Below are 63115 nucleotides of genomic sequence, written 5' to 3' on the forward strand. Positions count from 1 at the left end.
GAATACAGTTAAGGTTTTTGCACTGCCATCTGTGCCTGCTGCTGGCTTCACCCGACTTCAACCTGCTAGCTTTTTATTCTCCAACACTGCACTGACAGCATTTTCTGTAACGAGGGAGCCACAGGGACCGTCCCTGGCAACATAAGCACCATCCTACTTTAGAGTAAATAAAACTATTTCAAGCAAATTGTAAACTAAGTGACAGAAAGTGTCACAGATGGAAGACACTGGGAACAGGAGGGGAAGGCTGCGTTGCTCATCGTCCCCAAGGTCCATGATGGAGTCAATTCTGAAATGCTGGCCGTGCATCCAAGCTGCAGAGCAAGCCAGCTGAACTGCATTTGAATTTGGGATTAAGATGTTCCTGTAGTCTCCATTACAACCAAAATCAAATCTATCCACTGCAATCAGTATTGCTCTTTTCAACAAATGTTTCCTTTTAACTTTACTTATTGCCCATTATTTTTCCTCCTCTCTTTTCCTGCACCTTCCTTTCTCTTCAGAGAAGTCTCTAGAAAGAAAACATCCTCAATCTGGGAGATCAGAGAATCTGATTTACTATCTCCAACTCCCTGCTAGTACTGGAACCCTTAACCTGACTAAAGAAAGAAAAATAGTGACACATGTTTTCACTGCCTAAGTAGTTTCAATTCCCACCTCTTTCTGATTTGGAATCTAATCTTCCTTGGTGGCTCAGACAGTAAAGCATCTGCCTGCAGTGTGGGAGACCCAGGTTCAATCCCTGGGTGGGGAAGATCCCCTGGAGAAGGAAATGGCAATCCACTCCAGTATTCTTGCCTAGAAAATCCCATGGATGGAGAAGCCTGGTAGGCTACAGTCCATGGGATCACAAAGAGTTGGACACAACTGAGCAACTTCACTTTCACTTTCACTCTTGATTAAGCTTTTAAAATAAACAAAGAAATGGAGATGTTTGTAGGCAGAGTAAAGGCAAAGCACACTGGCCCAAGACAGGGATTAGGAACCGGGTCAAATAATGTTTTCTATCCTATTCTCTTTCTCACCGTCAGGTCCTTCTTCATCTTTCTGCCCTCTCCCTTTTTTTTTTCCCTCTCTTTTGACCCTCTCCACATTCTGTGCCAGTGTCAATTAATGACTGCCAAAGCCGAAGAGCCTGACTTGCTGAAACTATTTCTGTCTTGTGGAACCAAGGCTATGAATTCCCTTCTCCTTTTCACTCCTTTGTCAGCAAGAAGGTTGAGCCCAAATTAGTCTGCAGCTATCCACTAGCTCTGCATACTCTGATGCTTACTGGGTAGTGCTCTGTTCCAAGTACAAGCAAAGAGGAGGAAGCCTCATCCTGCCTGCAGGAAGCCTCTGCTCCAACAGAGGAAAGCAAGCCCGACAACAACTAAATCTAGGGCAAGGGAGAATCACCGAGGGACAAGTGATTAAATTCCAGTGAGTTCGCCAATCCCCACCAGGAGATCATACCATAGAAATTTTTTGTCTACAAACACTTAAATAAACAAGAGTACAAAATAAAGATTTATTGGATGCCACACACAAAAAATCCTCAACCTCAAAAAGCATCTCTCCTCCCAAATCTTTGCAAGGGGTGGGGTGTTGCACAGGAAAAATGCTTATTCTTTAGCACTGCTACTGCTGCTAAGTCACTTCAGTCGTGTCCGACTCTGTGCGACCCCAGAGATGGCAGCCTACCAGGCTCCCCCATCCCTGGGATTCTCCAGGCAAGAACACTGGAGTGGGTTGCCATTTCCTTCTCCAATGCATGAGAGTGAAAAGTGAAAGTGAAGTCGCTCAGTCATGTCTGACTCTTAGCGACCCCATGGGCTGTAGCCTACCAGGCTCCTCCGTCCATGGGATTTTCCAGGCAAGAGTACTGGAGTGGGTCGCCATTGCCTTCTCCAATTCTTTAGCACAAAAGGAACTAAATAGAAGACCAGAGGAACTTCTTATAAGGTTATGTTTCCACCTCTTAGTCAGGAAGAGCAACACATACCAGCATGTATCTGATGATCTCAGTGGCTCAGTATCCTTGTCCTGGGTTGGAGATAGCACGAGGATTTTTCTAGTCTCAACTACTTTCCATATATCACTGATAATTATGACTTTTGGACAATCTAAGCCATATCAAAGTGAGGACTATTGAAAGAACTTTAAGAATATTATAAATCTCATCAATAACACCTTCATTCAGACTCAATTTGGCATGGCTACTGGTCCTGAGAGTTCCAGGAAGGTAATTTTAAGAAGAGCATTGTTGTGCCTTTCCCAAAAGATGCTACACTTAAAGCTGCATAAATTGTCTAGGGTCTCCCAGGTCATAAGAAGGGAGAAATATCTGACTGGTAGGTGATCCCCTTTCCCTTCTTTTAGTTATCCAGGGAATGAAGTGAGTTCAGAGAAAGGGGAACTGGGTTAATGAACTAAAGAAACATTTGTCTAGAGTTGGGCAACCCTGATCCATGGAAAGGGCAACACCATTGGGAGAAGGCAGGAACCCAGCAGGAAAAAGAGTGCCAATTAGAGGCAGTCATCTGAGGTCTCTGAGGCCCTGACTATAAATAACTGCTTTCTCCCATGTCCCTGTCACCTCTCGCCAAAATGAGAGTTAGATTCCCAGTCAAAAGTTAAGCCTCAGTACTGTGACTTCCTCTCTCTAACCTAAGCTCGTCTTTCCTAATGCAATATGGTGGTGGGCCGTCAATCAGTAGGAGGTCCAGAGTCAGGCGCCTCCCTGTTGGATTCCTGCCTTCATTTCCCAGCTTCCTGAATCTCTGAACCTATCACTTCTTCACCTGAAAAATGGAACACTGATGATGATGATGATAACTAGCAACCATAAAACAGGCCCTGTGCTAAGTACTTTCACATTATTGTTCATTTAATCTTCGGGGGGAAAACTCAGGGCAGTATTAATTACTGTTAGAAGTAATAACACTTCTTCCTTTAGCAATGAAAAATTGCATTTCTGAGAAGAGTTAGTTAACTTATCCAAGGGCTAACCTCCTTGCCTATGGTTATAAGTGGAAGTGTTAGTCACTCGTTCGTGTCTGACTCTTTGCAACCCCATGGACTGCAGCCCACCAGGCTCCTCTATCCATGGGATTCTCCAAGCAAGAATACTGGAGTGGGTGGCCATGCCCTTCTGCAGGGGATCTTCCTGACCCAGGGATCAAACCTGGGTCTCCTGCACTGGAGGCAGATTCTTTACCATCTGAGCCACCAGGGAAGTCTGTGGTTATAATTCCTGCCTAAACAGGATGCTGAAAGGGTTAACACTGGTGTGTAGGCCTACCAGTGAACACTATCGTCATTATTTTTGGTGCTATTGCCTTCTGTGGTGATACTTTTGTTTTGTTGCTTTCCCCTCTCTCCAGATGCTGGGAGCTCTGAGGTCCATCAGGCACAAATCATGAGCCCATACACTCACAAGTCTAAACAAAGGCCTTGGGGACAATTTTGAGCACCAGATAGCAAAATTGATAGACCTTTTAGATGTTTCATTGTTGAAATATACCTGTTAAATGTAAAATAAAAATTAAGAAAAAAACAGAAATAAAAACTTTTAGAGCTAATAAATCAGTTCAGTAAGCTTGCAGAATACAACAAGATCAAAACACTAAAATCAGTTGTATTTCTGTAAACTAGCAATGAACAACCAGGAAATAAGATGAACAAAATGCAAATAAATGAATATATTTTTGTTAACAGAATAAAAAAGTTTTATTTATATGGTTTCTACTTCCACATTGCAACTAACCTTTAACAAACTATCACTTTCCTAGTTTTGAAATGTCAAAGAAAAATATTTCTATCCCTAAAGGCTATTAATATTCCAACCTTTTCAAGTACAAAATATATATACATATATACTTTTTGAGTTTGAATTAGATTATCAAGAGGCAAGGAAATGAAATTCAGCACTAGTATTTCAACTCTACCTAAAAGGGTCCCCCAGAGCTTATGTTTTCTGAGTTCAGAATGAAAAAATGCAAGGTATATTGTCCTTATGTGTTCCACTTAGATTTCCTAAATTAAAATTATCCTATGCCAACTTTCAGCTATCCAAGCTGTACTTTAGCTCCATTCTTATCTTTTAATTCACTTTTGACTGTCATGAAATAACCACGATAAACATTTAAACCTCTGACATGCCAAGATGCCCATCAGATTAAATGCAGCAAGCATTTAGCACACACATGGAGAATTCCCTAAGTGAGGCAGAATTATTACTGCATGTCATCACTTCCTTCCTATTGCCAGCTAATATCCCCATGTCTGAAAGTGTATCTTCAAGCTACACATCTATTTATAATAGTGTGCTCACTGTCTTCCTTTCTCTGGTACATTGTCTGTGACCTTGACCATTTGAAGGCTGACAAAATAGGGCCATCAACATATGTTTATGAAACTCTAGACAACTTGTGAGAGATTCTGCAGTTATTAAAAGCAATAAAGAGTGACAAGGACAGTTCTAGACTATAATACTGCCTGTCGAGAGAAAAATGTCACCCTTCCCAGAAAGGACCTAGAGGCATAATTAGGAGGTAGAAAAGATACACTAACGAGAAGCTGGGGCAAAATACAGAAGCAATGGAAAGTGCCTTCTCTCCAACTTGCCTAACTGACATCACTCAGTCCACATGCAAAGAGTCCAGGTAACAGTGAGGACTCCATGTCCAAAATAAGCAGCATGAAAGAATGCCCAGCCTAGTAGCACTCCTGAAGAGGGGCCAGCAGGAGTTTCTGGGAGGAAATGTGGCTTTTCCTAAGAGTATCAATATGAAAACTAAAATAATGAATCCACCAGGACACCTACACAGAACATTAAAAGAATTTAAGCTTCATAGTTCCTGAATGTCCATACCCATAAACACAAATCCATACCCCCTACAGCGCTATAAACAAGTCTTGCCTGAAGGTCTCCTTCCTATTCACATGTTTCTTCATAAAATCTGGTAGGATCTCCTTCCCTTTATCCTAGCCTTTGTCCTTGTCATTCCTGTCTGTCAGGAACAGAAGGTAAAGAAATACACAATTATATGATATCACTCATATATGGAAGCTAATTTTTCAAATGAATACAAATGAACTTACTGACAAAATGTAAACAGACAGATTTTGAAAACAAATTTATGGTTGCCAAATGGGAAACTTGGGAAGTAGGGGTGAATTAGGAGCTTGGGATTAACATACACACACTATATATAAGATAGAGAACCAACAAGGTCCTACCAGAGCACAGGGAACCCTCCTCAGTATTCTGTAATAACCCACAAGGGTAAAGAATCTGAAAAAGAATGAATATATGCATATGTATAACTGAATTACTTTGCTGTACCTCTGAAACTAACACAATATTGTAAATCAACTATACTTCAGTAGACGTTAAAGAAAGAAAGATGCAGATAAACTGGGCTTCAGGTGTTTTCTCAATTAATTGGCCCCTGAATGCTGACTTTCCTAGGATCAAAGTAAAGGTGTCCCTGGCAACCCAGCATTAAGTCCATGTGGTACCTTAGAGACCTCTCTGTAAAATGTGGGGTGTTCGTGTAACCCCAACTATCCTTCCAGAGCAAACATTTCATGATTCTGGGATGCATGGTGGTGCATGAGAAGAGTCTCCGCAGCTGCCCCACGCAACCTTTCTCCTGATCCTTCTCATCCTAGTGGAGTGGAACCTCCCTCACCCCCCATCCCATCCCCAAAGGCCAGGGGCAGGGAGGTGGAGGCCACTCTCTCACCTCACTGTTAGCAGTGGCTACAAAGATGGAGCAGCCTTGTCCCAAGTGACTCTCTTCACCTCACAGAAAACTTCTACCTTCTTCACTTTAATTGCCAGTATCATTCACCTGCCAGCACCATCACCTGTCCCCGCTCCGCCACCTCTCAGAAGTATGACCTCTCGGTCTCCTCACCTATAAGAGGAGGGTAGTAATGGTATCCGTTGCTATTGTGAGGACTAAATGGGTTAACACAGGGAAGGCACTTAGCCCCCAGCACAGAGTAGTACCAGGTAATAGCTATCATTTGTATTGTTATTACTGCTAGTAGTAGTGATGATAAGAGTAGTTTTCTCTATCACCAACTCAAGGATTCCAACACTGCTATCTTTCCCTCCCTTATATTTGGCTTAGGGTGAATAGTTCAGATCCCCACTTTAAGAGTCTGTGCTCTCAGGACAAAGCCAATGCTCTGGGGACTTTACCGGAAGGTTTTCATTTTCTCTTGACAGGAGGCACTGTGTATTGAATGTGTCCTTGCCACCTCTACAATATTAATAACTATCAAATGGGACGAGGGAATCATAAACATGTCAGTGATTTGATTCCACACGTTTACATCATGATTCAGAGTCTGTGTTTTGAATAACACCCCAGTGAATAGATTGAATCAGGGTGATAGCAGCAAATGGCAGAAAAGTAATAGTCTAAAACTGTTCCCAACCCCAAACCTCTTCTGTCAGAATGAGGTTTGGACCTGTGGCAAGTAGAAACCAGATCACTGCTGCTTCTTCTACCCACAGTATCTAGCAATACTCAAAGGCTGTGGTTTTTAAATTATATCTTAACTAAGGTTTGAAAAAAATAATAGATCCAATCATTTATTTCATTTTTTTTGCCAATTCAATATTTGAAATCTTTATAAGCTCTAAAATAAATAATATATAAAATAATATAAATTAATATATAAATAATATATAAATATAAAATAATATAAATATAAATATAAAATAATATATAAAATAAAATAATGATACATTCCAATCATTGAAGGTTTTCTTTTACAGAATCCTATCATTTCAACACATGCCATGAACTAATTTATCCTTGTTCATCTTAAATCTAGAGGGACATCCTGTCACCAGCCAAGGTAGATATGGTGAGAATCATTGCCAGAAACTGATTTACTTAACATTGTACCATTCTTCATGGTATGGGGGGAGATGTGTTCAGAAATGGGTGGCTAAAAAATATAATTTTCTCAAAAATTAACTGTACCTTAGTGTAGATGGAATAGAATAATCAGAAGTCAAAGTGTCACTGGTGGTAGATTGATCCAGAGGCAACTCTGTTCTTAGCCCATCATTCCCCCCAGAAAGGTCCAGACAACTCTCTCTGTATGGTTACGGAGGTTCAGGTCCTATCACTGACTCAGATCAGCACCCCCAAAAGGCAGAAGACTGTACAGGTGCTGTAACCCATCATGTACAACATGCCAAGTATGATGAGTTGAGGGTGACGTCTCTAGCCTAGCTAACTCGTTCCTAGTACTAACTCTGGGAGAGTTCTCAGTCTCTTTTATAGGAGCCCTGTCTGGCCACACCCCTGGTGGTCTGTGAGTAACTCCCTCTTGCCAATCTTCCATACATCCTCTCTCTCTCTCCTTCCGTTCCTGTCTTTCTGGAAGTTCCCATCTCTGGTCTCCTGGCCATCTGAGTGTGTTCTCAGTCTCATGATCTACTCCACATGATTCTGCTGTGAGACAGGGAAGATTCAGACTTCTGTGGGTACAGGCAGTGAGGGAAGGTCCCTGACAGTGATCTGCTCTCTGGGTAAGGCAAGGTTACACTGCAAGGGTTAATCTCCTGCTAGGACAATTTTTTTCCTACCTTCTTCAGCTACAACAGTGTAGTCCTCCTTTCTAGCTTTCAGCTGTATTTTCTAAATTTGCCTTCACTACCCTACATAAAGCAACTGCCCCAACACTCTATTCCATTAAGTAGATTTATTTTATTGTTGATGGTTAATATTAGGTAAAATCTATTTGGGAGCTTCCCAGGTGGAGCTAGTGGTAAAGAATCTGCCTGCCAATATAGGAGACTTCAGAGACATGGGTTCAATCACTGGGTTGGGAAGATCCCCTGGAGGAGGGCATGGCAACTCATCCCAGTATTCTCTGTCCATGGAGAATCCCATGGACAGAGGAGCCTGGCAGGCTACAGTCCAAAGGGTCGCAAACAGGCAGTCACAACTGAAGCGACTGGGCACGGACACATGCATGCAAAATGTACTTGAACTCTCTTACATATGAATTGCCTCCCTCCCCATCTTCCCCCTCCCCTCAACCCCACCAGAAGGTAAGCTCCATGGGAACAGAGGCAACACCTCTCAGGATATTCACTGCTTCATGCCCAATTCCTATCAAGGAGCCTGGCACAAGGTAGTGAGCTTCAGATCTGCACTTCCTATTGTTGGCTAGTTTTTATCATGTGGGCAGTTCAATTACAACTTGGAAAAAAACTGAATTCAGGAGAGATGTTCCCAGAAAACCTCCTCTTTCTTTTTTCTACCATCCTCCCCAGCTGGAGAATTCAGTCTTCCGGGAATTAACCCTCTCCTCCTTTCTCCGGCTCCCACATTCCTGTCTTCTTGCACGTTTTCCTCCTTCTTCCCCTCCGCGCATCTCACTGCCACAACCCCCTTGCTGCATCTGGTTGGTTCCCAACTGCGCCTATTCTCCTTCCTCAATCATCCCTCCTCCCCACGTGTAGGAGTTACCGCAGATGTGAAGCCTGTTCGTTTCCAGTGCAGTGAGCGGCTGTCATCTTGGGGCATCACACCACTGTGTCTATTGATTCACTCAGTGCTTTGTATGTCCTTTTAGGGTCTCACATCTTCTCCAGAGTTTGATCAAAGTCATGAGTCCAAGAACATCCATATGGTCTCACACTGATATAAAATATCAGGGCTCTGTATTTTACTACAATATGCACTCTGATTGTTTTCTTACAACTATTTATGGGGGGCACACCTGTCTCCCTCACTAGAATGTAAGCAGTTCTAGGGCAAGTTTGTATGTTTTATCTTTTTTCTTTAATCTTGTTGTGTGTAGTACTGTGCTTAGTATGTACTAGCTACTAAAAACTGTCTGTCCACAGACTGTCTACAGTGCTATTTAGGTGTAAGGTTAACACAGTGTCAGACACTAAATATCAGTCATGTAAGTAACACCTTCACAATTTTTGGCATCTCTGCTACAACTTGTCCTATTGTTTACTTACTCACCTTTTGGGGTGGATTGTTTACAAAATGATTGCCAAAGATTCCTTCCACCCCTGAACACAAGTGCCACTAACCTCCCCTCAAATATGCAAATCTATTTCTCCTCCCTTTGAACCTAGACTTATCCTGTTGCTTGCTTAAACCTATAAAATGGAGCAGAAGTATTTCAGTGTAACTTCTAGAGCTAGACTTTAAGAGATTTTGCAGCTTTTTTTCCCCCCACTGTCTTGGGATCCAGGCACAGTATAAGAAAGCCCAGCCAGGCTACAGAATGATGAGAGACCACACAGAAGGCGGCTGAGCCAACTGCAGTCACTCTAGGTGGGCTACCAGACTCATGTGTGAAGCCATCTTAGACCTCCTAGTCCCAGTCGAACTCTCAAGTCACTGGAATGATCCCAGCAGACAGCAAGTGAAAAAGAAGAACTGCCCAGCTGAGCCCAGTCAATTCACAGTCCTAATAAATCATTGCTTTTTACGCCACTGTGTTTTGGAATAATTTGTTAACACAGCAATAAATAACAGATAAACCACTTTTCTTTAAATCAGTTCTTTTTTGAAAACTCTTTTGTTAAAAGAAAATTTTGTCACTTCTCTACCAGATACTGCAGCCTACAGAAGCCTTTGTATTAGTTCCCCCAAAAGATCTCCAAATGTCAGAGAGGTATTAAAGATACACCAGAAGTACACTGGAACTCTCTCCTCGGTATAAGCCAGGTTGAAAGAAAACATAGTGAAAATAACTTACTCATTTTGAAATGCAATATTATGTAGGGCTCTATCACCAAAAATCATTTTTGTGCTGCTATAGATAATAAATAATAATTCAGGGACTAAACACTTAGAGCAAAAATTATAGAGGAAGTTATTCTAATGACTGACAGTTGGAAACCTAACACCTATACATTGAGATAGGCCATAGACAGTTCACATTTTAGTGCTTTCTACAATTCTGGCTTTCTTGGTGGCTCAACGGTAAAGAATCTGCCTGCCAATGCAGGAGATGCAGGTTCAATCCCTGGGTCAGGAAGATACCCTGGAGAAGGAAATGGCAACCCACTGTAATATGGTTGCCTGAGAAATCCCACAGACAGAGGAACCTAGTGGGCTCTAGTCCATGGGATCTCTAAGAGTCAGACACAACTTAGCAACTGAACAGCAACAAATACACTATTCAGTGCTAACCAGAGAGGGATTTGAATAATAGATAAAACATAATCATGTCCTAGAAATGCTTATGTTCTAGTAGAGAAGACAGGTATGTAAATAGTTATAAGACACTAACCATGGTAAATATAATCAGATTCAATTTAAACTCAAAAGCCCATGGACTCAGACTCCAAATCCCTGACACCGTGTGTAAGAGTTTGAGGGTAGATAGCTATTTCCAAGCCCATAACTTTCATCAGCTTCTCAAAGGAGTCCAGTGGGATATATTTCATAATGTAGGAAACACTGGTTAAGATAATGCATGGTGATGAGTTCGTTTCCATTGTTTCTACCTCAAGACTCTTCCAGATTGCGTGGACACTCACTTTTAGTCTGTAATTCTGAAATCCAAACTCTGATCTTCTCTTTCCTCCCTGTGACTTTTTTCCTTTCTCACATAGCTATGTAAAAGTTCTCTTAAATTCCTTGATGACCAGACTTGCCTCATCACTCCTACAATGTCAACTCTTTGAAGCTAGAGATACATCCTATAACTTCTTTCTTTCCATTATCAATAATCATCTTTAAATGAAGAACAAACCTCTTAGAACTCCTTTAGAAGGTTTTCCCTGCTGTCCAGAACTGATTTTGAAACATGTTTTCTATTGCTCAGACTGACCTCTGAATCGGTATTTAATCTGAAACTTGTGCCTAATAAAATGTTTGGGGTGGAGGGGAGCATCAAGTTCTTCCTGCAATATGTTCTATGTGTATATTCATCAATGTCTGCCTGGACAGGCATTTTCTGTCCGTGCCTACTTAGGTCAATGTTGAATATTTTAAATGGTGTGGGGTTTATTGACATAGTGCATAAAGCAGCCTCGCAATGCCCTTCACACACGGGGTCTCGGGGCCTCTCCTGGGCATGAAAGTGCTGCTGTTGATATTTATGCTTTCCTCACTGCTTCTTCTTTAATATTATTCTTCCAACATAGTGATTTTGTTTCTCTCTGGAACATAAATTCAGTGAAAAACAGACACCACTGAAATGTTAGTACTTTCATCAGACTTAAAAAAGAAAAAAAAAAAAACTTTCTTTAGCCATGCTTAAAGTGAGTGAGCTAAAGTTTCCTCTGTTCAAAGTTCTTGAAGGTTTGACATTTAAATTTCTTCTAAAATAGTTTTTGCATGAAAAACCAAGAAAGGGAGGACTGTGGTTTGTACCTTGGCATGGAATTTTATACAAGTGGGACAGAAACAGAACATTGGTGTTGAGGCTGTCTGCAGGACTTGCTGGCACTGATCTGGGCAGCAGTGGCCCAGGGGCCAAACAAGCACATCATTCATATGACTAATTCCAGCTTTTGCCTAGTCCTCCCCTCCACCCCCACCCCCACCAAACGATCAACATATGTGGAACTCTTAGCAAAGCCATCATCTCATTCCACCAAAGTGATGGATTCTCCCCGTACCCATACCCAAGCTTCTCCACAAAGAAGGGCACCTCTGGGGCAATGAGCAGCCAAGCAAAGTGAGCACCCGTGCAGAACCTTCTGTGAGGGCAGAGGAGTAAACATCTTTCATTCTGACACGTTTTCCTGGGGTATGCTTCTGAACCACAGGAGGAGTGAGTGAAAGTTGCTGTTGGTCCGACTCTTTGTGACCCCATGGACTATAGAGTCATGGAATTCTCTAGGCCAGAATACTGGAGTGGGTAGCCATTCACTTCTCCAGAGGATCTTCCCAACCCAGGGATTGAACCTAGGTCTCTGGCATTGCAGGAGAATTCCTTACCAGCTGAGCCAAAATATCTTATTTACATACATAATCATATAGGCATATATACATATATGTATATATACACACACACACACACACATATACACAAACACTCTACAATTTACCATTTTTTTCTAAACACTTGTTAACCTAAACTTTCCTTTTTAAGGACTTTTCTGGTGTCATCTGAATACACTCCTTATTACATGTGTCTTATTCCAGTACCTGAAATGCCCCTTTCATTCATCTATAGCTCTAAACCTTCTTAATAACACCTCATTACAATTAGGAGTTTGAACAGATTAGCCATGACAGGACACCATCGTTTACAGAGACTGAACACATGTGTGTATTAATATGCGTAGTAGAAAACACCTGCTGCTTGGAATGTACAGTTCATCTGACACAAAGTAGCAAATTTTGAGGAGTGCATCCCTGTGGGTGCTGCTTAGTCATGTCTGACTCTTTGTGACCCCCATGGACTGTAGCCTGCCAGACTCCTCTGTCCATGGAATTTTCTAGGCAAGAATGCTGGAGTGGGTTGCCATTTCCTTCTCCAGGGGAACTTCCTGACCCAGGGATCAAACCCACGTCTTTTGCTCCTCCTGAATTGGCAGGCGGGTTCTTTACCAATTGAGCCATCAAAGAAGCCCTATTTTGAGGAGGACGCATCATAAATAAGGTAATGCCAGAAGCATGCCAAAGCCCTACCTCCTGGGCCCCCCAAAATGATCCAAAGCCCTACCTCCTGGGCCCCCCAAAATGATTGCAACAGCAGTCCTTGGAAGGGCAGGAGAGTTGTTTTCAGGCCACATCCTCATACCTCGTCTCTGAGAGCTTCTTCCAGAAGAGAACCAAACAAATGTGGGTGTGTGTGTGTTTTCCTGAGTTGAGATAGAAAGTTCTAGAAGTAGATGTTTGGTAGTGCTTGCCGTGCCAACACAGAAGCTGAATAAAGCAGGGGGCATAAGAAGAGGGTTACACCAGAGGTCCTGGAATGGTTCTTTCCAAGTTAAAAAGTCCGCTCTCCTTCTAGGGGCAATTGAACGAGCATTAAAAATCTGCTTCTTCCCAGGTCTAAAACGCAAAAGGAAAAAGTGAAGCATCTACTGAAAATTGGTGGAAAGCTGAGCAGGCAGGGAGTTGCCGCCCAAGCTCAGTCCCTCAGAGGCTATGGAGAGAGCGGGAGCCTCCGGAGTGCTCTGAGACTCCACTCAGCATCTGGGCATGTATCCCCACCTCCTGCAAATACTGGCACCCCCTCCACATGGTTAAGAAACACCTCCGTGGTCTGCATGGACTTTGAACTTACACAATCACCCCTGGGGTGGGCCCCAGTGCAGGCAAGAGCAGGAGAAAGATGTGGAATCTGAATCTTTGGAAGTAAAATCTCCATTCTCTGTCTCCTCCAACCTCCTCTGATGATGTTGTGGAAGAATCCAGAAACAGTCAAAGTGTCTGGGGCAGTTCTCTGCTCTACAATTTACTCGCAGATGACCTTATGTCAGTAACTAAATTGGTCTGAAGGCAAGTCTTTTCTTTTTCCATTATGGTTTATAACAGGATATTGAATATAGTTTCCTGTGCTATACGGTAGGACCTTGTTGTTTATCCATTCTATATATAATAGTTTGCATCTGGTATTTCCGTACTCCCAGTCCTTCCTTCCCCCATCCATACTTCCCCTTGGCAAGTCTGCTCTCTACAAGTCTGCTCTCTATTTCTCTAAGTCTGCTTCTGCTTCATAGATTGGTCCTCTGTGTCATATTTTAGATTCCACATATAAGAGATATCATATTGTACTTGTCTTTTCTCTGTCTGACACACTTCCCTCAGTATGTAATCTCTAAACCCATCCATGTTGCTGCAAATGGTATTCTTTCTTTCCTTTTTATAGCTGAATAATATTTCACTGTATTTATGTACCACGTGTTCTTTATCCATTCATCTGTTGAGGAGCAGTTGGGTTGCTTCCATGTCTTGACGATCGTAAATAGTGCTGCTGTAAAATAGGGGTGCATGCATCTTTTCAAATTATAGTTTTATCTGTCTGGATAGATGCCCAGAGGTGGGGTTGCTGGATCCCGTGTGAGCCCAAGTCTTTTAAATTGCAAAATGGACAAAAGGGTAGTATTTCCTTAAACAAATTGCTGAGAATGAGCCCAGGCCAGGGAACAGCTCCTGGACTCGTGTGCCTATGAGAGGAGGGGCAGAGAGGTGGACTTTCACAGACAGCACATGTGCACGTGGGACGGAGGCCGGCAAACGGCAGCTCAGTCTGTCAAATACATCAACTGCCAGCCAGAGTCCACCTAAGCAACAGTGAGTGGACGTCTGGGCCTCCCCCAGCACAGGGCCCTCTGCGCCCACAACCCTGCCTCACCCTTATGGTCATAACTGACCGCTTCCTGTCTCTGCCGCTGTGCACGGGGGCCCAGTCCCTCTCACCTCCTCCAAGATAATGCTCCAAATCGTATACTCACTCTTGCATTGCTGAGCTGTTATTCTCTATTGAGTCACTCCCAGCACACAAATGTGCTGTCAGAATCTCTCCCACTTGATAAAATTGTAAAACGTTCCTGGTCCCATATCCTCTTCCAGCTACCACCCCATTTCTCTTCCTTTTAAGAGTAAAACTCCTCTAGAGAGTAGCCTTATAGACTGCCTCCTGTCCAACTCCTCTCATTCCTTCTGGAATCCATTCCAAGCTGCTCTCAGCCTCATTACTTCATCAACATAGTTCCTGTCAAAGTCACAGATGACCTCCACATTGCTATACCCAGGGTCAGCTCCCAGCCCTCCCCACCCACCCCATCAGCTACACGCTGGAGGCCTGCTTCTTTCTGAAAACACTTGATTCACTCAGCTTCTGGGACTTCATTCAATTTAGAACCCTAGAATGGTATTCCAGCTCACTCAGAATAAAAACCTTAGAATGGCTTTAAAGGCCTTTTTGGAGTCCTCTTCTGGGAATGGTCTTCTAGATAACCACAAAACTTCTTCCCTCATCTCCTTTAGTTCAAATGCTACCTTATCAGCCTGAGCGTCCTTCCCTAGGTAAAATAACTGCCTCCCTTACCCACTCCTTCCCTTGTGCTAAGTCACTTCAGTCCTGTCCAACTTTGTGTGACCCCATGGATGGTAGCCCGCCAGGCTCCTCTGTCTGTGGGGATTCTCCAGGCAAGAATACTAGAGTGAGTTGCCATGCCCTCCTCCAGGGGATCTTCCCAACGCAGGGATCAAACCCACATCTCTCATGTCTCCTGCATTGGCAGGCAGGTTCTTTACCACTAGCGCCACCTTCCAGCCCCTCCTTCCCTTACTGAAAGATTAATATTACAATTGCCGTTTTAATATATCTTGTATAATTACACAGTCACAGGTTAATCTCTTTTACATTAACTGGTTTTGTCTACCGCCCTATCCTCAGCACCTACAGCACTGTCTGCGCATAGTAGGGATCCAGGTATTTGGAAAAGTAACTGAATCAAAGAAATCTAAGCCCTGGAAACTGGACAGAAGCTGTGCACATAGCCAGCCTTCAGTGTTCAGTGAGAGAGGAAAAGTGGTCAGAACAAAAGTGGACAGAGCTAGGGCCGTTCAGTACACCCTGTTTATACTGGGCTACACAGAGCTCTCCCTGACCAAAGATGAGGCAAGACAAAAGCAATTCGATGCCTTTGAAAAGATTTCGCAGTACCAGGGAAAATATCAGTGTCCTCTTTGGTGTCCTAAGTAGAGGTGTACGAAAACACGATCTCCATGAAATCAGAGGACAGATAATCAAGAATGAATAGATTACAATGAAAGGAAAAAGCAGAAAGAAAAAAAATATGCAAGGGAATTCAAAATTCAAAATTTCATATCAGAATGAAAGTCTTCCCTTGAAGTAATAATGATTACATTTGGTCCTGCACAAAATCACCTGTAATATATGGATAACTTGAGTAGCTCTTCTGAAATGCAGCACAAAGGCAAAAAGAATGCATAAACAATAATAAAAGAAATTTCCCAATATATTAACAAGGTTAGAATCTTCAGTGATTTTTTTTCTCCTTCTAAATAATTTTTGCTATTTCTAAATTTTCCATAACATATGTGTAGAATTACAATAATACAGAAAAAGGGGAAAGGGAAAAAATTAAATATATATCTTAAACTGTTCATAGTCTTTGGGTTTTTTGAAAGAGCAAGAAATTATTCCCTAGCTGACTATGCCCCTGCAGTCTAATAAAACAATTCTGCTCCACTGCACCCACTCCAGTATTCTTGCCTGGGGAATCCCAGGGACGGGGGAGCCTGGTGGGCTGCCGTCTATGGGGTCACACAGAGTCGGACACGACTGAAGCGACTTAGCAGCAGCAGCAGCACTCAACTACCTGATTCAGAAGTGCCCATGAAATTTATTCTAGTAGTAACTACTGTAGGACTTGGCTTTTTTAATACGACTAGATCTCAGGAAGGTCCCAATACTTGGGGTCAAACTGGGAGCACCAAGAAATCATGAAACTGGGACCATTTTATTTCATAATCCTCTGTTTGTCATAGTAATAGGTATACAATCATTTTGTTTAAATGCCTGTGAGGATGGAGAGTGAGAATTCCACTTAAATATACACATTTTAAGTAAGGGATAAAAGATGTTCTCGAGCTACTGGACCTAAGTGAGTGTTAGAGCTTTGATGGAAACTCTGCCTCGAGATCCTACAGCCTTAATGTGGTGGTACTGACTGCTTTGGGCATGTTTCCAAGACTGCAGTTAGGGCTTTCAAACCTCCATTGGCTCTGCTAGTATGTAGTGCTATTTCTTTCCCTCCTTCCCCAAATTTGCAAGCTTGTTTCTTCTTAAATGTGCCATGAGATGATGCATGAACGCATTTTATTTCCTCAATGGAAATGTAGATGCTGCACAGCTGTTAAGACTTGAAATTACCAGGTGGTACTTGGCATGAACTAAGATGCTGTTACCAGGGTAACCACACATTTTTCCAGCTATGGCAAGAGCTGCCATGTTTCCTATGCTCTTAGGAATATATGTTAGAAAAGGACTGGCTTAGTGTATATAGGTATTTACTATTTTAAAAGAGCACCCATTTCTTCATACACCAGCGGAATTTTTTCATCTGTCTTTCTCTTTTTAAATTAACTTTTATTGGAGGTTAGTTGCTTTACAATGTCATGTTAGTTTCTGCGGTACAGCAAAATGAATTAACACCCAATTCATCCAGCCCCAAACTTTTATCTTTGAGGGACATTAGGTCTGATTTTCCTTTGCCAATAGAATTGTAAGGATCCAGTAATAACTCGTATTTTATGCTACCCATAATGTACTCGTGCATCTCATGTCATACATTCAGTTCAGTTCAGTTGCTCAGTCTTGTCCGACTCTTTGTGACCCCATGAATCGCAGCACGCCAGGCCTCCCTGTCCATCATCAACTTCCGGAGTTTACTCAAACTCATGTCCATCGAGTCGGTGATGCCATCCAGCCATCTCACCCTCTGTCGTCCCCTTCTCCTCCTGCCCCCAATCCCTCCCAGCAGCAGGGTCTTTTCCAGTGAGTCAGCTCTTCGCATGAGGTGGCCAAAGTATTGGAGTTTCAGCTTCAGTATCAGTCCTTCCAGTGAACGCCCGGGACTGATCTCCTTTAGGATGGACTGGTTGGATCTCCTTGCAGTCCAAGGGACTCTCAAGAGTCTTCTCCAACACCATCCATCCATGTATGGTCATCCATACATGACCACTGGAAAAACCATAGCCTTGACCAGACGGACTTTGCTGGCAAAGTAATGTCTCTGCTTTTTAATATGCTATCTAGGTTGGTCATAACTTTCCTCCCAAGGAGTAAGCGTCTTTTAATTTCATGGCTGCAGGCACCATCTGCAGTGATTTTGGAGCCCCCCAAAATAAAGTCTGACACTGTTTCCACTGTCTCCCCATCTGTTTGCCATGAGGTGATGGGACCAGATGCCATGATCTTAGTTTTCTGAATGTTAAGCTTTAAGCCAACTTTTTCACTCTCCTCTTTGACTTTCATCAAGAGGCTTTTTAATTCCTCTTCACTTTCTGCCACAGGGTGGTGTCATCTGAATATCTGAGGTTATTGATATTTCTCCCGGCAATCTTGATTCCAGCTTGTGCTTCTTCCAGCCCAGCGTTTCTCATGATGTACTCTGCATATTAGTTAAATAAGCAGGGTGACAATATACAGCCTTGACGTACTCGTTTTCCTATTTGGAACCAGTCTTGTTCCATGCCCAGTTCTAACTGTTGCTTCCTGACCTGCATATAGGTTTCTCAAGAGGCAGGTCAGGTGGTCTGGTATTCCCATCTCCTTCAGAATTTTCCACAGCTTACTGTGATCCACATAGTCAAAGGCTTTGGCATAGTCAATAAAGCAGAAATTGATGTTTTTCTGCAACTCTCTTGCTTTTTTGATGATCCAGCGGATATTGGCAATTTGATCTCTGGTTCCTCTGCCTTTTCTAAAACCAGCTTGAACATCTGGAAGTTCACAGTTCACGTATTACTGAAGCCTGGCTTGGAGAATTTTGAGCATTACTTTACTAGCGTGTGAGATGAGTGCAATTGTGCAGTAGTTTGAGTATCCTTTGGCATTGCCTTTCTTAGGGATTGGAATGAAAACTGACCTTTTCCAGTTCTGTGGCCACTGCTGAGTTTTCCAAATTTGCTGGCATATTGAGTGCAGCAGTTTCACAGCATCGTCTTTCAGGATTTGAAATAGCTCCCTAGATAGACTCATTTTAAATATGCAATTAGAGCTTAGTATTCATACCACTGTGAATTCTATACAAAAATACATTTACAGAGTGTACTCAACTCATCAGTTATGAAAACCATTACTTCCATTCACAGTAGGACCTCAGAGATATAGAGGCTAATCTTCTGAGCTCCCCAAAGTTGCAATGGAGTTGACAGACTCTTAGGACAGTTTGGGACCACACTGGCAAGGAAGAAGCAGTCCCTCAACACCCAGAACAAAGCAAAAAGAAGTCAAAAACATAAATTTCCTTCCTTCCTCCCTCCTTCCATCCCCTCCTTCCTTCCTTCCTGTAAGTTCTATACACTGAGCTCCTACTTAGACTTCGACTAGGGTTGGTACAGTGGGACTTCCTCCATGGATTAAACCCAGCAATGGAGATTCAGGTAGTACAATAGGCTCATCTTCAACTGTACTACATTTTGTCAAAGTGTTTTCCAAAACGGTAATGCCAGTGAAATTCTCCCACAAGCAATGCATAAGATTTCTCTTTGTTCTACATCCTCACTAACACTTGCTCTCTGGTGGGACCAGACTTCTGACAGTTTTCATATTGCATTACCATGATCACCACATTCTTGTGATTACTAGCCATGTGGGGTAATCTTTTTTGTGCACTACCTGGTCTTATCATTTCCCCATTTTTCTATTGGGTTGTCTTCTCCATACTGATTTTAAGGGATTATTTCTATATTCTGGGCATGCTTTTTTTTTATATGTTTAAATCTCTTTCTTACTTGCTTACTTGTCTTTCACTTGAGTCTTTTTGTTACAGAAGGATCTAATTTTAACATAGTCAAGTTTATTTACCCAGTCCCTACATTGTTTAAGAAATCTCTACTTATCTCAAGTTCATAAAATATTTTCTTTTAGATGTTTAAAACATGCAATTTTCACATTTAAGCCTTTACTCTATCTATAATTGATGTTTATATATAGTATGATATAGGAATCTAATGTTAGTTTTTCTCCTGTTATAACAAAATCCATTACTGAGCCATCAAATTTTCTCCCATGTGACCTCTCATATATGCCAAGTTTTGAACCTGGTCTATACATATATAAAAACTTGCTATGTGTAGATGAGGTTCTAAACTTTACATTCTATGCACAAGCATAAGTATCTAAGCCTTTGCCATTACTATTCTATCTTGATTACTACAGCTTCATAGTAAGTCTTCATATCTACTAAAGTAAAATTCTGCACTTTTTTAAAGCAAAATTCTATTATTCTTCAAAATTATCTTAACTATTTTTGGCTTTTTGCTCTCCTGTGTAAAATTTAAAATAATTTGTTGAACTGCTACTGTCCTCATGAGCATTTTATGCTATGGATTGTGCAGCTGATTTTCACAAAGGTTAAATAGATATGTACAATCTGATGAGTGGGAGCTTAAATACTAATAAGTTACACATACAAATTTGAAAAGTGCTATATCCCCAAATCATATTAAAAAATGATTGCTGTAAAACATTGGTTAATTATGAATTAATTATGAACTGCAAAGTAGGTCATAAAATCCCAAACTTGCAAGTAAGGAGGCTGAAGATCAGAGAAGTTATTACCTAAGGAAAGTGTAATAACAAGCAGTGAATACTAGGGTGAAGTTTCAGATCCAGATCTTTCCAGATTCCAAAGTCCTTGCTTCTTCCTCACCACTTCAGACTGTCAAAATTCATAATTAACCAATGTTGGGTCTTTCATCGATGAGACTTGGCCACCTCACTCTGCTTTATATAATGGCAATCAGTGACCAATGATTCTTTCCCCTCCTGGTTAGTGTCAGTAGCTGGTGGCAGCTTCTTCAGTTCCTGGTGACACAGGAGGAAGTCCAGCATTGTTTCACTGGCCAGTGTGCAAGGCAAGATTGGAGAATGTCCCACTTCATCTATACTACTCCCTGGCACTGCTCCAAACTGCTTTGCCCCTCAGAGTCCTCAACATGAATCACACAAACTCTGGGATAGGATTTAAATTAGTCTGTACTTCTTTGGAAACTTCAGGCTTGTCACTACCTCCATCCCAAGTGTAGGAATCTTACAGAGCTAGGAGAATGTTATATATTATCTTCACATTCCTATCACATATTTAATACCTACTGGCACTCAAAAATATCTTTATCAAAGTGAAATAATGTAAAGCCCATGACAGTTATCTCTGTCTTCATCAATTGCTGACCATAAACTCAGAGCACAGTTTATGCATACTTGCATACTTTGCATGTTCTGTTTCAAATGATCCCTACAGCAATCTTGCAAAGTAGGCCATAAAATCCCAAACTTGCAAGTAAGGAGGCTGAAGATCAGAGAAGTTATTGCCTAAGGAAAGTGTAATAACAAACAGTGAATACTAGGGTGAAGATTCAGATCCAGATCTTTCCAGATTCCAAAGTCCTTGCTTCTTCTTCACCACTTCAGACTGTGTCAAAACCTTCAAGTTTAAAACCATAAATATAATGTGATTATTTGTATTTAGGGATATGTATTTACAAATTGCCATGTGTCCATATGTTGAACAATTCAATCATTTACTCAAAATGCATTAAATGCCTATAATATGCTAGGCACTGGCTATCCTTAAAAGCAGTTCAGAATTAACCTAAGTGTCAACACACCCAGAAAAAAGTTAGAAAAAGTGAAAATGTCAAATTAACTGGGGCACATAATATGCAAAACAAAACAGAAAGTCAAGGTTCTCTGACTGATTTACTTGGAAAGGCTAGATATACTAACTACTTAAATTTTGCTCCAGAGTTGTTTTACTGTCCTTTGTCTCGTCTGAGTTGAAAATCCCAAGAATTTTAAATCATTCCAAAAGTTTTCTCTAAGTAAATTGGGACAAATTCACAGGCTAGCTACCAAGGTATGTGTTTCCCACCACACGAACTATGCTACACATAACTAAGCAAGTGAAAGATGTTTTTAAATTGTTGTACTGGTTAGTGGGAAACAGGGGGACAAATATCTTTTTTTCATCAAAAAAGGGTAAAAAATAAAGCATGTTTCTCTTCCTGTGTCCTTTAGGTAGCAGAGTAGACAGCACTCCAGTTTGCCAGTTGGTAAAAATGAAGAAAATCATCATAGCCCTCTCGAAAGCTCAGGTTGATTAAATGTGATAACGCATTTGAAAAGTACTTTAGAAACTGTAATGTGTTGAGTGCATACTACTTAGTATTAAATAGAAATCTGATAATAGAAACAACTGTTTCTAGAGTTATGCTTATATCACAAATGAGCTAAAAAGCAGAGTTCCTACTCATTTCAGAATGTAAAAAAAACATAGGGCAGGAGATGGGAATGGAAAGGAAAGGTTTCTAAATGAATAAAGGATAAGAATAGAACCAACAGAAGTTCTTTCAAGTTTCGCTGAGAATGAGAGTAAATATATTTGAGACAATATAACTCTGAAATGCCTTTTACATGTGGCATTCTCCCTGACGGGCTAGTAGAGATATTAATTGATTCCAGAGATGATGACCACTGAAACTGTAATAGAAGAATCTGCAGAGGTAATGTCAAAGAGTCAAGACTTTCCGCTATGTTTGGTTGAAGTCCAGACTTTAATGTGATTTTAATCTATTGCATGTCCAATGAAGAATTTAACTGACGATAATACTGAAAAGATATATTGAATGAGAAACAAGCGAGGCCAAAACCCACAAATCTTGTGAGGCCACTCTTGACATGATTTTATGTCAATAGACTGACTGGTTATTAGCCAGGGCCTTCACCAAGTACTTGGTCTTTCAGCTTGTAAATCATTGGAAATAGAATAAAAAGCATCATCTTAAGTGCATGTAGATAAAACAAACCAACAGCATTGTAGAAATATGATTTCTGGCTAGACGGGTCTAATATTCTGATGCCTTTCTCCTCATTTTTAGACTCATATAGAGCTTGGCAGGATCTTAACCCTAAATTAACTACCTTAGTAAAACCTCTGATAGAAAACAGTCTTGGACTGTCAGCAAGATGCTTGTGGATTATCTTAAGTAGTAATTAACAACTGCCCAATGGATTCAATGACAAAAACCACTCAACCATCTCTTCCCCAGCTTCAAATATTTAAGTAGACTATGATCAAACCAAACGCACAGCACATCTGAGTTGGGGCATAGGAGGTAATATTCAAACACCTGCTTTCAGGGCTGCCGCATTCAACGTGCAGTCTGTGTACCACACCAAATGCTGGGTGGAGGAGGGGGTGGGGGCTGAAATCCAGCCTGTATTCCACTAGTCAAGCCCTGCACCCTGGGATGGGCCTGTATCCACCAGGAAGAAGGGAGCCTTCTCCAAATCAAAAGCCCATGAGTCTGAAGGGCTGCAAGACTAGCTGTCACAAAACTGTCATAGAGACTAGTGGGCCTTACCTGACTGACTCAGTAGTGAGTCCCTAAATGATTTGGGGAAAAACATGACTTTTTCCATTTTCTCCAGAGTAAGCCTTTCATATGATCAAACTACAACTGCTTGACACTCCACACACTGACTAAGGCCCATCTCACACTGAAGGGTACTACCAAGGGCCTTTATCTCCAACTGGAAATAATATAAACAAATCAGTATGTAGCAAGGCCCCCACCTGGGGCTCTAAGCAATAGCCTTCACACTCTGCTACGTGTTCCTCATCTTCTTGTCCTCCAGTTGTAGTCCCAATCTGATAGAAGCACCTAGAAGGTGCTTCATAAGAGGGGATAAATCACAAGGATCATCTTCCTTTTAACTTTAACAAGTGATATACTGCTTAAACTGCTACTTGATATTAGCATCTCTGACATGGCAAAGACAAAATTTGAGATTTTTTTATTTGTTTAAAAAAACACTAGCATAATTGTTAACGTGAGCTAGGCAGGGTTCTAAGTGCTTTCTTTGCAAGTACAAACTCATTAAATACTCAGCAGTTTTTATTCCACTTTACATTTGTGAAAACCAAAGCCCACAGCTATTAACAAACAGAACCAAGAATCAAGATAGTCTGTCTAGACCCAGAGTCCATCCCTTGATCTGGATTGCCTTGGAAAGATCAGGAAATGGCAACCCGCTCCACTATTCTTGCCTGGAGAATCCCATGGAGAGAGGAACCTGGGGGGCTGCAGGCCATGGGGTTGCAAAGAGTCTGACACAAGCACAGCATAGTTGCCACTCCATCTGCAACAAAACAGTCACCTCTGAAAAACATATTTACCAGTCCTTCCATGTTGTAAATAATGCCCTAGGTTAAAGTCTGGCAAATAAATGCTGTGGTCCTTGAAGCCAGATATAATACCTAGTTTTTCTTTCTTTTTTTTTTATAGTGTTTTAGATATCTTATCAAAAGAGTTTATCAGGACACAATGTTCTCAAGTAAACAGAGACCAGCTAAGAAGCTCTGCTTTGTATTCAACAGAAACCATAATTTTTGCGATCTGAAATAATTTAAACAAGATGAAACACTCACCCTCATCTTCCCTCTCTTGGGGAACAAGGGATGCAAAAATCCCACTCTTAGTAATCATCTGACTTGTCAGAGAAAGCATTCAGCAACTTTTCTCTTCAATACTTTGTAAATTCAGGTTACAAAGTTTATGAAGAAAAAAAATTTCAAATTATGTTAAAAAAAAACATAAGGAGTGGTGGGGGAGAGTTTTAACGACTCTTCATGAAATTTCAGAATCACAAGCAGTGTGATTAGAAGGAAACTAGAATACTACTTTCCAGATATATGTTCTATTTACTTTTCAAAAAGAAATTTCCAGGACAAAGGAACTTAGTGATCATAAGTCAGTACTCAAAATGGATTTCTAATTGTTGTCAAAGATATATGTATACATGAGCATATGTGTATGTGTTAGTCGCTCAGTCATGTCCAACTCTGCTACCTGATGGAGTATCTGTCCATCCTTCTGTCCAACCCTCTGTCCAGCCCTCCATCCATGGGATTTCCCAGGCATAAGAACACTGGAGTGAGTTGCCATTTCCTTCTCCAGAAGGTCTTCCTGACCCAGGGGTCGAACCTGGGTCTCCTGCATTGCAGGCAGATTCTTTACCACTGCGCCACCAGGAAGCCCATGATTACTTGTACATATGTGTAAATATACAATACTCTGGCCACCTGATGTGAACAGCCGACTGATTGGAAAACACCTTGATGCTGGGAAAGACTGAAGGTAGAAGAAGAGGGCAAGAGAGGATGAGATGACTGGATGGCATCACCAGTTCAACTGACATGAACTTGGGCAAATTCTGGTGAGAGACAGGGAGGCCTGGTGTGCTGCAGTCCATGGGGTCGCAAAGAGTCAGACACGACTTGGCAACTGAACAACAACAACAATGTGTAAATATATGTTTTATCTGGTTATAATCAGGTAACTTGAAGTACACTGTGAAGTAAGGCCAATTTAGAACCAACTTTACAAAGTAACTAGAAATTACTAGTTAATCAACTAACTTCTGGTTCTCCAAAATTGAAAAAGTAGATTTTTGGCTTAATGAGTTAAAAACATTAAGTGCTAGGTATTTTCTGAGAGCACATCTGGAATCACTTTCTCCAGAACTATTGTATAATGAGGTGCTAACATAGCCAACTATGGCTCACCCCCCACTGAAACTAGTGTGTGTGTCCTGGACTTAACCCCTTTCAGTAGCAAGTTCAAATTCCAGAACGGCTTGTCCAGGGATCATGTTGGCAGGAATGTGCTTGTCTTGGAAACCTTCAGAGCCAAATATGCTCATCCTTAAGAAAAGCAAGTCCTGCAGATAACGGAGCTGACAGGATTCTCAGATGTCTCAGAACGGCTGCTTCTCACACATCCTTACCCTCTTTTCAACATCAAGCCCATGTTCTCTTCATCACCACTTGTAAGGCAAAAGGCAATAAGCAAGAAGTGGTAATAAGTCCTGACAAAATATCCACCAGACCAAGATATCTGGGGAGAGGCAATCTGGAGAAAAGAAGGGCAATTTTTCACTATGGCAATGATGAAGTCTGTGAATGTGCCATAGATCTTACGGCTGTCAAGTCACAGGTTTTCTGACAGGTACAGATTTATCTAATCACTGAATAATACAACTTATTAATACCCATGACTCTCTGAAGTGGATGAGAACACAGGAGACCTGTGTTCTGCTACCAATCTTGCAGTAGGTCATCTTCCTGCCTGGCCTCAGATGCTTCCCTCCATAAAGTAAGACTAAGCAGATAATCTCTAAAATCCCTCCCAATTCAGAAAAAAGTGAAAGTCGCTCAGTTGTGTCTGACTCTTTGCGACCTCATGAACTGCAGCCTGCCAGGCTCCTCTCTCCATGGAATTCTCCAGGCAAGAATACTAGAGTGGGCTGCCAGTCCCTTCTCCAGGGCATCTTCTTGACTCAAGAATCAAACTCAGGTCTTCTGCTTTGCAGACAGATTTTTTACCCTCTGAGTTACCAGAGAAGCCTCTCAATTCAGAAGTTATCCTATATTCAGTTTTTTACTGAATCTCAAATACATGTATGTATATATAAATATATGTATATAAATATATGTATGTATATATATGCACACACACACACACACACACACACACAGAAAGAATCCAAACAACTCACTGAAAATTAAAGTAGGCAGTTCAGTTCAGTTCAGTTCAGTTGCTCACTCAAGTCTGACTCTTTGCTACCCCATGGACTGCAGCATGCCAGACTTCCCTGTCCATCACCAACTCCTACAGCTTGCTCAAACTCATGTCCATCTAGTCTAGGATGCCATCCAACCATCTCATCCCCTTCTCCTTCTGCCTTCAATCTTTCCCAGCATCAGGGTCTTTTCCTATGAGTCAGTTCTTTGCATCAAGTGGCCAAAGTATTGGAGTTTCAGCTTCAGCATCAGTCCTACCAATGAATATTCAGAACTGATCTCCTTTAGGATTTACTGTCCAGGGGACTCTCAAGAGTCTTCTCCAACACCACAGTTCAAAAGTATCAATTCTTTGGGGCTCAGCTTTCTTTATGGCCCAACTCTCACATCCATACATGACTACTGGAAAAACCGTAGCTTTGACTAGATGGATAAAGATGTGGTACAATGGAATATTACTTAGTCATAAAAAGGAACAAATTGGGTTATTTGCAGAGATGTACATGGACCTAGAGACTGTCAGATAGAGTGAAGGAAGTCAGAAAGGGAAAAAAAATGTCATATATTAACACATATATGTGGAATCTAGAAAAATGGTATAGATGATTTTGTGTCTAGAAATAGAGACACAGACATAGAGAACAAATGTATGAACACCAAAGAGGAAATGGGGGATGAGAGGGAGAAATTGGGAGATTGGGATTAACATACTCTTTAAACACTATTTATAAAATAACTAATGAGAACATACAATATTGCACAGGGAACTCTATTCATTAAATGTTTTAAGTTCTCATATGGTAAATATCAATAGGTTAACTCACATGAACAAAACTCTTCATGGTCCTCAATAATTTTGGAAAGTGTGTGTGTTGAGGTGGGGGTTGGGGGGAAGGAGGGTTGTCCTGAGACCAGAAAGCTTGAGAATTGCTAGAGTAGTGATTAAGATCACAAACTGCAGAGCCAGACTGACTGAGTTCAAGTCCTCCTTCTACCACTTAGGAGTTGTGTGACATTGGGAACAGGTGTTCAACATCTCTGTGCCTCAATTTCCTCATCTACTGAATGGGGATAAAAATAAGAGTGTTTATGTCACTGGACTGTCATGAGACTTAAATGAGCTGATACATGTACTGTGCTTAGAACTATTGACAGTACCCAGCATTCTCTTTGGCATCCTTCCCTTCCTCTTCACCCACCACCTCTCCCCTGTTCATTCTCTTGTTTTCATTCCCTCTCTCTCTCCCTCTCCCCTCACCCCCCAATGCCATTTTTATTTGTTTGGCTTTATTTGGTTTGATTTGATTTGCTCTGGTCTAACTACTGCTTCCTCTCTGCCTTAGGCCAGCAAGTAGCTGTGACTGGCACTGCTACCCCAAGAGTTAAAGGCTTAGCTGCCCAGGATCCCTCAGAAACACATCCACCGTTTTCCTCCCCCTTTGCTGTGGCAGTCAATTGTACTTTGAATCTGCCCTTCACAGAAGCTCCATCAGCAAAAGACAACTGGAAAATCAAAGTAAGCAACGTTAAGTTTTTTAAAACATGCTATGTCAGATGAATTAGAATGTAAAGTAGAAACTTTAGCCTTAGGAATAATCAATGAAACAGAAGATGGAAGAAGGGGGAAAATGCAAGCGATTACATTCATTCCTTAAAGGAAAAGGTGGTATTTATACAAACTCTTGCCAAATTTGAACTATTTTCTTTCACAGCCTTCCATTTCCTTTTTTAAATCTTTTTCCATCTCCCAGAACACCTCCGCAACCCTCAGATCCTTCAAACCATCAACTAGCTTACATACTCCGATGAACCAGATTCTGACCATATGCACATTCGAGGGCCATTTAACCTTGGGGTGGGGTGAGTTGAATTTTATTAAGATATACAATCATAGTCTCTTGTTTTATATTAATTTTCTAATCTTTATTTTCACATAAAGGTTCCTTTAATTCCTGACAATCAGCATGTTATTATTCCTATTTTACAGTTTAGAAAACTGAGTCTTAGAGAAGTGAGACCACAAAACTGAACTACAAATTAAACTGGAGAACTGTAAAAGACTGGGGGAGTGGGAGAGAAACAGAAATTCAACAAGGAGGGGCGGAGCCTCATAGAGAAAGGTGGAACTAGACTATTTTAGTCAGGGGGGTTACCACTTAGGCAAATCTGCTCTACTGCAGAAATAACCTCTGTCAATTCCCCAGGGTTTTCCTCAGCGTCTTTACTGCCTCTACAATTCAAGCTATCCATTCTCTAAAAATTCCAAGATTGATTTATTTGTTTATTGACTAATTTTTTTGTATTATGACTACTTTGGCAATACTGTTCTAAGGAGGAGATTAAGGAAAGTACACCAGTGTGTTTTATATTTGGGCTGCTTCTGAATAGAGTGTTTGTAAACTGAGAACTGTCTCTATGGTATGTGTGATGTCATTAAATATATATTTGGTCAGTCCAAAACTATCTGGCATATGTCCTTTACCAACATTACTGAGTATTCTAGTTTCTCAATCACGCGAGCTTAAAATGCACAGCCGAATCTAATGAATGTCAAACCTGTGCAGTGACTCAAAGCTGATCAGAGTTTTTTTAAACAGAAAAAAATTAAGATTCCCAAAGGATTGACTGAGTGCATATTCACATTAGGGCTATACAAAGAGGAATACTTTTGAACCATCTATTCTTCTGAATACTTTTAAATGTGCATTAAACACAACTACTAAGGAAAAATCTTTATCTATGTGAAATAACACACATCTTAGAGAGGAATGTGCTGTCCTTTGTATGTAAAAGAACTGCTGTGAAACCTGAAATACTTTTTAGTAATAGTGATATACTTAATAAAACTATGACCTTTTACCTTTTTGTAACTTACCAGCTCTGTCCAATAGTACCTTCTGCAATAATGAAAATCTCTGTATCTGTACTCACCAATAGAGGAGCCACTCCTCACATGTGCTATTAAGTCCCTGAAATGTACCTAAGGCTATGGAGTAACTTAATTTTTATTTTAATCAATTTAAATTTAAATAGTCTCTTGTGGCTAGCGGCTGTCTTAGAGAGTTGTCAGGTTTCCTTCAGCAATTTAAAAAAAAAAAAAAGGAAAATCCTGTGCTTCTGTCATTCTAAAGATTGCAAATTGTGAGGTCAGGATTAAGGCCGGGATTATTAATTGGGTGCAGAAATAAAGTTAGCTAACCTGACACAAAATTTTTCAGGTTGCTTTGTTCTCATTTAATAGACATTAAAAACTTATGTGCCAAATAACAAGCCGGACAATAGGATCTATACACACACTCAAAATATACAGCTAGTTTGTATCTAGTGGGAAAGGAAGGGAGGAAGAAAACAAGGAAATGTAAGAAAGGTGGAAAGTGGGAGGGATTTGGATGGAAACTGCATTCACAGTGGGTATACTGGTCTCGTGTGTGCTCAGTTTTATAGCCCGCCAGGCTCCACTGTCCATGGAATTTTCCAGGCAAGAATACTGGAGTGCATTGCCATTTCCTACTCCAGACAATCTTCCTGACCCAGGGATCAAACTCACATCTCTTGCACCTACTGCACTGGCAAGTGGGTTCTTAACCACTGTGCCACCTGGGAAGCCTCTATTGGTCTCACAGTTTGTTATAATCTCAACTCAGTACATCCCAACAAGACCAGGCTTACCAGTGAACGCATCCTTTTAATTAGTATTGCTAAGCTCCTTCTTAAGACAAACAACTATGCTGAGATCTGGAGACACACCGTTGATGAGGAAAGAGTGCCCCTCAGAAACTTAAGAAACTCCTGGGAAGTAGAGTCAGGCGAGCAAGCAATGAGAATACAATGTACCACCACAGGCTTAAATTCTAGGCACCATAGGAGCATACAGAAGAGGCTTCTAACCCAGTCGTGGAGGGTCAGTTCAAGGGCAGAAAAAAAGGTCCCAGAGGGAAAAAAAAATACCCTGGAGTATCTTCCCTATTTAATCCACCTAATATTTGTTTCTTTTTGGAAATTTCCTTTTCATTTGGCATTGTGTCATCGATCACTTCAAGGGTGTTCACTTCTTGAGCACATTTAATCAATATATATTTTTCAAACTGATGATTGAAGAGCTTCATTGTCATTTTCCTGGAGGGCTCACCATGCTCTTGGGGCTCAAGAGACATGAAGACAAGTCTCCTAACAAAAATAAGCTCCGAGGTCAAAAAGTTCGACAATCTTACATGTAAGAAAAGCATAAAACTGCCCCAGAATGTATGGTTTGTTCTCAAGAGTTTCTATTTTAAATTGTGTGTGGTTTTCTAACCACATTAAATTCAGACATTTCTCAAAAATAAACTTCAGGAAGGCTAAATAAGTAAAAGGAAAATAATCCCCAACAAAATGTAAATTTCATGTTTCAGTACAATCATGCTTGTTAGTAGAGTGTTTCTGTAACACTGTGGCCACAATATGGATTTTACCTCAGACAGTTTTGGGTTCAAATCCCACTTGTTCCACTTACAAGCTGAAAAGAGCCTTGTCATCTAATTTGACTGTGCCTCCATTTCCTCATCTCTAAGGAATGAAGTAAGCTGAATAATGGGACAATAATAGTTCATACTTCACACAGTGGATGAATTAAAGAACTGCATATTTATAAACAAACTGCCTCAAGTACTATATGAACATTGGCTATTCTTATTAATTACAATAATTCTAATTACAAAAACCTGTAAGAAAAAAAATGCAGTTCTGGTGGGAAAGTTAAAACCGGTGTGGAAAATCAGGGACCTCGGGCAAGTCCCAGTCTGGGCTTTTTTCTCAAGGTGGGAGTGAGAGGAAAATGCCCCCAGAAGAGGCTGTTAGGAAACCTGAACGTAGCAGATCCATAAGGCTGTCTTTTCAGGCAAAGCAGTCGGTAAACAAAGATCTTAACTTTCTAATTTGGTCTAGTATTTTCTTTTTTTCTTTTTTTAATTTGCTTCCAAGACTTTGATGGAATGACTTCAGGACAAGGAAACGGTCACAGTTACTAGAAAGAATCTTTTTTAAAAAAAACAAAAACAAAAAACACGAGAGATGAAACAGTTGGGAGTATTTCTGTAACAAACGTTTCCTTCCTTACAAGAGCAGAGATGGGGCGGGGTGTCTGGGTAACGTCTATTCAACGCAGTAGCAGGATCAGAGGAAATTTTTGATAGGCCAATTTCGATTTCCAAAAGTCTTAACGGGGACCATCTGGAACCTGCTGCACGACAAATCCCACATTCACCGAAAGCCTCGAGGATTTCCTGGTGGGTCCCGGAGTTTCCTCTGAAAAATACCAGTGCCTTCGGGACTCCCCGGGCACAAGGGATGGATCAAGGCCTCACCCTTTCGTCCCTCCCTCCTGTGCAGGCTGTCAAAGCCACACTTCCCCACGGCAGGAGCCACGTACACAAGCACCGACAGCTGCCAAAAGGGCGTGATCACTTTCCAGGCTGCAGTCTTCCGCAATGCATCCCCACGCGGCCAGGCGAGTCCGCGAAAACTCCGCGGGGCCTCGAAGTTCCCTGCGGCTTTCCTCAAAGAACCCCAGATTAGCCCTGATGTTTAGGGCTCTCTAGGTTTTCCACGTCGCAGACGCGGGCTGGGCGCGTCCCGGGCGAGCCCGGCTGGCGCGCACTTGGCAGCCTCCCAGCTGGCCGAGCTGGACGGAGGAGGGGGGTTAGTAGGGCCGAGATAAACGCCCGGCCCCCGCACCTCTAGCCTACTCTCCAGATTCCCTCCGCTGCTCTGCGCTACCCAGCCTGGGACCCGGGAGGCGGCGCCTGTTGAGTCACGGTCACGTGGCCCTCTATGCGCAGAGGCTGGCAGTGCTTCGGCGGCTCGGTCGCTCGGGGCCCTAGTGGAAAATTTTCAGAGACCTACTGCGGCTGCGCGCCCGAGGCCCCGCCCCCACCTCCCTCCCCTCTGTCCCCCTCACCGGCCCCGGCCCCCAGCCTTCCGGCCTTGGCCCGACCCGCCTCTGCAGAGGTTCCTTTCTCCCCCGGGAGCAGCGCTCCGCACGCCCCCCCGCCCCCACCCCCCGCTGCCGGCCCCCTGGCTGGCGCCGCCCGCGCCTTGGCCCTCCGGCCGGCAGTCTTCGCTTCCTTCGCGCCCCTCCTTGGAGCTCCGAGCCGCCGCGCGGCCTTGCCCGCGACCTTGCTTGTACCCCGCTGGCATCCTGAAAGGCGAGGAGCGGCGTCTTGGCGCCTCCGCCTTCGCCTGTGGGGCGCCGCAGCCCCCGCGGCCCCGCCACCTCCGCTCCGCGTGATACGGGTCCCCCCACACCTTTCAGGGGAAGGATGGAAGACAAAGGGAGGACACGGTTCCGTTGGGCGTCTTGCCTTCCACTCATTCAACGCCCTGCACTGCGTCGTCGTTCAGACACAGCGTGTCGTCGGTCTCTATTGTAGTTCACTTACCCCGCTCTCCACCTGGAAAACAAGTTGTTTTCTCTGTCCCTGACATTCCCCTCTTCGTTTTCCCAGCCACGAATAAAATGTATTCCCGAGACAGCAACTTCGGGGAGTTTGTTGACTTCACCCACCCAGGGTTGACAAACGGTACTCAAAAGGGATGTGCTATGTGCATGGTTCACTTCAAGAGAGCAAACAAAATTGAACAATTGGGGGGACTGGTGGGCTCTGGACTGTTCTTGCGAATGGGTGTCGCTGAATGGGGAGAGGGGTTGAGAAGTGGCGGTGGTACACCAGGTGTCCCATGACGAGGTTATTTGGAGGTGGACCCAGGCACCTTAATTTGACACATGGTGCCAAATATTTCAGTCAAAACAGTAGTTTTACCTGAGTAAAGATCCCAGAACCAAGCCCAGATATAAAAATGCTTTTCATCTAAGGACCAGAATTGTACATATGTTAATAAAACCTTATTTCAGTATCTTATTGCCCTGAGCAAAAAAAGAGCGGGAAATCGAAGACCAGGAATAAATGTCCATCATGGCCCCAAATGGCTGAGCAGTAAAGAATCCGCCTCCCAGTGCAGGAGACAGAAGGGACATGGGTTTGATCCCTGGGTGGGCAAGACCCCCTGGAGTGGGAAATGGCAACCCACTGCAGTATTCTTGCTTGAAGAATTTCATAGACAGAGGAGTCTGGTGGGCTACAGTCCATGGGGTCACCAAGAGTTGGATACCACTGAGCTTGCAGGCATATATCCCTCAGTCGCTGTCGTTTTTCTCTGGACTGAAAACAGTCTGAAAACAGACTGCTAACAATTAAAAACTAAAAATAAATTTTAAATCGCTTTATTATGGAAAATTATGAGTGAAATTTTAAAGTTACGTACTACTAATTAGCAGATGTTAACTTATCCAGTGAAAGAACTATTGTCAGTTAAAAAATCTGCCATCTTCCTGACACTGTTTTTGTTCATATTCATTAGTATATACCACGCCTACCAAAATGGACTCTTCCAGGGTCTCAGGAAAAGGCCAGTGTGTAAATACCACAAAAAGAACTTTAATCAAGTCATTCCTTCCCCTTTTATTTGGGGGAGGAAATGAGATAAACAGAGTACTGACAGTCTGGGTAGTTGTTCTACAGTCCTGACATAATTAAGTATACTTATACTAACAGGTCTGTAAAGCTAAATATTTGTAAGAAGTTTTTTAAGATTGAATTTCTGTGGGCACCATAATTTTCTTTTTCTGGATGAGAAGGTGTGCACTTGCAAAACATTGCCTTCAAACATACAGATTCACAATATAAAGTGGTTTTTTTTGCATGACTATATTACCTAATTCTGGCCAATAGGATCAGAGATATCCACAACAGTACTTTCAGGAAATATTACCTCTCAGTAAAAATGATTCACAGAATTGACACTTCTTTCTTTTTCAGTGGACGTGGCCCCATCTACCCAGGAGCCCTGAAACCACTGCAGCCAACATGTGCCCATGCATCTTGAAGATGACAGAATGAAAAGATGGTGACCTCTCAGTCTTTGAGGAGATTAAAAGGCCAAGAATTAATTCTAGGACTGCTCTATCTGTAGACTTTCTATTATATGAGATACTAAGTGTCATTATTTAAGCCACTTCTAATTGCATATTGTGTGTCTTACAATAAATAGTTTTCTGCAACTGACAACCTCTCTGGGTGGTACCTAGCCTCCAGAAAGGCCCCGGTGATCCTTACTTTCTGGTACTCATGTCTTTGTATAATCCCCTCCTACACTGAATCTAGGCTTGCTTTTGTGACTGGGAGAATGTGGTGGAAATATAAAATGTGACTTCCAAGTCTGCTTTATAAAGACATTGCAACTTCTGCCTTGATCACCCTTGGATAACTTGCTCTGGAATCAGCCAGCTACCATGTCATGAGAACACCAGTAGGGCTTGTGAAGAAGCCTTCTTGGAGAAGGGTCAACTGGCCAGTACCAACTTGCCAGCATGTGAGTGAGTGACCTTAGAAACAGATCTTTCAGCCCTAGTCAGGCCATCAGATAACTATACACATAGTTGTCAGATTACTACAACCTCATAAGAGATTCCAAGCTAAAACACACAATTGAGTTGCTCTCAAATTTCTGATTCATACAAAGTTTGAGAGTTTCAGCCACTGAGTTTTGAAATAATTTGTTCCACAGCAATTATACCTAGTAGAGTACCCTTCGATACCAGAAAAACGCACCAAAGTCACCAGGGTGCTCAGAGTTAATACTATTTTGGGGGGCCTAGGAGCTGTCTTAAAAGTAACCCTGGAAAGAACTAACATAAAATCAAGTAAATGGACAACACAAAAAGAAGTGCCACAAAAAGATGTTTTAAAAGCACAATGTTCAAAATAGAATGAGACCATTTTCAAATGGGAGTATCAAATAAAGAAAAATTAATTTAAGGTGGGTGTCAAAGGAAATAGTTTAAATATATATTAACAGCAGGGACAAGGAGGTATAAAGAATATTCCAAGCAGTGGGTATCACTTAAATGAGAAATGGTTTCTAGTGAGAACAGTGGCAAAAGCATAGGGTATAAGAAGGGAAATGTATTAGTTACTTATGGCCAGTAATAAACCATGGCAAAACTTAGTGGCGTAAAATGATAAACATTTATTATCACTTATTTCCGTGGGTCAGGAATCCAGGCTGGGCTTAGTTGGGTCCTCTTACGAATGTATTAGCTGGGGCTGCAGTCATCTCAGGGTTCAACTGGGCAGGATCAGCTTCCATGCTTACTTTTGTAACCTGGCAGGCCTCTCTGGGCTGTTGCCAGAGACTTGTTTCCTTGCCCTGGGGGCATCTCTGTGGGACGGTTCACAAGATGGTAGCTGGTTTCCCTCAGAGCAAATGAGGGAGAGAGCAAGATAGAACAAGATGGAAGCCAGAACTCTTTGTAACCTAATCTTAGAAGTAACATACCATCGCTTTGCTGAATAGAAGCACATCACTAGGTCCAATCCACATTCAAGGAAAGGGGGTCAGAAATGAATATCAAGTGAGGTTCGTTGAGCTCCATCTCAGAAGCTGCCTACCACAAGAAATAATGGGGGATCAGGGTGGAAACAAAGGCTAGTGCCAGACTTTCCAGATGGCTTGAAGGGTTAAGAATCCACCTACAGTGCAGGAGACACAGGAGATGCGGGTTCAGTCCCTGGGACAGGAAGATCCCCTGGAGAAGGGCATGGCAACCCACTACAGTCTTCTTGCCTGGAGAATCCCATGGACAGAGGAGCCTTGAGGGCTACAGGTGAAGCAACTGAGCGCACACGCTGGCCACAGAGAGCCGTGAAAGCCAACCTGAGGATGGCTGGGCATGAGGGACGTGTGCCTGCATGTTCAGTGGTGTCTGAGTCTTTGCGACCCTATGGACTGTAGCCCGCCAGGCTCCTCTGTCCGTGGAATTCTCCAGGCAAGAATACTGGAGTGGGTGGCCGTTTCCCTCTCCAGGGGATCTTCGGACCCAGAGATTCAACCCCGGGTCTCCCACATTGGAGACCTTTTGAGCCACCTCTTTACCGTTTTGAGCCACCAAGGAAGCCCATGCACCATAATACACACCACCAAACAATTCAACTGACAAGAGAACTACTCTGAGAGTAGGACTTGCCAACCACAGTCACTTCAGACTATGCAGGGGACTAAGTTGGATGAAGGAGTGACTTAAGACCTTTTCATTTTCATCAGTTGAAACTTGACAGTAAGGAACTTTCAAGGAGTCCTCCCTAACCCACGACTAAGATTGCTGTCCAGTCTAGAAGAGCTGATCGGTGTTATCGGGGAACGTGTGTGAAAGTCACAACTGTGTATCAAACGCCAAACTTGCCCTGGCGTGCTCACAGTCTCCCTGGTAGGACAAGATTACAAACGTGAACAATTTCGGGTACAAGACAGCATAGGTTCTAAAACGTTTTCACCACACGGTTTAGAAAACAGTCCTTGCAATAAGAGGGGTGAGGACGGAAGCCTTCCTGAGGCTCAGTGACTAAGCCCTGAGTGATGGCGATGGGAAGTTGGGTACTAAAGCAAGAAAGAGTATTGTTTAGCTGAGACTGGTCTGACTAGTTGAAGGGGTTGGGAAGAAAGGAGTGTAAAGTGGAATCGGGTCCTCCCATGTCAATCATACACACTGGTGCAGGCCAAGGGCGCCCGCAGCCTCACGTGTCATGGAAACAGACAGTTGTACAGATTTCCTCAGGAAAACATTGAAAGCAAAAATTGTGATCACACCCAACCCTGCTCAGTCTCTCCCACGTCTCCTAAAGGAAGAGAGCAGTAGGTCAGGTCGTTTGTTTATTCATTCATTCAACCAACAATTCTCTCCCCTAAGAGGCCTTTGTTTCCAGCCTTTCCGGCAGGACCGACTATTCCACAGTGAAGGGGCCCCCTAGTTGCCTGGCTCAGCAAGAACACATCCACACTGGAAGGGGAGCACCGGCATTCCAACGGAGGCAGTGCCTCTGTAAATAGGAGAGAAAGGCGAGGAGGGCGAGGAGAGCTCTTCATTTGGGGTGGGGAATGAGCGAAACGTGTCCAGGAAGGAAAAACGGGATCCTACACCCCCTCGGAGGAGCCGAGTCGCCCACTGGGGACCCTTTTAAAGAGTCTGGCTTGCTGGGCATGATGTATCTTTACACTTCATAGGGTTTTCCGTGTCCGTACAAAAAGGATATCCCGATATGGAGCTGCCAACCGACCTAATCAAGCTAGTTCTAACAGGTCTGGGAAAGAGAAGAAAGAACGAGAACAGAAACCTACCATGGAGACTACGTTTCTCCGTTGGCCCAGGAATGCGAGAGAAACCCCCCTCCCCCCTGTAAATCATAAAAATAACATGCAGAAAAGCATTGGATGGGCGGGATGTGTCCCCAAAGAGCCTAGAGGAGAAAAGAAAGCCTTCTGGTCACTCGGACACGAGCATATTTGAAGAAGGTTCCTGAAAGACCAACCGCATCTCTTGGGCACCCGTCTGGGCTGAAAGGGAGAGACAGAGGAAAGCACCGGCGAGGGGAGGCGGGGGTCTTTCAGGCTGACCAGAGTCGGTAGAGTGGAGTTAGCCTGGAAGGAGCTGGGGAGGAAGCAGGCGGGGCTCGGCTGCCCGATTCAGCCGCCCCGGAGGGGCGCGGGGGGAGCAGGGGCAGGGGGCAAGGGGCGGGGCCTCGCGGGCCCAGGCGGTCCGGGGGCGGAGCCCAGGTGGTGTTGATATACAAAAAGCAGGCTCCCGAAGACTGGGGCCCCGCCCATTGACGCGTCCTCCCGCTAAAACCCGCCGCTCGCCCGGCTGCTCCAGAGCCGCGCGTCGCTGCCGTTCCGGAGCGCTTTTCTCGCACCGCCGCCAGCAGCCGGACCACGCGCTCCGCACACTCGCGCCTTTCCCTTCAGACGGCGGACGCCGGTCGACTGGGGCGGCAACTTGCTATTTCCTTGTTTAATTAAAATTCTTTTCCTGCTTCTTGTTGGGTTTTTCGTTTTCTTGTTTTTCTTTATGATTTTTGTTGACTGAGAAAAACTCACCGAAGTCGTCTGCGTGTTGTTTCCGGGATACAGGAGCCCAGACCACCAAGGTAACGCGCGGGGGCGTCTGTGTAAAAGGCGCGGGGGCCGGGCGGGAGTGGGGGAGGGGCCGCGGCGGGAAGGCAGCTGTGGGTGTCGTTTCTTCCCGGGGAGGGCGTTTTCGGTTTGTGGGCCAGTCTTCTATCCCGGCCTGCATCTGGGGTCACTGTCCTCTTAAGGGCGGGGGAGGGGCGCGGCCCGGGGGCCATGTGCCCGCCCAGATCGGAGCTGCATCTTCCCGTTAGGGGGAGGGGAAGTCAGCCAGGCCGGCGGTTCCACTGCGACAAGTCTGGTGACTGATTTGAGTTAATAAGAATAATTAAATCCAGGGGTCTTGGAATTTGGGGTAAGGCGGAGGTGGGTTGGGCTTTTAATGTAGCAGAGGCCACGATTGGGGAAGACGAACCGGGAACGTTTGACAATCGGCGATCGATATTGCATCAGTTTCCTTTCCGGGCATAGGAGGGGCCAGCGGGGCGAAGAGCTTGCGAGCCAAATGCCAGTGGACGGGTGTGCTCGAGGGCACGGGCTTGCGCGTGTAAACAAACCCTCGGCACTCTGCGCGCCCTCTGCTCCTCTTCTCGGGAGAAAACTCGTGTCCGCCCTAACGCCCCCTTCGAGTCTGTCTGCCGCAGAGGCATTTCCCCATCTGGGGGCTCCAGGCGTGAAAGGAACGGATTACGCGACATTGCTATTGTAAATGCTGGAAACAGGGAGCTGTGTGCCTGGGCTACAAGGCATGCACACCTAGCCAAATATCTGGGTGGGATGTGTGCCTTGCGTGCCTGTGCATGACCAAGGAGGCTGCGGGAAAAGCGAAGCAGAGCTCCCCCACGCCCCTTTCGTAAAACTTGGGCTAATAGAGAGAGCAAAACGTTAAATTGCGCGGGAGAGGAGCCTTAGGGTCCGGGGGGCGCGGGCCTCCGCGGCCGCAGCGTTGCGGTGGGACCATCTTTGTTCTCGGCGGCTCCGCGGTCTGTACTTTTCCGCCCCTCGGCGCGCGCCCCCGCCCCTCGCGCTCGGCTGGTACTTTTCCACTCGCCTGGCGGGGGATGAATCAGCCGCGCTGCGCCTCCCGGCGGTGTCACGTGACCAGGGCGGGCTCTGCAGTCCTGACGCGCCGCCTCTACCTTCACAGGCAGCCGCGCGGGCTCGTGCGTCTCCAAGGACAAAAGGAACCCAGCACTACCGTCAGCGCCCGATTCCTCCCGCTGCCCAACATGAAGAAAGCTGAAATGGGAAGGTTCAGTATTTCCCCAGATGAGGACAGCAGCAGCTATAGTTCCAACAGCGACTTCAACTACTCCTACCCCACCAAACAAGCTGCTCTGAAAAGGTGGGAGATGTGTGCGTTTTTAAAAACGGCTTGTGTGCATCGGAAGTTCTTTACGTAGGATTCTGTTGCTTTAAATTATTGTAGCATTTGGAGAGAGCGTGTAATCTCTGGAAGATTACCTGGTGGTTGTGTGGGAATACGCCTTCAGGTGGTGTGAAAGTGGACTACTACTTAATATGCATTTAAATTAAAATGTGTGACAGCTAAACGCGGGGGCGTTTTGTGTTGAAGCATTCCTTTGTGTATTTCAACCAATTTAGGATTTTTTTGTTTTCCTTTTTTGTAGCCATTATGCAGATGTGGATCCTGAAAACCAGAACTTTTTACTTGAATCGAATGTGGGGAAGAAGAAGTATGAAACTGACTTTGTAAGTTAAAAATAATCGTTTGTGTTTCTGTGGCTTTATGGAGTAAAAGAATAGTTTTATTTTTAGATTTCAAGTCTAACTTGCCCAAAGCTGGTTTTCTCCATTTAATTATTGTTATATGTTTGGTTATCCTTTTCCCTCTATGTAGCATCCAGGTACTACTTCCTTTGGAATGTCAGTATTTAATCTGAGCAATGCGATTGTGGGCAGTGGAATCCTTGGGCTTTCTTATGCCATGGCTAATACTGGAATTGCTCTTTTTATGTAAGTATGTGTAAGTAGTGAGTCTGCCACGCAGGGCAGTTAATATGATGATGCAGCATATATTTTGGCTCCAGAGACTGAATTTACAGTTGCAGTATTTGACTTAATCATTTGCTTAAAATTTAAAATGTGAGAAATCCAAAAATCTCTTTATTCTGCCACATAACTGCATGATATCAAAAAAGTCAATTAGGTAGGAAAAATTAAGACAACTCTTAAAAACTAATAATCCAAAAAGTTTTTGAGTCGAAGGGAATAAAGTTGAATAGGGATTGGATATTTATAAAGAACTGTGGATGGATCCAGGGTAAAATTTTTACTCTGGCAAACTCTGAAGCAAGAAATATTTTAAAAGCATGATACTTTCAATTCCATTTCGTAAATTGACAGTCTTCCCAAGGATCTGTGGCCTATAATGTACATAAGGAAAACAACTTTTTTTTTTTTAATATATAGGGTGTGGTGGTATTTGTCTAACCTAGAACATGTTTCAGAAAAGTGACTCACAATTTTCTGGACACCGAAAAACAACCATATGTGATATATTTTTTTTGTTTGTTTGGTCTCAATTTTGGGGTTTTTTTTTTTTTTTTTTTTTTAATCCATGTCTGTGTGATTACCACAACAAAATATGAATACTTTAAAATATACCTGCTTAGAATTGCTTTGTTTTTTTCCTTAGTTGTATAGTTAGAATTAGTTACTTCCGTGCTTCCCCATGTGAATACCTAGAATGGGATTTCGGAGCAGGAGAAGACTTTCAAACAGTGGTTTTTAACCATTTTGGGGTCACTGACTCTTGGAGAATATAAAACTATGGACCTTATTTCCAGGAAAAAAGCATAAAAGAAAAATACCTGTGATTTTGAGTATATGTTTTCAGCGATGTTTGTATCATAGCTACTAAGATTGGGCTACAGTGGACTCCCGGCTAAGGCACTTTATTTTTGGAGTGATTTACTGTGCAGACGAAGAAACCACATATACACATAGCATGGAATTCTCTCTTTGCTACAGTCATATTTTAGTTAGCTGGCTGGTGCCTTCTACTTATTTTTTCTACCAGAAGAAAATGTTCCTGAAAAGAAAAGCAAACCTTTGCAAAACTCCGCTTTGTGGTGAAATTCCACATGTGTTAAGTGTGGCTTTGAGCACTGGAAGCTAGGATTCACTCAACTTGCTTCATGAGCCATGAGGCTTTTAGAGGTATAAGACCAAGAGCCAGGAATTTGCATAGAAAGAACCCTAGAGTTTTCAAGGTTTTTAGTGGGGTACTTGAATGGCATCATTGTTAAATATTTGAAACTCTTCCTAACTCTTCATGTAAAAATCAGAGGCAATCTTTAAATGTTTCCAGTGTGGTTGTGGTGCAGAATTTAACATGAGGTAAAATGCTACCTTTGTTTCATAAGAGAACTCGGAATTCTGATATGTTACCCTTGCACTTTTGAAATTATTTATACTTTAATAGTGTTTGCATATTTGATTATTTAATAAATGGCTGAATAATATCACAGATGCTAAAGTGAGTTTTAAATCCATCACTGTTTGACATGGTATGTGTAGCGGTATAAAGGTAAATGGTCCAAAAACCTCATGGCTTGCCCTCGTCTGGTTAAACACCTCTGTAGCTTACCCTGTAAAGTCTTAGACCCAGTCTTGAGATTGAAAGTGACCTCAAAGGTCGTGGAGTCTGTTCACTCCTCATTGCCTTCTCTGTGTAGAGGAGGGACTGAGTCTGTTAGCACCCTTTGGACAGTTTTGATGAAGCCATGCTTTGTGCAGTTGGCAATGAGGCCGATGGTTCATTGCCACTGCAGGTCAGACGCTGTGAAACCTCCGGCGTTAGAACGGCCGCTGAAGGCCGCCACCTGTGTGTCACTGACAGACGTCTGTTTCTCTGCCAGACCTGATACGGTGCTTCATTCAGTTGCCATTTCAGAATTTGGAGAATGTGACTGTCATCTTGTTTGCAGAGTTTTCTATGAGTTTCCCTGATTTTGATTTTTTGTTGTTGTTGGCTCATTTTAAGAAAAAGAAATTTGTTTTTCTTGGCTTGCCTGGTGGGGAGGAAAGGAAAGCTGGAATGAGAAAGTGTGCCCTAAAGGAAAACTTAGTGACTGAGTAGAGAACCTTTAGTGCTTCTCTATTCTTTTTTTTTTCTCCTGTTCCATCCAAGTGAAACGACTGAAGGAGGAGACAGCCCAATCTCACTGATAGATTGCTTGTTCTCACACAGACATTGTTTAACTTTGTGGCAATGCTGGGCTTGTCTTCCATACCATGGGGCGCAATATAATATATCGTCAGAGTAGTTATTCCTCTGATGTGTGTTGATGACACCCATCAATTTTACAAATAACGGATGATAGTTTTTTGTAAAGCTGTCCCTGACACTTAGCATGTATCATCCCTCCTTCCTTTGTAGAGTCCCATTCCTTTGCTTACCTATATGGTTCAAAGGGACTCCAGACCTTTCCTGAACTTGTCTCAATTGAATTTCCCAAGTAACTGGCAAGTGCTAGAACTGTTTTATAGGTATAGGAACACAGAGAAGTAGCAAGTACATAGCTAATTACCATGGTACCAGAATCAAAATATAAGGCTTATAACTCTACCACTGGAAAGTCAGCACCTTTGGTTCAGTGGGTGAACCCTGTTCATAACCAGTACTTATAGAGCTATTACCTAAGACATGATGCAGTCATGTTTAGAGCCAGGTAAGAGAGCTTGTTGACATTCTAACCAGAAGAGTGAACACACATCATTGGGGTCATTCTAACACACAAAATATTAAGACAAGTTTTGTATTTAATGTTTAAATAAAGTCAAAACGAATTGTCTTTTAAGTATAGACATGCTTATGTATAACCCTATACCTTTTTCTTCTCTCATCAGAATTCTGTTGACATTTGTGTCAATATTTTCCCTGTATTCTGTTCATCTCCTTTTGAAGACTGCCAATGAAGGAGGTATGGTAGCACTCTATATTTCTAAAACAATTATGCCTATCATGATTTTCTTTCTCTTCCTTCATGCGTCTGTGTTCTTTAAATTATAGGATCTTTATTATATGAACAGCTGGGACATAAAGCATTTGGAATGGTTGGGAAGCTCACAGCATCTGGATCCATTACAATGCAGAATATTGGAGGTAAGAGTTTTTTAAAAGACGATTTGGGTATAGTTTTTTGCTCTTTATGTAGCAGAGAGTGGTGACAGGCTACTTTTGGTGTCACATGCAACATTTTGCACTTGTAATGGTATAATTTTGTTTTCCTCCAGCTATGTCAAGCTACCTCTTCATAGTGAAATATGAGTTACCTTTGGTGATCCAGGCATTAATGAACATTGAAGATACAAATGGGTAGGTGCTAAGTAAGGTTACTCATAAGAAACAATTGCAGTCTAAAATGGTTAGATATATTTTATCAAAGTTGGATACAAAATGATTATCAGTAAATTTTTTTTTTGTGAATATTCCTGTTGAAACTGACCAAGAAGTCCCCCAGAAACTGATTTGAACTTCGTGAAGGAAAGGCCAAGATAGTAGCTAGATAGTTAACTGAATAACAGATTTCGAATTTATGTATGAAAACAGGTTTTCTGAAACTGCTTACCTTTTCTCCTTACTGTCCCCAGAAGATAACAGTTGAATAACTTATACCCAACCTAAGTTAGCACTGACATTTTGAATTACATTAAAAATCAACCCCTGTCTGATTTTTGTGAATTGGAAAACCTTTTGAAAATGCAGAATACCAGAAAATCCATGGCCATGCTGTAGAAGCCTTGTCCTTCCAACAGAGTTACTCATCCGAGCAAACTAACAGGTTTTTATCTAAAGTAAACATGAGGAGGGATAATGTACTTCCCTGCTTACATGCAGCTCATTATCTCAAAACAGAAAAGTGTGGTTATCTCTGCGGCATTTGAAACCTAATAAGCTGGTCTTTAAATACAAGTTTTCTGTGGGGGGTCTTTATTGCTAAAGTAAGCAGTTAGAATTGACAGGCAATTGAAATTTGAAAATAAGTGATTTAAAGCAAGGGTAGTTGATTACCTAAAAAGGAAAAGGCATTGCTAAAACTTTTAGAGAGGTGCATAACATTTTCTCTGAGTTCAGAAGGGATCTTGGAGTCAAGGTGGGTCAGGGTGTCACAACATACTCTTGACAACCTGCAATAAGCTCTTGTTTGGAGGGGACTGGGTTTTGTTATTTGTTTTTTGCCTGTGTATTTTGTCGAACTGTGAAAAAATTTCCTTGTTGAAATGTTTAGTAAGTACATTTGCTAACAAATGTCTGATAGAAACTTGTTTTATAATTTCCTTGTTTCCAGCATTAAAAAAATGTGAGCTAAAGCTATGACGAAGTTGGTGTACAATTTTCTAAAAATGCTTAAAGATAAGATTAACTGGCTTAACAATGCTGCTTTGTTCCCTACGTTAGTATCAAGCCTTTAAGAAGCATTTTATGTTATGAAGCAGCTGGCAGCCTTCCCAGAGCAAACAATGGGACAAAAGTTATACTGTTTCAGACCCCATTTCTAACCTGAGTGAATATTCACTGTGCACGCTAAGTTAGAAATCTGTTCCTGTGTATGTGGGCTTTTGGAATAAGTGATAACTCTTTCCAACCTCTCTCTCTTTTTTAAGTATAAAACGAGTCCTGTGAGAGGAAATATATGTTATTCTGAGGATATTTATGACTGGTTGTGACCTTATTTTTCTTTTCTTTCTTTCAGATTGTGGTATCTGAACGGTGACTATCTGGTTCTGCTGGTGTCACTGGTGCTCATTCTCCCCTTGTCACTGCTGAGGAATTTAGGTGAGCAAACCTATCTCTAAAGAGAATTGAAATGAGCCTCACCAACTAGTTGGCTTTCTCTTAATAGAAATGAATGAGAGCTGAATATAAAAAACCCCAAAAACATACCATTGAGAATCGCAGCGTTTGTAACTTGCCTGTCTTCCAAAAATTCTAGCAGAATGGTTACCAAAAGGCCCAAGTACTTGGTTGACATTTAGAACATTTTGTGCTTTATAAAAAATGCAAAAGGGATAGTTGTTACCAATTTAGTGTTTAACAAATATTTTAAAGTAATTCTACATCTTATTGTATAAAAATTAGAAATTTCATGTGTCCACACTGCAGTTTTGCAAACAGAATTGAGTCGTCTTTGCCCTAAACCTGTTTTAGGAAATGAATCCCATGTTTTTTCCTCCTTATAGGATATTTGGGATACACCAGTGGTCTTTCCTTGCTGTGTATGATGTTCTTTCTGATTGTGGTAGGTATAATTTTTCTTTAAAGCTCGAGATTGTTTTTCTAAGCCCTGTCACATTATTCATTCTAACAAATGCAAAATAATATATTTTCAGGTGATTTGCAAGAAATTTCAGATTCCTTGTCCTGCGGAAATTGCTTTTCTAGTTAATGAGACAGTAAACGGCAGCTTAGCACAGCCAGCAGCTTTTGTGGGTTTTAATAGGACTGAAAGTGATTCTTGCCAACCACGTTATTTTATCTTCAACTCACAGGTAACTATAATCATTTTGTTTTCAAAGAAAAATTTTAGGGAAGAAAACAGAGAAGATAAGCCACTGGAAGTTTTAACACTCCCAAGGTAAAGGGAGATGAGGTAATAGCTTCCTCTTTAGGAAACATGGTTATTAGCTCATTATTGAGGACTGAGAAGAAAGTGTTGGTTTGTATCTTAAAGCAGATTGAAAGATGAAAAGATCATCTTGTCTCAGTAACTGCCACATTTGGAAGTGAGAATGTTCATCACACCTAGTGAACAAATTAGAAGAGCTAATTAGGCAAGAAAACATTTTAAGCCTTGATTTCTAAGATTAATGAGTATAAAATGTAAGTGGCAAGAACTGTGATATCACATGAGTTGTACATCAGGATGTTAAGAAGGTTTTTACTTTTTTTTGCAGACTGTCTATGCTGTGCCAATTCTGACCTTCTCATTTGTCTGTCATCCTGCTATTCTTCCTATTTATGAAGAGCTTAAAGGGTGAGCACTTTAGCAACTTTTATATAAATTAATCAGAAAAGCTGGAAAAATAATAGATTACTGCTATAACTACTGCTATAATATGTATGTGTGTTTTCCTTTGAATTTGCACAGCCGCAGCCGTAGAAGAATGATGAATGTGTCCAAGATTTCCTTTTTCGCTATGTTTCTCATGTACCTGCTTGCTGCCCTCTTTGGATACCTGACATTTTACGGTAAATAATGTCTAGTTTACAAAAAAAGGACACTTAAGAAATGAAGTTCATACTTTGTATGTTATAGTTCTGTCACTTTAAAAGCTCACTCTGTTTTGAGTATATTTCATATTTGTGATGAGCAGTTGAACCTAGAGTTTAGAATTTCCTGTAGTGTATATTGAATCAGTAATTTCTAGAGTGCAGGCTCCAAAATCCACCGTTAGCCATATGATGGCATTTTTATATGTGATGTGCTTGCATCTAGGTTCATCCTGACTCTCCTCTCCCATTCCCTTCAGATTATACAACACACACGCAGACTGTAAGCCAAACCATGGGATTTAGCTATTTAGCTCTTGTTGTTTTTAATGGGGGTCATGTGGCTAAATCTCTCCTAGGTATTTAGAAAAATTTTCCTTCAATGTTATTTTAATTGCATTAACCCTAATTCCAAATTAATCTTATTAGCCTCTTAGTTTATAGTCGTTTTGTGAGTAGCTAATAACTTTGGTGCAGATAATAGCTGTAAGTTAGATTTTCTAACTAATCTCCAGAGAGAACAGCACACATCAAGCATTTTTTCTTTTTTTGTCTTTCTCTGTAGAACACGTTGAGTCAGAATTGCTTCATACCTACTCTTCTGTCATGGAGACTGATATTCTGCTTCTCATTGTCCGTTTGGCTGTGTTGGTGGCTGTCACCCTGACAGTACCAGTAGTTATTTTCCCAGTAAGTGATCACCTGCTCTCTTTTCCGTAGGAAGGGGTTGTTAGACATGAAGATTTGTGAGATTTTCATGTTCCATGAGAAGGAAAACACTACTACAGCAATGTCAAGGGTTTTGTGGTTTTGAAAGGTGTTTTTTTTTTTTAATGTTTTGTCCATCTTTAAAATACATCTTGGGATCTTTTCCCCATAATTCAGGATATAATGATCTTCCTGATGCTTAGATATTTAGGAAAAGAGTAGAGGAGGGTATTTAAACAGTATTTAAATAGCTACTCATTTATGTATATTTCCTGTTGTTTGTCGCTCTTTTTCATTGATTAAAGCTGCAATTTTTATTTCTATTTATTTTTTGCAGATCCGGAGTTCCATAACTCATTTGCTGTGTGCATCGAAGGAGTTCAGTTGGTGGCGTCATAGTGTCATTACAGTGTCTATCTTGGTGTTTACCAATTTGCTTGTCATCTTTGTACCAAATATTAGGGATATCTTTGGTTTCATTGGTAAGTTTTAGGAAGTAACAAAGTTGATTGAAATATCAGTTTTACAGTTAAAAAAGGAATAACAAGTGATTCATTGAATTCTTAAGAAATAGTCAATACTGTTTTTACAGGTGCATCTGCCGCTGCTATGTTGATTTTTATTCTTCCATCTGCGTTCTATATCAAGTTAGTGAAGAAAGAATCTATGAAGTCTGTACAAAAGATTGGGGTGAGTGAGAGTTTATGACCAGAATAAGAATAATAATAATCTAATGCCAGAAGTTCCTCAACTGATTGTAATTTTAGTCTCTTAAATGTCATTTATTGTAGTTTCATTTTAAGTTTCTGATAAATATACCTATAACTGTGTACTTCACAGATGGAGGAATGGGGGAGGAGGGGAGGTGAGAGATGGTTTGCCTTCTGATATGTATTTTTTTTTTTTGATATGTATTCTTGAGTTTATTGCAGGAAAGTTACTAGATACTTTAGAAACAGGAATAGAGGTTAAAAGTAACTTTGACCACCTACTGTGTGGCAGGCACTTAAATGGGCCTGGAGTGTTTAAAAAAGGAGAAAAATGGCATATTTAGTCAAATGAGACCATTTTCAAAGCAAAGCTCAAGTGGGGTCGGGATTATTACACTATAAAGTATAATTATAACAACTGATTTTACAAAGATTATGATATGTTAACCACAAATGATCTTGGTGGGGATACTTAGAAGAAAGACTGCATTTCAGTCCTTTTTCTCCACTACTGTTGTCTGACTGAAGTACTAGAAATGCTTATGTACCAACAACTGTTATTTTGTTTTACTGGTGCAGTAATTGAAGAGTAGAATTAGAGTAGACCCACTCATGTCTCTTAGAAAAAGCTCCAGCTTCAGCTCAGGCTGCATCTTTAAGATAATTCAGATTTGATTTTATAAGTTAAGATTTTTCCCTTTTAAAAAATGCAAAAATATCAGTCCAGTTCTGTTCCGTGCAATAGTTTATTTAGTAAAGGAAGATTATTTACTTTTTCTTTTCGTACAAAGGAATGAGAAGGGAAAGTTTGGGAAGATTTTAAAGATACAGTAATTTAGTATTATATAGATAGCCCCTTGATCATTCAGTGGCTTCCCTTGCGGCTCAGATCATAAAGAGTCTTCCTGTAATGCAGGAGACCTGGGTTCAATCCCTGGGTCAGGATCTTCCTGGAGAAGGAAATGGCAACCCACTCCAGTATTCTTGCCTGGAAAATCCCATGGACGGAGGAGCCTGGAAGGCTACAGTCTATGGGGTCACAGAGTCGGACACAACTGAGCGACTTTACTTATTTACTTTGATCATTCAAGACAGTTTAGCGAGCTAAACTGTAGCTCTGTGAAGTAATATGGACACACTTAGGAATTTATTGTATGTGCTAATTCACTCAGTCCTGTTCAGCTCTTTGGGACCCATTGACTATTGCTCACCAGTGCAAATCCTGTGTCCATGGATTTCTCCAGGCAGGTGTACTGGAGTGGGTTGCCGTTTCCTACTCTAGGGGATCTTCCCAACCCAGGTATCAAACCCACATCTCTTGTCTCCTGCATTGGCAGGCGGGTTCTTTACCACTAGCGCCACCTGGGAGGCCCTTTAGAAATTATAAGCCCATTTTTTTAAAGTAGAAGAATATTTAGCATATATGTTTTGTTGCTTGCTGATCTGTTTTCTCTTCTCATTGCAGGCTATGTTCTTCCTGCTAAGTGGCATAGTGGTGATGACCGGAAGCATGGCCTTGATTGTGTTGGATTGGGTCCACAATGCCCCGGGAGGTGGCCATTAACTACCACCTCTAAAACTCCACAATAGTCCATTTGATGCCAGTGTTGAGTCCACAGCTCTCAACTACTATGAAATTTCACCTAATGTTTTCAGTTTCACTTCCTTTTGAAGTGCAGATTCCTCGCTGGTTCTTCTGAGTGCAGAATAAGTGAACTCTTGTTTTGTTTTGTTTTGTTCTTAAAGAAACTATTCTGTATGGTAGAAATGGATATTAACACCAAACCACGAGTCTCGGGTTATCGGAAGTGACAATTTTATTCCATTCCAGAGAATGGACGAACTCTTAACTTTAATCAAGCCACATGTTTGGCTGTGTCATTGTTTAACTTGGATATTTTATGATTTTACTTGAATGTGCCTAATGGAACCATTCGATGTGAGAAACAATTCTTTTTAATTTACAGCAAAGTATTGAAATAATCATTGAGAAAAACACTATTAATTTTTTTGTACCAAAAATATTCAAAGACCTCAGAAGCACTATTTTATTTTTTAAAAATTGCTTTTTTTGAACTTTATCCAAAAGCAATTGTCAATGAATTCCATGAAAAAAAATCATTGTTATTTAAAAACAATTACTACTAGTATTATGAAATTATTTGCCTTTTTGTAGGCATACTAAGCCAAATACTTTTTTTTATCCAAAATAATTTTTAGAGAAAATGATATAATGAAAAATTATTACTGTAATTAGGAGCATTTTCCATTCAGACTTTACCTTTAAAGGACAATTGGTTGATTGTGGCTACACCAAATCAGGTGAACTCTGTTCATCACTTTTCTTCTCTATCCCCAGATATTTTTGTTCATTTACACTCTGAAATATTTATGGCTTCAGTCTATTAGAATGGAAGATAATGCAGGTATTTCTGTGGGAAATAAAATAACTAATTTTGAGGTACCAAATAGTGCAATTGGGTAAAACAGGGTTTATTCAGTTGCATCTGCCTCCAGAGTTGGGTTGACAGCTCTGGATTTTTTTGGGCCAGCCCTTTTTTGGCATTGCTTCCAGAAGTGGAAAATGGGCATTTGATGGCTGTAGGCCGGAACTGTTCTGTCCGGAGAGCACAACTTTTCATGTGGCTCATCTGCTATGGAAGTGTGAATTACTTGACAATGTATGGTTGAGTTGTGTTCATGTTTTGTCTGCAGTAGAGGTCTAATTAATCCATAGGTTTCACCTATATTTGGTATAAGTTCTCTTCATATAGGCCACTGGGTTTCTCATGCAGTAAGCTTTTTAAAAAACTCATGTGCACTGGATTGTCATCTCATTCTTGTACAACGTAGAAGTACTTGTTTACATCCAACATATGGTTAGCTAGGGAAAACAGTGCACCCTGAGTGTAACTATTGGTCCGACTGCATGATCACCCTTCCATTTCAACCCCAGTTAGAAGTGAAAAAATTACTTGGCTTTAAGAGCACATTTATTGTACGTCATGGTGTATGGTGAATATGTTATTAAATAATGTGGTACTTTGCTCGTTAGGCATAATGTCTAAAATCTAATACACATAATTCCATTAGTGGTTGAGGGAAGCAAATAATGGAATCATCAATTGGTCACCTGACTGTAAGGTTGTTCTCTTGAACTTAACATTTTTAGTTTTAGGCAAGGGCCAGAAATGTGGCAGACATGATTTTTGTTACGCATTCTTGTATTATATGTGACTCAGTTGCAGACAAGATGTGTCTGTAGTCAGAGACCCTTGTGGAACTGAACTGGAAGACGTCCTGTAGTGCTCCATTGGGTGAAACCAATGGTCCATTTTTGTTTCTTTCTACAAAAATGAAAGTGGGGACCATCTCGAAAGGCAGTGAGAAGACGGATTCTACAGCACTGCTTTCATTCAATTGGGCTTTTGGCACTCCATTCGAATCCAGAACCTCACCTCTAGCACAGACCAAGAATTGGCACTTCTGCTTGAATTCCTGGAAAGAATCGCTGGTTTTGTATCTTAAGACTTGCCTGGGAATACCTCTACAGTTTACATCCTTTTATTTGGGAGAAAATACCAAGGCAACCAGGAAGAGATGAAAAAAAAAAATTCAATGTGGAAGGTTCCTCCAGTCCCCTGGCTATTTGAGGTTCCAAATCAACTGCCAAGGGTAAATTTCATTGCATGATTTTCTTGGAGCTATCTTTGTCTACCTGGAGGTTCCTAAACAGTGAATTCCCAGTAATGAGCAGTCTTCAGTATTAAAACCACTGTCTTGTCACCTCATTTTGCATTACTGTCTTCCGTGGATGTTTCAGTTATAACTAATGTTATTTATAGAACAGCATTAATCCATTAAAGCTAACCTATTTTTCAATATTTATGATAATCTTATGTACATACAGTGTCTGTCCATATGTATTTGTAAATAGGTTGTATATAATGTCAGGTTTGGGTCTTGGGTTGAAATGTATATATCCTTATAAGTTTCTTAACTGCATTTTGATGAATTCACATTATGTATCTATAAGAATTGTCCCAAAACTACCTGTACAGAGAGATTTCAATAAACAAATTGACAAATTGCGTAAACACTAAAAATTTAGAATACTGTTAAAATTGTATTTGCAATAAACAGACTACATGAACAACATTTTTTTCATGAAAACTTGGTGCAAGTTCAGATCTCTTAAATTTTAAATAAGGTCTAAATTTTCAAAATGTAGCTATTAAAACATGATCTAGTGTAATGAAATCAAATATGCTCTAGTGTGGTGGAAGACCTTTGAGAACCTGGATATGTGGTAAGCTTTCTGTATATAATGTAAATACATAACCCCACTGTACTGTCATAGAGGCCAACAATTCCAATAAGACTTGTTGACAAAGAGTGCTACACCGTTTCAATGAAACATTGTATGTTTTAACTGAACTAAAATAAATACATGCTTAATCCTGAGGAGCAGTGTTTTATTTAAAGCAGTGATAAGTTGTGTCTGGTGTATTTTGTAAGCACAGTAAGGTAGCATATAGTAAGGGTTCATATAGTGTTAGTGATTATCATGAAGAAAAAATGGTCATCAAAAACGTTTGTGTACCAAGTATTTGGAGGAATGGGGAAAAAATGTTAAAAAGATCTGGAGGATCAAATTTTGAACCTGCTGTTAAGTAAACAGTGCACCATAATCACCGCTGGGGAGCTTTTTTAATGTGCCACTATCTGGGGACTCCAGGTCCAAGAACTAGGATCCTGAATGGGATTCAGTTTTCTGGAGCATATGCCTATGTAGGCTGATTCCATGGGTCTGAAGGGCAGCCTGGGAATTTTTGTTTCCCCAGAAAAGTATCCAAGTGATTTCTGATGCATAAGTAAAATAAGGGGTGCTGAAACAGGCCTGGGAAGAAGTCAGGTGAGTTCAGCCCTTGTGGAATAGTTCCATTAAAGGAGAGGAAGTGCTATGGCTGGAGAGAGAGCAGACCAGCTGAAGGTTACCCTAGGGATGGACATGGAGGAAGGTTACTGACATGGTAGTTAGGTGTGGCCTGCTGGTTGGTTAAAAAAGCTTGAGGCTTAGAAAGTGAAATATCCAAAACAGGTGTGCCAGGAAGTGGTTCCAAAGACAAAGGGAACCTTATACATGCAAGACATTTATATCCAGTTACTAACATTGTGCAAGAGGGAAGGAATTATTTGTGTTTAGAAAGTACAGCAGAATTTGCAACATCTCAAGAACAAAGGACTAGCAGAGTTTCTAGTCATATGAGAAGCTTTAATGGAACACCTACTGTGTGCAAGTAACATGCTCATGGAAAGAGCCTGGGGTAATGTGTCAGACTCAGGTTTTCATAGAGTCTGTAGTTTTCAGTTACACCATTTTTAAAACAGTGAAATGATGTCATTTTTAAGAAATACTGAATTTGGGATGCCAGTTTATTGATCTGAAATTTGAAATGTATTTGGTGGGTGGGTCCCTTGAGATCAAATTTCAGCTCTACAGAGAGCCATATATTTCCAGTAAGCTTGAGAAATAGCCAAGGAACAGAAAAATCCAGAACTGTTTATCATCTTGGAAATACTCTTACCTAGAGAATTCGTTTTAGTTAAGTTTCTGACAACAAAGTAAAGAAGATCCACTTAACATAAGCAAGAATGATGGCAGAGACTTCCTGTTAAAAGACAGCTCCAGCTGTCTACTGGAGCAGTGAGTGACCTTGTTAAGAAGAACAACCTGATGGAGTCAATCTGCCAGGACTAGGAAGGAGGGGCTGTCCTGTCCTGGCTATAAAAGGAAGAGCTTGACATACCCACACCACTGCTGCTGCCAAGTCGCTTCAGTCGTGTCCAACTCTGTGCGACCACATAGATGGCAGCCCACCAGGCTCCGCCATCCCTGGGATTCTCCAGACAACAGTGGAGTGGGTTGCCATTTCCTTCCCCAATGCATGAAAGTGAAAAGTGAAAGTGAAGTCGCTCAGTTGTATCCGACTCTTCGCGACCCCATGGACTGCAGCCTTCCAGGCTCCTCCGTCCATGGGATTTTCCAGGCAAGAGTACTGGAGTGGGGTGCCATTGCCTTCTCCGGCCCACACCACTGGACCTCTAAAAACTTTTATGAGATTCATATGAAACACATTTTTATCATTTTCTAAAATAATGTTAAAATATCCATTTGGTATTTGCATTGGACTGCATCAAAATAGTAGTTTAGCTATGGAAGCATTAATAACACATCCAGCAAAAAATCTTTTGTCCCTTCATTTTGAAGTAATTGTATTTCTTGAAAAAAAAAATGGCAGTGAGCTTCTTAGAAGGAGATTGGGGGTACCTCGGAAAGTTAAAAGTTAAACAGGCTAATATGACCCACCAATCCCACTGCTGGGCATACACACCGAGGAAACCAGAATTGAAAGAGACATGTGCACCCCAGTGTTCATCGCAGCACTGTTTATAATAGCCAGGACATGGAAGCAACCTAGATGTCTATCGGCAGATGAATGGATATGAAAGCTGTGGTACATACACACAACGGAATCTTACTCAGCTATTAAAAAGAATGCATTTGAATCAGTTCTAATGAGGTAGATGAAACTGGAGCCTATTATACAGAGTGAAGTAAGCCAGAAAGAAAAACACCAATACAGTATATTAATGCATATATATGGAATTTAGAAAGATGGTAACGATGACCCTATATGTGAGACAGCAAAAGAAACAGATGTAAGGGACAGACTTTTGGACTCTGTGGGAGAAGGTGAGGGTGGAATGATTTGAGAGAATAGCACTGAAACATGTGTACTATCATATGTGAAATAGATCGCCAGTCCAGGTTGGATGCATGAGACAAGTGCTCAGGGCTGGTGCACTGGGATGATCCTGGGGGATGGGGTTGGGAGGGAGGTGGGAGGGGGTTCAGGATAGGGAACACATGTACACCCATGGCTGATTCTTATGAATGTACGGCAAAAACCACCACAATATTGTAAAGTAATTAGCCTCCAATTGAAATTTTAAAAATAGAAACTTGTAAAATAAAAGGTTTAACAGGCTAGATTTATTTTAGAGACCTCAATGACAGGTGTGCAGACTTCACTATGGGGCTCCACAGTTAGATTCAGAGCAACTTCTCCAGCCAACTTCTGGAGATAAACACTGGCTAACGGTCCTAATTTCTAGTCAGGTGGACAGGTGATATAACAGAGCCATGGCCGCAGGACCCAGCCTCATGGTTGGGAGAACAGTTTTCACAGGAAGAGTCCTGCATCCTAGGAGACACCTCAGTTCCAGACAAATTAGAATGGCTGATCTAATAAAATAGTCCAGAGACATCAATAACCAGTTTCTTTGGATTTCTTTTTTCTAGACTTCCAGGTAATACACCTGCCTTCTCTTATGACTTTGCTCTAAACTCGGTAGATTATAGCTTCCTCAAATCACATCTGCTCTGATTTCTCCCCACAAGACTTGTACGCTTCATAAAAACAGACATCTGAGTTTTCATTAATTTGCCTGCAACACAACAATGTCTAGCAAATAGTACATACATTCTGAAAACAATTGTTGAATGAATAAATATGCCTTTTGCAGCATAGTTGAGGTGAGGCTGAAAAATTTACTAAATGCTTGCCAAATAAATATAGCTAGTATCATGAAATTAAACACTTAGACTTAAAAAATAGAGTTCAGTCATCTTTAACAAGAGGTCTCCATATATACCCTACCGTATCTAAAATAGCTAGCTAGCAGGAAGCTGCTATATAATACAGGTTGCTCAGCTCCAGGCTCTGTGATGACCTAGAGGAGTGGGATGAGGGTGGGAGGGAGGGGATATATGTTTAAATATAGCTGATTCATTCTGCTGTACATCAGAAACAAAACATTGTAAAGCAACTAAATTCTGATAAAAATTAAAAAAAAAAAAAAAAAAAACGTAGAAAACAAAAACAACAGGCCTCCAATTGGAAGACTTTCTTGCCTAGCCTATGATCTGCCTCCAGGTGGCAGAAGCCATCTTTAACCTCTACAACGTGAGTCTGTGCTTGCGACATCCTTTTCCAAATCCTAGTCAAATTTGGTTGTCCCCCACATGTGGTGAGGAAAACATTAACACAGCAAGCCTGATTCAAGGGAGCCCTGAGTGATCCTTGGCCAACTCCTGGGAATGCTACCCTCAGAATGTTCTTTATGTGATGATCAATGATTTTGTCATAAATCCTTGAAGCAACAGATCATCCTATACTGGATTTTCAGGTTGCTTTTAAACACCAAGATTTATGACGTGCACCTGATGTCATTATTGGAATTCTGAGTTTTGATAGTTAAGCTTGGTTGCAGAGCAGGATATGCCTATGTGACAGCTACTACTGCTAAGTCACTTCAGTCGTGTCCGGCTCTGTGCAACCACATAGATGGCAGCCCACCAGGCTCCCCCGTCCCTGGGATTCTCCAGGCAAGAACACTGGAGTGGGTTGCCTTTTCCTTCTCCAATGCATGAAAGTGAAAGGTGAAAGTCGCTGTGTCGTGTCCGACTCAGGTACCCCATGGACCGAAGCATACCAGGCTCCTCCATCCATGGGATTTTCCAGGCAAGAGTACTGGAGTGGGGTGCCATTACCTTCTCCAGCCTATGTGACTAGCCCCCATAAAAGCCTTGGAACTTGAGGCTCATTCGGACTTCCCCAGGCAAACACATTCCACACACACACCTGTAGTTGAGTGCTAACAACAACAACAAAAAACATTCTTGTGCGACCTTGGGCAAAAAAGGTCTTGGAAGCCCGTGGCGGTCTTCTCTGGTCTCCCCTGCTGTGTATCTCTTTCCTGTTGCATTTGCTCCGTATCCTTTCTTGTAATAACCCTTGTGTGTGGATGTTAGTTGCTAAGTCATGTCCGACTTTTTTTGACCCCATGGACTGTAGCCTCCCAGGCTCCTTTGTCCATGGAATTCTCCAGGCAAGAATACTGAAGTGGGTAGCCATTCCAGGGAATCTTCCTGACCCAGGGATCAACCCGGGGCTCCAGCATTGCAGGCAGATTCTTTCCCATCTGAGCCACCAAGGAAGCCCTTAGCAGTGAGTAATACCTGCTACTGAGTCTTAACAGTCCTTCTAGTGAATCACCAAATGAAACACTTATGGTGTCTTTTCCTCTAAACCATCAAGCTGCAAATTTCAGCATTAATTGCTTTCTCTGGCTGAAAGACCCAAAGCAAGTTTCACTAAATATTACCTGGGTGTGGGTGTCAGAGGATTACATAGTAAAGGGACTTTTTACCTTGCACATGCCACTGTGTGCAGCTTCATAAAATCCCACTTGACATATTCTTCCCCCAGGTCAGCCTGACTGTCTTATGAACTAGAGATTTTCTCTGTCCACCCTTCCTTGCACACTATGTCCCCTCTTCTCATGAGTAGTTCAACTCTGTCCTCAAATCAGCCAATTCATCTCAGGAAAAGCGAAAGCTTGGAGTCATCAGTACCCACTCTCCTGAGATGGCAGTTTACTTGTCATATCTTTTTATTTCAACTCTGCTCTTAAAGATATCACTTCTGCTCCCACCCTTCCTAAGTGTCTGGCCTTAGTATTCTTTCTGACCACTTACAGTACTTTCCCTGAAAGGAGTTCTGGTAAGTTCAACTTTTTCATCTGATTATTATTATTTTTTTAATGTGATGTAGGGCCCAACCTATACAGTAGATGAAAACAGAGCTGTACTGATTGAAACTGTCAGAGGTGAAGTCTAGATGCTAAGGACTCAGCCTCCCAGTTCTTTGCACCTGCTTCATCCCGCCACAATGGTTCATAAAGTGCAGGCTTAACCTAGGGCTCTGTGCAGTGGGTTCGAAAAACATGGCTCGAAGTTCTTCCAGGAGAACGAGACCCCAAGGTAACAAGAATCCTGCCAGCCAGAAGCTCAGCTGCTGCATCCCATCTTTCTTGCATTACTGGCAGAATGGTGACCTTGGCTTCCTCTCTACAATTCAGTCTTCTTTACCTCAATACAACCCAGTAGCCTCAAGATGAAAACGAAGTTCACATAGAGGTCAAGTCTCCTTGATGATGAATGTGTTGCTGAGGAGATAAGCAAGTCCTTCCAGATATATCTAAGATGGAGAGGTGAAGAAATCAAAGTGGAAAAGAGACATAATGTCAAATAATCTATTTCCTGTCCCCTACTCAACAATGATGCCATTACCAAAAACTGCCTTCAGGTTGCTGAAACTGTACCCTTTCTAAATAGGTAGGGTAAGAAACCTTAAAAACATGGTGACCATCAGTTAGATTTAGTTCTGGAGGTCTTTAATTTTCAAAGGACACGTGATCATAAACCAATCTTCTGAACCATCTGCTTCTTAAAGATTTGGGAAATTAATCCTAGGTCCTAAGTGTATAACTTTAAACTTCCAAAGTTATACATGCTTACTGAAAATGTGGCAAAATCATACATCAGTATAGTTTTTAAGAGTAAAGTATCTGATCTAAATAGGCAGTAAAAGGAACCAGATATTTGAGGATGCCTACTATAAGGATACAATTCTAATAAGCAGCTGTTTATTTCTCTTGGGAGGAAAAATATCCCTTAAGTTTTGGTAAATGACGCATTTTCTTTCAGTATCTCCAATCTACTGTAACCTATCATGGAATCATGCTGCATTCCAGGCCAAAACTAAGCTATATATCTTTTTAATTTCCTTTTATTTTCTTCATCTTTTGCCTTTAAAGTGACTCAAAGTCTCCAGAGATGTGGAAATCATGGTTCACAACCCTTCTGCTCCAGATAGAGGGGTTGTATTTTTAAACTGATCTCTAAATAGAAAGATCCAAAGAAGAAAATATGTGAAATATGAGAATCTCTTCTCAAAATGCATGAAAGCCTCATAAATTTGAAAATGTTCTTCTCTCATAAACTGCTCCAAAAAGAAATATTTAGTACTTACTGCCTGCATTGGAGGCAATGAAGCAAGCAAGTGAACATTTCTTCTTGCTAGTGGGGTAGAAGTTAGTGAAACAAGACTCTTCACACACAGACACACACACACACACACACACACACACATTACATGTAAGCAATAATTGAATGTAAAGGCCACCACAGATTTCACAATACTTACTGAAGAAAACTTAATAATCACCAATGCCAGGAATGGCTACACACTAATTGTCACTGCCACAGTTTATGGGAAGTCTAGGGGGAAAAGCACGACCTTGTGGTTGTGCAAAACTTGTTCAAGATCTGATTTGTCATTATTAGCTGTGTGATCTCCAGCAAGTTCCTTAAGGTTATGTATGTCCATGACTCAGCTGGCTTCCTTTCTAAAACAGTTTAGCATAATTCTCATCAGTTAGTGTTTAGCACATGCCAGCTACTGAGCTGAGGAGAATCCTAGGGGTGGTCCTGAGGGAGTTGAGGCAAAAGTCATCCACAGCATCAACCTTCAAGTCCAGGACTTCTGGGCAATGTATAGCATTCCCCATCATTGGGCTGCTACCCTATTATGTCTACATTAGGTCTAGATGTGAATCTTCTTGCTGAAAGTCCTAGGAACTAAAAAGATATCAGCCCTCAATACACTGTACACTGAGGGTCATAGGTAAGGTCAGTGCACCAAATACTCCTGGAAGTCCAGGTCTGTAGCAATTCTAAAATATTGCTGAACCAACCCGGGGAGGGCTTGCTCACCTGAGATGGGATAGGTTTTTAATTAGGCTCCAATTCTGCCTTCACAAGGGACTCTTAAATCCTCTTGTCTTCATAGCCCTTGAATGAACCCTCTGTAAAAGTCTTTCCTTTATTATATCCTATTTAGCCTTTAGTGGGAATTACTGAATAGCTCTTCCTTAGGTGTGAGGCAGTTTTTCTGGGTGTGAGCCCATTTTCTACTCATCGAAGTTTGGGACCGAGGACTGTTTTAAATCCCAAGCAGTCACTTTCTTCTTTCTAGGCTAGTGGTCCCTTTAGCATTTTTAACTTTCTAAAAAATTTCATCCTTTTCTCATCTGATTTTAATCAATTGCATATACCAATAGCCATACTTACAGTTCTTTGTGAGATATACTTTTTTAAATTCAAGTTTATTTTGAGATAAAATTAATATATCATGCAATTCACCCATTTAACATGTAAGATTCAACAGCTTTTTAGTATCTTCACTGAATTATGCAACCATTGCCAGTAATTACAGAACACTTTCATCATCTCAGAAAGAAACCTCATAACCATTAGAAGTTATGCCTGATTTCCCCCACTTTCTCCCACCCCAGCTCTTTCAGCAATAGGCAAAATCTACTTTCTGAGGCTATGCATTTGCCTGTTTTGGACATTTTGTATTAAAAGGATCGTATAATATATGGTTCTTTGTGCTTGGTGTCTTTCACTTAACATAATATTTCCAAGGTTCATCCACATTGTGGCATGTATCTGTACTTAATTTTTACTGATAAATAGTATTTCTTCGTATGGATATATTGTATTTTATTTATCCATCAAGCAATAGACATTTGAATTATTTCCATATTTTGGCTATTATGAATAATGCTGCTATATACATTTATGCACAAGCCTTTGAAAGGACATAGTTTTGATTTTTCTTTAGTCATACATCTTGAATTTTCTATATGTCTTTGCTTTATTGCTTCTCTATCTCTTTTTCTCTCAACTGCAATTACTTTGGGCCTATCTTTGGCAGGAAAGCCACACTCTTAGTTCATTAACCCTATTTGGTCAGTTGAAAAGACAGCAGGTGCCAGCTTAACCCACACAAATTTTAACAATATGCCCAATGGTTTTATCTTGATTTGATTATTGCTCCAGGGCTATTCTAATCAGACTTTGTTATCAGAGAATTGCTCAGTGCTACTTTTTACTGTTTGAGGCCTCTTGCAACCCTATCATTTCCCAAATTTATAGACACTCTCTATTCCCTTTCCTGCTGATACACTGGCCAATTGTTTTCTGAGCTCATCTATTTTTTATGGTAACTTGCCAAACACGGTCAATAACAACCAATACTGGCCAATCTCTTCTTGTAAGGCTACAAGCTATTAGGAACTTGATATGCTTTCCAAATTACCTCAGATGACAGTTTTATCAAAGGTTTGCCAGTGCATTATATGGATATGGGTTTCCCAGATAGCACTAGTGGTAAAGAACCCGCCTGCCATCGCAGGAGGTGTAAGAGTCGTGGCTTCCGTCTCTGGGTGGGGAAGATCCCCTGGAGGAGGGCATGGCAACCCACTCCAGTATCCTTGCCTGGAGAATCCTACGGACAGAGGAGCCAGGCGGGCTACAGCGAATAGGGTCACAAAGACTCGGACATGACTGAAACAGCTTAGCACACACAATACAGCTGTGCATTCATTCAACCTCCAATAATAGTTCTCTGCCACCTGCTACCAGCCCCAAAGCTAGTACCTCATTTTGTGGAGATTTAATTAAAACAGAACAATCTATGACATCCAGGCTAGGCTAGGTGATGCTCTGGTAAAACAACAAAACAAAACCCCCAGAATCTCAGCAGCTTAATTTTAGGGAAATTTAGTTCTTGCTTATGCTACATGTTCAAGGCAGTCCACCAAGGCAATGAGAAAGTAAAAATAGCTTGGACTGTAAAGATCTGTCCTGTCATTCTTTAGACTGGAATAAAAGACACAAATAAAGCCAGCTGCAAAGTTAACAAGAAACAGTATTTCCCCCAAGGACACGCTGCACTGTTAAGTGTCATACCAACTCTCTCCTTTAAGTGACTGCTTTCTTCCTTATTTGGAAACTATTCTCTGAAATCAGAGACTGTCAGAAGTGTAAGGAATTTGATACTTCGAGGAAATTTCAGAGGAAGATTGATGTATTACTCTCCAATGTTCAATGCCTTTGCTAGGGCAGAAACTTGTCTGTTAAACTAAAGTGAACATTCTGTGCACAAGTGGATATGATATTATTCATTATGGTTTTATTTGCTGTGACAAAGTAAGGGAACATCCTAAATATCCTTTTATATTATTTAGTCACTCAGTCGTGTCTGACTCTTTGCAACCCCATGGACTGTAGCCCGCCAGGCTCCTCTGTCCTTGGGATTTTCCAGGCAAGAATACTAGAGTGGGTTGCCATTTTCTTCTATAACCCATTTTTATGTTGCTGGTTAAATACAAGTTGACACATCCATTCACAGAATACTATGCACCTGTTGAAAATGTTGAGGCGAGTGTATATTTGTTAATGTGAAACAGTCTCCAAAACATAGTGTGATGAAAATGAGAATGATGTGTACAGTGTGCTAATGTTTGAAATAAGAAAGGTGCATGGCGTGTGTGTGTTTAAGTGTGAAACATGTGCATAGAATAGTTCTAGAAGGGTACAAAAAATTTGATAACAATAGTCGCTGACCAGGAGGGAACTGAAGGACTAGGGGAGAGGTAGTGAGGGGGTTGATAAACCAGTTTTTTGGGGACTAAACACCCTATCTGTAGAGTTTGATTATTTCTGTGGTGTAAATACGGCCATTGTGGCCAATTCAAGAGAATAATGTTTTAACATTGGAGCCAGTGCATAAAATGAAACAATAAACTTTTGAATTTTAAAAAAAATTTTAAAGAAATGTAAGTAATTTGATTTAAATTGTTATCAGTAAGAGAGGAACAATGCACTCTTGTCTGGGGAGGGGAGTGGTCTAAGTTACTTTGATGCAGAAAAGCAATCTGGATTGACAGCCCAGGTGCAGAGCTTCAGATAGTTTCTATTCCACATCTATATTAGCTTTCTTGTTATCAAGGAAATGAGACCCTGGGTCTCCTTTGCACTCTGAATATGAGGTTGACCACTTTACACTGCCTTACTTTGCTTGTGAAAGTGAAGTGAAAGTGTTAGTCACTCAGTTGTGTCTGACTGCAATTTTAGGGACAGTAGCCTGCCAGCTCTTCTGTCCATGGAATTCTCCAGGCAAGAATACTGGAGTGGGTTGCCATTACCTTCTCCAACAGATCTTCCTGACCCAGAGATTGAGCCCAGGGAGAATATCAAAGCACTGATTTATTTAAATTTTATTAACCCTAGCCATAGCCTTTACCCAGAATTCCTATCCTAGTTTTACCTTTTGCTTTGGTTAGTGAGACGCTCCACAGTTTCTCTGATTTGTGATCTCTTTCATATCAATGGGCCAATAAATTTGATTTTGC

The 63115-nt window shown here is 41.5% G+C and overlaps 1 protein-coding gene and 2 long non-coding RNA genes across 4 annotated transcripts; 2 read left to right on the plus strand and 1 right to left on the minus strand.

Annotated features, from left to right (window-relative positions):
• Positions 1–31286: 31286 nt before the first annotated feature.
• On the minus strand, positions 31287–32048 carry LOC139030924 (uncharacterized). Its single transcript, XR_011483366.1, has 2 exons — positions 31701–32048; positions 31287–31576 (listed from the first exon to the last, which is right to left on the minus strand). It is a non-coding gene; the product is annotated as an uncharacterized lncRNA (long non-coding RNA).
• A 216-nt stretch (positions 32049–32264) lies between these two features.
• On the plus strand, positions 32265–34395 carry LOC139030925 (uncharacterized). Its single transcript, XR_011483367.1, has 2 exons — positions 32265–32850; positions 34147–34395. It is a non-coding gene; the product is annotated as an uncharacterized lncRNA (long non-coding RNA).
• Positions 34396–37979: 3584 nt separating this feature from the next.
• SLC38A2 (solute carrier family 38 member 2) lies at positions 37980–52408 on the plus strand. Of its 2 annotated transcripts, XM_020873108.2 has the most exons (16): positions 37980–38307; positions 39435–39632; positions 39919–40000; positions 40149–40264; positions 43163–43236; positions 43326–43418; positions 43550–43631; positions 45010–45092; positions 45497–45555; positions 45647–45805; positions 46211–46290; positions 46405–46505; positions 47092–47216; positions 47572–47716; positions 47827–47924; positions 49410–52408. In XM_020873108.2, the coding sequence occupies exons 2-16, from the start codon at positions 39517–39519 to the stop codon at positions 49506–49508; spliced, it is 1512 nt and encodes a 503-aa protein (XP_020728767.1). In that variant the 5' UTR covers positions 37980–38307; positions 39435–39516; the 3' UTR covers positions 49509–52408. The 2 variants fall into 2 exon arrangements, with proteins under 2 accessions (XP_020728767.1, XP_070310628.1); XM_070454527.1 differs by lacking the exons at positions 37980–38307; positions 40149–40264 and having other exon boundaries at positions 39542–39632.
• The last annotated feature ends 10707 nt before the right edge of the window (positions 52409–63115 follow it).

This window comes from Odocoileus virginianus, chromosome 24, assembly GCF_023699985.2.
Source record: "Odocoileus virginianus isolate 20LAN1187 ecotype Illinois chromosome 24, Ovbor_1.2, whole genome shotgun sequence".
Lineage (NCBI taxonomy): Eukaryota > Metazoa > Chordata > Mammalia > Artiodactyla > Cervidae > Odocoileus > Odocoileus virginianus.

Excerpts from the sequence above, each read along its gene's own strand:
- SLC38A2 (XM_020873108.2), top strand. The coding sequence starts at position 39,517 with ATGAAGAAAGCTGAAATGGGAAGGTTCAGTATTTCCCCAGATGAGGAC. Across the intron at positions 39,633-39,918 it reads AAACAAGCTGCTCTGAAAAG|CCATTATGCAGATGTGGATC; the intron begins GTGGGAGATGTG and ends CCTTTTTTGTAG. Across the intron at positions 43,632-45,009 it reads AACATTGAAGATACAAATGG|ATTGTGGTATCTGAACGGTG; the intron begins GTAGGTGCTAAG and ends TCTTTCTTTCAG.